At 44.0% G+C, this 72,089-nt stretch overlaps 1 long non-coding RNA gene across 1 annotated transcript; it reads right to left on the bottom strand.

Annotated features, from left to right (window-relative positions):
- Positions 1–18,286: 18,286 nt before the first annotated feature.
- Positions 18,287–51,393, bottom strand: LOC108586232. The gene is made up of 5 exons (XR_002522426.2): positions 43,800–51,393; positions 42,945–43,296; positions 39,329–39,462; positions 24,295–24,460; positions 18,287–23,235 (listed from the first exon to the last, which is right to left on the bottom strand). It is a non-coding gene; the product is annotated as an uncharacterized LOC108586232 (long non-coding RNA).
- Positions 51,394–72,089: the final 20,696 nt, after the last annotated feature.

The raw sequence follows: 72,089 nt of genomic DNA, 5'->3' as shown, positions 1-72,089 counted from the left end.
GATCTGACTATATTGCAATTCAACCCCAATCACAAGGCCCATCCGCTCTCACCAGGGGTCCTGAATACATTTTTTTCCATTCAGATCCCAAAGATTCTTGGCAGCTCTAATCTCACTTTTCCTCCAGGATTCATCCTACTTGGCCCATTATAGAACAATTTATTCATGTATGTATTGGATGTCTCTTTCCTCCCAGAATAGAAGTGCCATGGTCAGAAGGATGTTTTGTTCCCAGTGCCCCGAACAGTGCCAGCCCCAAAGAGGCTCATTTGCTTAACAAACAGTTGGATTTTACAGCCAGAGGATTTGACGGGTCCCTGAAGGATGAATAGAATATATGGAGATGAAAAAGTGTAGCGCGATTTCCTCCATCACAGGTAACCGAGTGTCCAAGTCCCGAGGCAAGAAAGACCAGCCTAACAGGAGTACTTTGACCCAGGGCCAGAGGTGCAGAGTGCAGATGCAAACCACGTAGCTCCCAGAACCTTTTAGGAACTGTGGACATTCAATCCATGGGAGCAAGGTATAGTTTTAATCAAAGATGATTTTTATTTGACCTGTAAAGAAGCAGAAGCACTTTATAGTAGAGATGATGTTGTCTACCTCTTGTCACTTTTCTCTTTGTCTCTTGGTAACAGAATCCTGACTCTCTTTGGGGCAGCAATGTGCCCAGCCAAAAGATTGCATTTCCCATCCGTCCTCTGACAAGGTGTGGCCATGTGACTAAGTTGTGCTCAATAAAACATAATTGAAATTTGTAAGAAATTTCTGAGAAGTCTTCTTAAAAGGGTTTGATACAAGTGGAAGGGACATCCTTTTTCTCACCCTCTCTATATTCCCATTTCTGCTGCATAAGATGCAGGTGTGATGGCTGGAGCTCTAGCAGCCTCTTGGACCATGAGTTGCACTTGGTGATGGAAGCCATGTGCTGAGAGTAGCCAAGCAGAAGACTGGTCTCTGAGGACATCTAGGTGCTGTCACACTAGTCTGGACTGCCCACCACCCAACTTTTCAGTGAGAGAATATACCCTTATGGTTTAAGTCAATATTATTTGTGATATTCTGTTAAGTGCTGTCAATATCCTCCAGCCAAGGGCCACCAGGAACACACCTGTAGCTGAACAAGTTGTGTTTATCACTCAGTGCAGTGAGAGGGAATGCACAGTATGGGAAACCAAGGGTCCCTTCGGTAAGAGGATTCAAGAAAGGGTATCATGGGATTTGGTCTTTGTGCCTTACAAGAAGTTGATGCTACAAAAATGTGTATTGAATAAATAAAATTTAAGGCCAAACAACAACTAGAATGTAGTAATGTAGTTCTTTTTTATTTGACAAATAAAAATTTCAGTTTCTAGTTTAACATGAATTAACAGATTTCTAGTGTTGCTCAGACTTCTGGACAAATTCAAAGTCCAAGTATTTGGTCTATATTTGAATTTTATGTTCCCAAAGTCCTTCATTTGGACATAAACAAATTTCAGAGTTTGATAGGTTGCATTTTACGTGACTCAATTATTGCTAGCTGAGCTTATATTAAGAAGTTTATTCACTTCATTTTTCAGAATATTAGAATAATCCATGCACAGGTTCTGAAGTACAGTAAGTAAAAGTTGGGTGGCATTTGAATTAATTTGGGGATGGTAATAATGGGCCTATTCTGAGCTCACCTTTTATAGGAAAAATATAGTTGCTTTATGCCTAAGGCAAAAAAATAAAAGCTTCTATGTAATTGTCACCAAAAATACATGTTGTTAAAAGAAAAGAAATCTAATCGATCCAAAATATGAGGGAAAACAATATTCAAGCCTAAATTAGCTTAGCTATTAAAAGAAGCAAAGATGATCACAAAAGTTGGACAGAGAAAAATTGTTGTTCAGTAAATGGTTTTGAATGTGTGTCTGTGAAATTTTTAAATCTGTTTTTAACATAATTATGTAATGTTCGAACATTTTAGTACATGAGCTAGATAATGAAATGACTGCTCAGAAACAGTCACCCATACACACATCCATTCATTTATTCAACAAATATTTATTGAGCCTACAGAATTGACTTGATTCTATGCAAGGAGGAAGAATGAAGACCCTGAAGTCAAGTAGCTTGTAATCTTCTGGAAAAGACTGAATAGGAATAATAAATAAAAAAATTCCAAAAACGGTGCAGAGAGTGGTGAGAGTGGTGTAGTGGGAATAGGAGTTATGAACCTAGTCCACCCTGGAAAGCGAGGACATATTGGAAGCAGAGACATCAGTGCAGGATCTAGAGAAACCGGTAGAACTTTCCAAGTCCAGGGTGGAGGGAAAGTCTTTCTAGGCACAGGAAAGTGTATGTTTAAAGTGCAGAGAGAAAAGCACAGGTGTCCAGGATGCAGACAGTAGTTTGGTAGGATCTAGCATGGAAAAAGAAACTTGAGAACAGAGAGAGATGGATCTGGACGGGAAGACAGGTAGGACAAAGATTTATGCTATGTCCCCTGTGCTAGTGGAGTTGTCATTTGCAGTCCTTTGTGCACTCCATGTGCTTGAGTTTAACATCCTTTCCCATTCCCTGTGTCTTTGTATGTCTCCCAGCATGGGCAGAGTACATGCTCCCACCCCCTTTATGTTAGACTTCACAATGTAGACTTTCTTTAGCAAGTAGAGGTGGTTAGAAGTGAGTAAGTGTCAGTTCCAGACCATAGCCTCAAGAAGCATCTGTTTCCACTCACCTTCTTTTATCCTAGTTATCTTCCACATGAAGGGTATGTCCCAAGTGACAATTGCACCTTCAAACCATGTGTAGTAAGTAGGCCTGAACTCCACCCACAATGCAGAGCCAAGCCCAGCTGACCTGTAACTTGATACAGGGAGGCCCATGCAAGCCCCAACTGGGACAACTGAACCAGTCAACCTGGAGACACATAAGCATTAGAGCAAAGGGTTGTCATTGTAAATCACTACGTTTGGGGATGTTCTGTTTTGCAGCATTATTGTGGCAAGAGCTGACTGATACACACAAGTTAAGAAACAGATTTCATTCTGAAGGTGATGGAAAGCACCACTGAAAGATTTTAGTCAGTGCAAGGTCCAGACTGGATTCACATTTCGAATTTTCTACTCTGTTCTTTGTGGAGTGGTTGAGCTAGAAGTGAAGAAGAATTGAAGCAGAGAAACCAGTTAGGAGACTGCTAGATGAGAACCTGAACTAAGGCAAAAACCCCATAGGTGGAGAGGAAGGGATAAACACAGAGATAGTGGGAAGGCAACCTCCAGCACTTCCCTGGGAATAAGTGAGAGGAAAGAGCTTTGGATAACTTCTATTTTCTGGCTTCTTTACATTCATCACCAGAGGGAATCTGAAGAAAGAGAGTTTCAGAAGGGAACAAAATTAATTCCACTTGGACATATTGAGTCCAAGATGACTGTGGTCCATGCAAATGGAATGACTGCTCCTCTAGCTTGGAGCAGAGCAGGGAAGACTGCACTAAAGCCAACATTTGGGGAAACTCTGCTAGCATTTGGGTAGTATTGATATCAACCAAAGGAACGTGGATGACATGCAACTGTGAGAATCGATGGAACCACGAATGAAAACTAGGAGCTTCCATATGACAAATGGAAACCAAACTGTGAGAAAGTAAAGGCTGTAAAGGAGAAAAGCAGAACTTAATGCTGCAAAAGTGCTGGAAAAGAAGAGAACTTCAAAGTTCCCATTGATAAACTTTGGACTGATGGCAGAAAGAACATCTCGTAAAACCAGGAACACTGTCCTATGCTCAGCTTCTTCTGGCAGGAAAAGCAGGAAGTAAGAACAGTAAGGAGAACTCGGAGATGATGCATCTTGTATCCTGCTTCTGGGATACAGGAGTGTGGGGCTGAGAGTTAGGAAGCTCAGGACTAAAGACAGGACTAGAAACACAGAGTTTGAGTCCTCTGTATTGAAGCAATGGTCAAAGCCATGAAAAGTTGTGAAAGGACTCAGGGAGAGATGGAAAAAGAAGAGAGAGTTGATAAAGGGAGAAGCACAGACAACAGTTAAGTGGTAGCCATATGATATGGTTTAGATCTGTGTCCCCACCCAAATCTCATGTCAAATTGTAATCCTTAGTGTTGGAGGTGGGGCCCGGTGGGAGGTGATTGGATCATGGTGGGGGTCTTCTCATGAATGGTTTAGCACCATCCCATTTGGTGTTGTTCTCATGCCAATGAGTGAGTTCTCATGGAATCTGTTTGTTTAAAAATATGTGGCACCTCCCCCTTCACTTTCTTCCTCCTGCTCCAGCCATGTGACACGCTGGCTGCCACTTTGGCTTCCACCATAATTGTAAGTTTCCTGAGGCCTCCCCAGAAGCCAAGCAGATGCCAGCATCATGCTTCCCATACAGCCTGCAGAATCATTAGCCTATTAAACCTCTTGTCTTTACATATTATCCATTCTCAGGCATCTCTTTATAGCAGTGTGAGAACAGACTAATACACCATGCAACCTGCACTCCCAAAGGAGATGGAGGGATGACAGTGAGAGCTGGGACATTACTCTGATTGTCATGGAAGCCTGGAGGAGTGGGCTTTGATATGTGTTAGTTATGGCAGATGTCACGGGCAGCCCAAGCAGAGTTAGATTCATTAAACCTGACAATTAAGTTGAAGAATTCCAATAGTGTGGAGGAAACAAAGTCAGATTTTAGTATAAGAAATGAGGACCTGGAGGCAGAGCATGATTTCAACCTTTGGAGAACTTGAGTGAGAAGGGAGGTAAGTTAGCAGACTACAGAATTTCTTTGTAATAAAGAAGATACTAGTATCTTGTTGTTAAGAGAAAGGACTTGCAAAGGACAGAGAAAGACTGATTGCTGCCACAGGGAGGCCCAGAGAAAGGTGACAGAGGTGTTAGCCTCAGAGAAAAGAACAGACCTTGTCTCTAAGACAGTGAGGAGAAAGAAGACTATGCACAGACCCAGGTAAACTGGGAGCTGGAGAGGAGGACTTTGTAAACAAGCTGGACAGATGCTATTTGACATTCTGGTGGGATGTGTAGCAAAGAGATCTGTTTAGGGACTTTAGCAAGGGAAAAGTGTTCAGAATTAGAAGTTGTTTAAAAATGAATAAAGGAGAGTCATACTGCATTGGATCCCAGTGAGATCAGATAGTTTTTTTTGTCTTTCAGCAGGACACATTATCAGGATTATTTTTATTTTTATATTTGCATAATATCAACAGAGAGCAAAAGGATGACTGAATTCACCAAGGGAAAATGAGAATGGCAACAAAAGGTCAATTCCTTGCTAATGACAGCATGGATGAAAGACGACTAAAGGACTGACTGAAGAAGAGATGAGCAAAGCTAGAAAGAGGCTGGTATCCCAGTGCTGCCTCACATCTGGACTCCAGGCCATGCTGTCCCTTCATCATTTCATGTCATCTTCAGCACAACCTTTGGAAGGATGCAAGAGGAAGAAAATGGAAAGGCATAAAACTAGAGGTCAGAATGAGGAAACTGCATCAAGTTCAGAAAGCACAGAAGTATAAGAGTAAGAGGATTTATTGAAGAAAAGTAGATCCAGAGACTATGGTCTTATACATGAAGCAGTTTCAAGTGACGGCCAACCCATGTGTAGGTGTTGACGAAATGCATTGGAGAAAAGGGTCATCAGAGGTGGGAAGATTTCTAACACTTAGTTCGTGAGAGGGGCAAAGGACTGGGAGATAATACAAGGGGGCATGTTACCTGTGGGAGGTCATGACGAAAGTGAACTAAATGTCTACCTATTCACAAAATCCAGATTACAAATTGGATGTGGTATTATTTCCCAAAATGCATAACCTCAATCTAATCATAGGAAAGTATCAGATGACCCCAAATTGAAGGACATTTTGCAAAATGCCTAACTAGTACACTTCAAAAGTGTCAAGAACATAAAAAGCAAGGAAACCTAAGGGTCTATCACAGACTGAGAGAGGAGACATTGCAGCTGCATACCAAGTGGATCCCAGATGCAATCCTGGAACAGGATAGGACATTTGTAGAAAACCAATGGTCTCCAACTAGAGCCAGCAGCTTAGCTGACAGTAATGTACCAATATTAATTTCTTAGTTTTGATACTTGTTTATGGTTACACAACAGGGAAAGTTAGGTGAGGGGTAGAAAGGAACTCTCTGTATTAGTTTGCAACTCTTCTGTAAGTTTAACATTATTTTAAAAATTTTAAGAGATAGCTGTGAAGTCTACATATCCTAGAGAAGCGCAGGAGCCTCTGACCTTTCCATACTGAAACCATCTCATTCACGTCCATGATGAAGCTTCTTACACATATTCTAATCCCAAGCAAAAATCACCATAGCTAGGAGCCTCTGTGCAGCATCTTAGTGCACTGCTGTTACTGGCACTCCATAGTACCAAATAATTGTTTGTCCCAGTTGAAAGTTGAATTAGGAAATTCTACGTTTGTATGGTGACATGCTAGCTGTGATGGTTAATACTGAGTGTCAACCTGACTGGATTGAGGGATACAAAGTATTAATCCTGGGTGTGTCTGTGTGGGTGTTGCCAAAAGAGGGAGACCCACCCTTAACCTGGTGGACACAATCCAATCAGCTTCCAGCAAATATAAAGCCTGCAGAAAAACATGAAAAGGAGAGATGGGCCTAGCCTCCCAGCCTACATTTTTCTCCTGTGCTGGATGCTTCCTGCCCTCAAACATCACACTCCAAGCTCTTCAGTTTTGAGACGTGGACTCGCTGTCCTTGCTCCTCAGCTTGCAGACAGCCTATTGTGGGACCATGTAATCATGAGTTTCACTGCACAAGCTCTCTCTCTTTGCCTGCTGCCATCCATGTAAGACATGACTTGCTCCTCCTTGCCTTCTACCATGATGATGAGGCCCCTCTCCGGCCATGTGGAACTATAAGTCCATTAAACCTCTTTCTTTTGTAAATTGCCCAATCTCGGGTATGTCTTTATCAGCAGCATGAAAACAAACTAATACGCTAGCCATGACTGACACACCTCCTCCCAAATTCAGTACAGCTGTCATGTTCCAAAACTGCATAAACCACTAAGTATGCATTGGGTAGAATCCTGACCCTCAAAGATGTCCACATGTGAACTTGTGAACACATTAGATTACTTGACAATGGCAGATGAAATTAAGATTACTAATCAGTTGACGCTGAGATGGGGATGTTATCCTGGATTATCTAGGAGGGCTCAGTGTAATCACAAGAGTCAAAGTGGATGAGAAAATTGGAGAGAGACCCAGAAGATGGCAGCTCAAAAGGACTCAGTCCAACATTACTGGCCTCGAAGGTGGAGCAATGTGGATGGAAAATGCAAGGAAATGGTTTTCCCAGAAAAGAACACAGCCCTAACAACACCTGGATTTTAGTCCAGTGAGATCCATATCAGACAGCTGACCTACAGATCTGTAAGATAATACATTTGTGTGAGTTTAAACCACTAAGTGTTGGCCATTTGTTGCGGCCACCACAGGAACCTCCCACAGTGGTGCCTGGGACTTTGTGAGATGCTGGGCATGAGAAAAACAAAGAAAGCAAAACATGCAAAAGCATCACAAACCACATTTTTCCATCTGGGAAAAATTCCCTCTACCTATAGCAAATATGGAAACATATTTTGCATCATATTCTCAAAAAACATACCACATGTTCCACTCTCTGTACCAGAACAAGACGGACAGTTCCAAAGAGACGATCAAGCATTTTGTTCAGAAAATGAGGGCATTTGCACCTACCAGAAATAGACAGCTGCCTCTCCTACTCTACCACACCCAGTGATGGTCCCGGAAAAATGCTCTCTGGAGTCTGCCAACTGTGACGCTTTGTAGAGAGACCCTTTGCTCACCAGACTAAATCATAAACTCATTGAAGCCTGAAGACCCTAAATGAGCAGCATAACCCGGTTTGAATATTCAATTTGAGATGTAAATGTGTCACCAGCTGTCTTACTGCAGACTGTTATAACAAAGGGCCATAGCCTCAATGTTTTATAAACATTAGGAATTTATTGTTCACAGTTCTGGAGGCTGGAAGTCTGAGATCACAGTAGGTTCTGCGGAGGGGCCTCTTCAGGTTGCAGTCTACCTACTTCTTGTAGCTTCACAGGGTGGAGAGAGTTCCAGAGCGCTCATGTATCTTCCTATAAGGGCACTAATTCCATTCATGAGGATGCTACCCTCATGACCTAACCACGTTTCAAAAGCCCTCCTGCCCAATACCATCCCCTTGCTGGTGAGGATTTCAACTTAGGAATTTGATGGGACATGGACATTCAAGGCTTTTTGTATAATGTCGTTCAGGGACTGGTGGGTGATCAGCAGACAGCCTCTGTGAACAAACTGAGAAAGGCAGTCAAGAATGCAACCCAGGAAAGTAAGGCCCTTAGACTCCACCTCTAGGGCACCCTGTGGCATGCAGGCAATCGTTCCTGGTGCTGCTGGTGCTGTTGCATCTGCAGAGATCCCTGGCACGGGGGCCACCAGCAGGAAGACCATGTCCTTCCCTGCACAGTCTACATGTTATGGCATCACAGGTTTTGAGAGGTTAGCTCCTTGTTCCTGGTATCATTCAGAGTTTTGTTCAAAAGACCCCATGCCCGAAGAAGACACGCCATGCTGCCCAGCTGGGGTAAGAAGAGAGCCCACAGTGGCCAGTTTAAGTTGGAAGGAATTGTTAAAGGTAACAGGTATCCAGCAAAAGAGTCCAGTGTGGGCACTGGGCAGCCAGGAAGGATGTTGCAGGCTGCAGGAGGGGTCGTACCCTACGAAGATCTCTGTGCTGTGCCATCACACATGGGCTCCATGATGGTGAGTACCTGCACCTCAGACCCAGACCCTCCATCACCCCTGCTGCCTAACAAGAGAGCTGGGCTGCTCCTCACCCCAGAGAGTGGACTTCATAAGGTCCCCTCTGCCCGCCAGGCACTCATCCTGTGCTCTTCAGGATCCAAGGCGCATGGGTGCATATGATGGGCAGAGCCAGCTCCGTGCCTGCATCTCTGCCTGAGGGTGGCTGGGAATGTGATTTTTTGGCTTCACCATAGAGAGCTTGAACTGAAAATATGGCCACTCTCCATGATATTGCCTTAAGGGAGGACCTCCCCATAGAAGAAGAAGGAAGAGGGGGAAGAAAAGGAGGAGGAAGAAGATCTGAAGACAGTTTAAACATGCCCTCAGCAGCTATATATAATATATATTTGAAACGGAGTTTCGCTCTTGTTCTCCAGGCTGGAGTACAATGGCTCAAGATCTTGGCTCACTGCAACCTCCGCCTCCGGGGTTCAAGTGATTTTCCTGTCTCAGCCTCCCTAGTAGCTGGGATTACAGGCTCCTGCCACCATGCCCAGATAATTTTGTGTATTTTTAGTAGAAACGGGGTTTCACTGTGTTGACCAGGCTGGTCTCGAACTCCTGACCTCACATGATCCACCCCTGCTCAGCCTCCCAAAGTGCTGGGATTACAGGTGTGAGCCACTGTAGCCAGCCCAGCAGTAATGTATTTAATCAGGCAAACCTCTACCTAACAGAAAGGACAGAGACACTCAAGCTGGACTAAAAAGCAATGTCAATCAATGGGCTGCTTACAGAAGACAGACTAAAATAACAATGTACACAAGTTAAAAACAAAAAGATGAAGGAAGATAATAAAAAAGAAATCAGAGAACTGTTAACAGCAGATCAACTAGAATTCAAGACAAAATGAATTAAATGTGACAATGAAGCTCATTTACATCAAGTTAAGGGATAATTTATAAGATAAGGAAAATAATCATGAAATTTTCAAGAGCCAAATAGTGTCTCCTCAAAATCTGTGCAGAAAAGGAGATTGAAATAAAAAGAACATTTGATTAAAAACGAAAATGGAGCAGGACTCAGAACTCTCACTATTACAGATTACTGACACCAAGGCTATGGATGGTGTAAAGCACATAAATATGTATTTATGAATGTACTCTACTCCTGCAGACATCACAAAGAGATACAGAATTGCTTTAAAATGACTATTTATAAGTAATAAATATATTATTTATTATAAGGTAGCAGAAAAAAATAGGCATTAGTAACAACTTCAATGAAAACACTTTCTTCCAGATCTTTTAAAACATCCTCACAGGTAACTAAAGAGTTTGCCATTTTAGTTACAGCTGAAGCCTGTCAAATTCCAGGGTATGTGACCAAAGTTCTATTTAAAAGCAAATTTCATTTCTTTAAATGATTTCACTATTAAAAGAGAAACCATGGATAAAAACTAAGCATCTACACACACACACACACACACACAAATTATGAACATAAAAAGTGGAAAAAATGTGGTCCCCGGGAAAGTAAGAGTAAAGATCAAAATGAAAGTTAATAAATTAAAAGAAGATATCAAATAGAATTGCTAAACTAATCCAAAAATTGCTTGAAATCATATAGAAATAACATTTTTTAAATAATAAAACATACTTTGTACAAGTGCATGCCAATTAAACTTGAAATCTCAGAAAAGTTGATTTCCCAGAAAAATCTCAATTGCCAAACTTGAGAAAAGCTTCAAAATACTCGTCATCAAAAATTACCTCCATAGACTGGGCGCGGTGGCTCACACCTGTAATCCCAGAACTTTGGGAGGCTGAGACGGGCAGATCACTTGAGGGCAGGAGTCCAAGATCAGCCTGGCCAACATAGAGAACCCCATCTCTACCAAAAAATACAAAAATTAACTGGGCCTGATGGCGTGCACCTGTAGTCCCAGATACTCTGGAGGCTGAGTATCAGGCTCCAGAATGAGATACGAGAATAGCTTGAACCTAGGAGGTGCAGGCTGCAGTGAGCCAAGATGGCACCACTGCACTCCAGCCTGGGCGACAGAGCGAGACTCCGTCTCAAAAAAAAAAAAAAAAAAAAAAAAAAATTACCTCCGTAAAAGACCACAAACCTAGCACCCAGATCTTAATTTCTTTTACTTATTTTTTTATTTTTATTTTTTAGCAGCTCCTTGTGGAGCAGCTAAAAATACCAAATAGCAGCTAATACCATTCTGCAATAAAAGAAACCAGGGCTCCTTAGAGAAATGGCTAATTCTGTGATGAGCCTGGAGCATCTTCCAATGCCAGAAAGTAAGGAAACGCTAAGAAGAAGAAAAAAAGCTAATCTCACAATGTCAAAAGGACACAAGAGCCAACCGAAGACACTCCCAGTGGCTAGAACTGGAACAAATTTGGCAACAAAACAAACAAATTAGTCTTGAATAATAACCAAAAGTATAAGATTGATATCCATGAAGACATTCTGCAATAAATAAATAATTGAATAAATAAATGGGGAAGAAGAGACAAATATCCCATGCAGAAGAATTCCAAATAAATTATGCATACTCTGTCCTCAAAGAGATGGAGCATAACTTCCCATGCCTTAAGCGTGGGCTGCACATAGCGACTTCCTCATAAAGAGGACAGAATGGAAGGGCAGGTGTGGCAGAAACCTGACAAACATGACCTCAGCCAGGTGAACGAGGCCAGAGTCAGCAGTGATGAATCATGATGTTGGTTCTCACATGGCCTTGACATTATGTGATGAAAATTGCACCTCACCTCTGTGGTCCTCCTCCCCAAAACACAGGACTCCAGTCTAAGCATGAGAAAAACTCCAGGCACATCCCAGTAGAGGGGCATTCAATGAAACACCTGCCCAGTGTCCCTCAAAACTGCCAGCGTCACAAAAACAAGGGAAATCTGAGTAACTGCCACAGCCAAGAGGACTGTAAGGAGACCCAATGCCCAAATACAATGTAGCTTTCCTGACCAGACCCTGGGACAGAAAACCACATTGGGAAAACACTGAGGAACTCTGAATCAAGAATGGAGTTTGGCTATAGAAATGTACCAGCATTGGTTATTAATTGTAACAAACGTACCATTCTAGCGTAAGATGTTCACAACAGGGGGAACTGGGTGTGGGTATGTAAACACACTCTATGTTATCTTTGTGATTTGTGAATCTAGAACTACTCCAAAATAATATGTATTATTTATTTTGTATACTTATATAGAATATATAATTATATATTATATATTATATTCTGTTATAAATTTTATATAATTGTTATGTTTATATATTTATTATTTATATTTATTTATATATTATATATGAATATATTACTATAATATATTCATGTATATCATAAATATATAAGTATGTTATAAATGCATATTTATGATATGTATTTAAATATGTCATAAATGTATATAATATAGAGAAAATATTTATTTATGTGTAAAATATATATTGTATATAAATATATAAATTATATATATTTTAAAGCCATAAATATGTTTATAAGTCTTCCAGTAATTCTTTTACAGGGTCAAGGAAATGATCATTAATGACACTAATAGAATGTATGGGAGAATATAAAAAGTTTTTTGATTCATTTTAAGTAGCTAACACAATCTGATGCCATCATTTGACAGAGGTTGCATACATGTAAACAGAGATATAAAAATCCTAAAATATCGACAAATTGAATTAATGCATTAAAAGAACATTTCAACAAAATATAATATGCAATTTAATATTAAGATATCTATTACTACAATATTAACCTGTCACCTCAAAAGATCAAATCAGAAAACAAGTATTTTAATGGATACTTAAAAGGCCTTTGGTATAATTCAACAACCATTACAGATTAAAATTCTTAGCAAAACAGATTTTTTAAATACTCAAATGATAAAGGACAGCTATCTTAAGTCGATAAGAAAAATCTTATCTAAAACTCAAGCAACCTTCCCACTGAAATCAAGAATCAGAGCATTATGACTGATTGATAAGTTCTCTAATGTTTACCTTATTTCTGGAAGTTAAACATAAGATATTATAAGGTACAAATCAGAAAGAAGAGGAAAACTCATCGGAAAATAGGTGAAAGTATCTTGTTTTTCCCCCTAGAAGTACAGGGGGACTTCTAGAGGGGAAAAAAAACTATCCTATTTTTAAAAACCATTGGAACTAATCTAGAAGCACAGTAAGTTCATCAAATTCAATGTGAATATAAAATGTTACAACTTTGTGTTACCAATAGCTTGTTAGAAAATACACTAGTAAAAAGTCCCTTTCCAACATCAGCTAAAAATACAAAATGCTTATCTAAAAAAGAAATGAGGGAGACTAGACACTACCACAATGGCCAAGGGTCAAAGATAGTCAAGGCTAAAGAGAAAGAAATACTCAAATAATAGAGAAGTTAAAGAAAGGACCAGGCTCCCCGGTCCAGCCTTCTGAAAGAAGCCAAGCCAAGAGAGAATTACAAATGCCCTACATTGCAGGAATATTATAAAAGGTGGTGAGCAACGAGCTTATTGGATTTGGCTGTGAACTTTCTGAAATTATCTGAAACCTCTGTGATCACATGTGCTTTAGCTGTTTGCTTATTTAACTTTTATTTTAGGTTCAGGGCTACACATGCAGGTTTGTTATGCAGGTAAACTTGTGTCACGTGGGTTCAATGTGCAGATTATTTCATCATCCAGGTACCTAGTACCCAAAAGTTATTTTTTTCTGCTTCTCTCCCTCCTCCCACCCTCCACTCTCTGGCTGGCCCCAGTGTCTGTCGTTCCTCTCTTGTGTCCATGTGTTCTCATCATTTGGCTCCCACTTAGAAGTGAGAACATGTGGCACTTGTGTTTTGTCCCCACATTATTTTGCCTCTATAATGGCCTCTAGCTCTGCCCGTGTTCCTGAAAGGACATGACCTTTTATCTAATGTGTTCAATATTCCATTAGCAGTAGTCCCCCCGCTAGCATGCACCACAACCAGTGAGTCTAAGAAATCAATTTATTTTTCTAAAATCTGACTTGCAAAGAAAGGAGAGAAAACTACCAGCCAAAGCTGTACCTAACACATAATAAAAAGCATTATACTTCAATGAAGGTAGTACTTGTTTAATGCCAAATTCAACAAATTGAAAAATAGTTACTAAGCCATTGATATACTCACTATGGAAAAGAAAAAGAAAGCTAGACTACAAACATGATGTCAGGTCTGTGGGTCTTCCTTGTAATCACTAACTTTCAACCACTTTTCTAAAATGCAGCAGAAAACAATTCTACTAATAGACACGCATACAAATACAAACACACACATAAAATCAATTGCCTAGTAATGTAAACACTTGTGATTTTGAATCCAGAAGGCTACTAAATTACCTCTTTGGGTTTCATGTTTCCATTGTTTACATGGTAAAAATAATAGCTAATTAAAAACTTAAATGAATAATGTTGTATGAAACAGGGGTCGTCAACCCCAAGGCCACGAACCGGTACTATTTCATAGCCTGTTAGGAACTTGGCCACACAGCAGGAGGCGAGTGGTAGGTGAGCCAGTGAAGCTTCACCTGTATTTACAGCCTCTCCCCATTGCTTGCATGACCACCTGAGCTCTGCCTCCTGTCAAATCAGTGGTGGCATTAGATTCTCGTAGAAGTGCAAACCCTCTTGTGAACTGGTCATGCAAGGGATCTAGATTGCATGCTCCTCATGAGAATCTTATGCCCGACGATCTTCTGAGGTGGAGCTGAGGCAGTAATGCTAGTGCTGGGGAGTGGCTGAAAATACGGATTAACAGTAGTGAGAGGTTTGACTGCACAGAGACCCTAATAAATCAGTTGCTTGCAAACTCGTATCAAAACCCTATCAGAGAGTGGCAAGTGACAATTAAGCTGCATCTGGTGGAAGGCTTTCTGGTGGCCAGTGAGTTGATGTATTTCAATTGTACAGCTGCATCTGATGGCAGGCTTTAAGTCAGAATCTGACACTTATTTTAGTCCACGCATGGTCTACCATTATTTTATTTACCACTTCTGTCCACGCCTCTTTCCTGCACTGTACAGTTGTATCAGCAACAGCTTTGGTAAGCTCCCAAGCTAACCCTAGCCAAAATCAGTAAAAACAAAAAACAAAAAAGTCACTGGAGAGCTTATTTGAAAAGGGGGAAAGACCCAATCATGAGACAGCAGAAGACCCTAAGACTGACAACATATAGCAAGTTGCATTTAGAAGAAAACACCAGGAGTCCTATTTAAATGACAGGTTCATTGTAACAGGTGATCACATTTTCCAAGTCCACTTTGTATACCATGTGGTGACTCTCCAGTGGAAGCCATGAAACCTTTAAAACTGCTTCACCACATGGAGACTAAGCACCCTGCATTAAAAGACATGCCTTCGGGGTTTTTCAAAGAAAAAAATGTGAACATGAAGAACAGAAGCAATGAGTGAAGGCCACCCCTTCATCAAATGTGTCTGCACTGAGGGCATCATTCTTAGTGGCTAACCACATTACTAAAGCTAAGAAGCCCTTTACTGTTGGTGAAGAGTTAATCCTGCCTGCTGCTAAGGACATTGGTCGTGAACTTTTAGAAGAGGCTGTGGTTTGAAAGGTGGCATGTGTTCCTCTTTGGGCTAGCACCATAACTAGAGTAATAGATAAAATATCAGGTGATATTGAGGCACAATTGTCAGAGGGGATTAATGAGACACTGTGGTACACAATTCAGGTTAACAAGTCTACCAATGTTGGCAAGGCAACAATGCTTGTCTTTGTAGGATATATTTTCAGGAGGATGTGCACGAAGATATGTTAGGTGTACTTTGGTTGTCAACAAACACTACTGCTGCAGAATGACTCAGATTTTTTAATGATTACATATCAGGAAAACTGAACTGGCCATTTTGTTTCAGTGCATGACAGAGTGGCTGCCATGACTGGACGGCTTTCTGGTTTCACTACTTGGGGTCAAAGAGGTCACTTCTGAATGTGAGTCTCTGCACTGTGTCATCCGTAGAGAAATGCTCTGTAGGCAAAAAACGTCATCTGAACTTAACAAAGTTTTGCAGCATGTGATCAAAGTTATCAACCACATTAAAGTATGTGCCCTTAGCTCACATCTGTTCGCGCAGCTCTGTGAGGAGACGGATGCAGAGCACACACGTCTTCTCTGATACACGTGTGCTTAGAGTGACACACATGTGATAGGAGATGGCTTCTCTGATATGCGTGTGCTTAGAGTGACACACGTGTGATAGGAGACGGCTTCTCTGATACGCGTGTGCTTAGAGTGACACACGTGTGATAGGAGACGGCTTCTCTGATACGCGTGTGCTTAGAGTGATACAGGTGAGATAGGAGATGGCGTCTCTGATATGCGTGTGCTTAGTACACACGTGTGATAGGAGATGGCGTCTCTGATACGCATGTGCTTAGAGTGACACACATGTGATAGGAGATGGCGTCTCTGATACGCGTGTGCTTAGAGTGACACACGTGTGATAGGAGATGGCTTCTCTGATATGCGTGTGCTTAGAGTGACACACGTGTGATAGGAGATGGCTTCTCTGATACGCGTGTGCTTAGAGTGACACACATGTGATAGGAGATGGCTTCTCTGATATGCGTGTGCTTAGAGTGACACACGTGTGATAGGAGACGGCTTCTCTGATATGCGTGTGCTTAGAGTGACATACATGTGGTAGGAGATGGCGTCTCTGATACGCGTGTGCTTAGAGTGACACACATGTGATAGGAGACGGCGTCTCTGATACACGTGTGATTAGAGTGACACACGTGTGATAGGGTGAGATGGCTTCTCTGATACACAGAAGTGAGGTGGCTTTCTAAAGGCAGATCACTGGCCAGAGTTTTTGAGCTATAAGAGCCGCTCCAGAGACTTCTTTTAAAACAGCAGTCACCACTGGCAACACATGTCAGTGACACAGCATGGGCTGCAAACCTTGCTTACCTGTGTGACATATTCAACCTGCCCTACAAACTTCATCTGTCACTTCAGGGGAGAAGGGCAACTGTGTTCAAGTCAGCAGATAGTCGGCAGATTAAGCAGCTGCATTCAAAGCCAAACTGGAATTATGGGGGCGACAAGTGAACACTGGGATTCCTGACATGTTTCAAACATTAGCAGAGATTGTGAAAGAGACCGAGCCAGGGCCTTCTTCCCCCCAGCTGGTGCATGATCACCTACCTCAGTTTTCAGAGGAGCTTGAGCGTTAACTCCCAATCACAAAATACCCCTGAACTGAGAAGGAATGGATCCGCGACGCACTTATGAATCAGCCAGGTGAACTGACTTCGTCCGCGCTAGAAGAGGATCACCGTCATTTTGCTTGAGATTGCAAATGATGGTGGACTTAGAAGTATGTTTGAGACAACTTCAAATCTCCATACATTCTGGATTGTTAAAGAATATCCTGAGATTGCCACAAAAGCACTGAAAAGCCTGCTTCCGTTTCCAAGGTCCTATCTTTGTGAAGCAGGGTTGTCTGCAGTGACAGCAACCAAAATGAGATTAGAGTAGACTGGACACAAAGCAACACACTTCAGGGTCACTGTCTCCATCACCCCCAGATGGGACCGTCTAGTTGCAGGAAAACAAGCTCAAAGCTCCCACTGTTTCTTCATGATGTTGAGTGGCATCATTATTTCATTATATATCACAATGCAATTATGATAACAATAAAGTCCATAATAAATGGAATACACTTGAATCATCCCAAAACCATCCCCCAGCCCACCCGGTCTGTGGAAAAATTGTCTTCCACAAAACCAGTCCCTGGTACCAAAAGGGTTGGGGATGGGACCACCGATATAAAACATAAAACTCAAATTTAACGTTCCTGGATTTGTGCACTCATACACACTTTCATACTCACACACCCACCCACACACGCACTCTTACATGGACTCATACACACATGGTTACACATAAGCACACATGCACATACGCCCTCTTGCACACTCACACAACTCTCACATACACACTTAGCCACATTCACATACTCATGCACACTCACACACACATGCACACACACTCACCCTCACACCTCTCTCATATACACAGCTACCCACACTTGGATACTCACACATGCACACTCTCACACCCATACACTCACACACTCACACACACAATCACATACTAATAAGCATGTATACACACATGCACACTCACACCCATGCTGTCTCACACATATGCTCTTCCACTCACATAGTCACACATGAATAAACATGTACACACTCATGCATGCACACACATACACTTTCCTACACTCACCCACACACAGTCACATACTAATAAGCATGTACACACATGCACACACTCTCACACCCATGCTCTTTCACACACTCACATGCACTCACAGTCACACATGAATAAACATGTATACACACGCACACATGCACACACATGCACTTTCATGCACTCACATGCACTCATACACTCACACACACGTTCACACATATGTACAGTCACTTATATTCACACACTCACTGATTGAGAAAAGAACAAAGAAAAGCTCAGTAGGGTCTTTGTAAACATTTTTCCTCCTTGTTTTGAAACTTTTGTGCAATTTGTATATCTTAAAAGTAAATTTCATTTCTGCCTTACATACCATCGGAATTTCTGTCTCTCAGAAGCTTTAGTTTCTTCCGTATCAACTGAAGGTCTAACCCATTTGTCCGCCCTGGTCACCTAGCGACAGTCCAGTGATGAAGGCTGGCAGCCTGGGGGACAAAGTGCCCCAGGACACCCCCACTGTGATGAGGGCATCAGTGCACTGTGCCCTCCCACGTGATGCTGAGCCTGGACCTGGGGGCCGCCCACAGTGAGTTGAAGGCTCAAGGACAAACCTCTTCTTGACAATGAACAGTTCAATCCTTCATGAGCACAAGAGTCCAATCTTCCATTTTAAGTTATCTTCTTCTTATTTGAGTCACTTAGCTAGAGTCAAGGGAAGTAAAATAGTGCCCAGGTCAACAGAGACTGTGAGTTCTCTAAGAAACAGTGGGTTCATCCCATTTGTTCTGAGAAGCTCCAGGGCAGGGCAGAGAGTCCATGGCAGGGGATAAGTCAGCAAAACCCTTGAACTGTGTACGCAGTGTGCGATTAATGAACAGCCTTAAAGAGCGTGGCTGAAAAGTTTAGTTTAATTAAGGCACAGTTTAGAAAGGAGTAAGATTTCCTACAAGAGGAGTGCCATGATTTTCACAACAGGGAGGAAGAAAGAAAGGGGGACAGGGAAGGATAATCCCTTTTGCATAAAGACAATTCCAGGGGATTCTGAAAGAGAACATGTTCATGGCAACCTAGGTGTGGGGGAAGAAAAGCTAAGACCCCATAAAAACTCCACATTTTTAGCATAAGAAACTGCCTTAGAACACAGTGAGAGACTGCCACGTGCTCCAGTTATCTCTGAACAACGTGACTCCTGCACGTGTCTGCTCTGACTTTTGTGCACACAGTTCTTTGTAGACAGTGGTTTCCGCACAGGAAGCCCTGTCTCTCTCATCACAGGTGCCGTGCCTGCCTCCTGCAGTCAGGACTTACCACCTTTTCTGGGGCCATGTCTCCGTCAAAGGCCCTTCCCAGGTGAGTCTACTAGTACATCGAGGGCCCACCAAAAGGGGCATTGGAAGCACGAAAGCCAGTTCATGAGGTTTCACTGGAGGCCCAGGAATTTCGGCTCCTGCCACCTCAGGCAGCTCTCATCGCACAAGTCATGGGACAAGAAGAGCTGGTCTGTTTCCCCAAATCAGGCATTTGAAGCTTCGATCCAGACTGTCCTGTACAATCCTGTTGATTGTTCCAGTTGAGGTACACATACTGTTTAGCTCTTTAAAAAATGATATTCTGTGGCATAACTTAAGGTAAAATACAGCAAACATTCTGCATTCGGTATGAAGTTAATGGTCGTGGTGGGGAAAGCAAAACTTCTCCACTGGAGTCTGCTGTGGACCACAAATGTCCAAAATACTTAAGGCAAAATGGAGTTCTCGAACTTCCTTCGGTTTTTCCTTAAAACGGTTAATTTAAAAAAAAAATGTCAAAACATGCTATAAATAAGATGCAACATAAACTCATCGGAAGGAACTGAAACACTGATAGGCCAAAGGTTTCTCCCAGCCCTGGAAAATGAGAAAGTCTCTGTCAGATGGGCGACTCTGAAAAGCCAGGGATCCCCATCCCCTCCCACAGCTGAGACTACCAGGAGCCCCTCTGGACCCTGGGTCGGCTCTCCTGGTAGCCTCCACTGAAACACAAGAGGCTCAGTGCTGGGTCAGTCTCAGGGGTCACCCTTCAGCCAGCCCCAGGGCAGAGCTCCTTCATCAACGCTTGCAAAGCTGTGGCACTACAACCAGGACCAGCGCTTGATAGGAATAACCCTGTGGAAATAAAGGCAGCCATCTGACCCCTGCACCCATTGGCTACGAGCAGGCAACTAGCAGGCTCCTAATCTAAAACCTAAATACAGCAACAATCACAACAAAATGTGTGGGCACACACACCTTGTGTCTGATTTAGGACAATCTTGCTATGACCACAGAAATCAGAAACTTAGCACACCCATGGCAGCCTCTCTTGCATTGCCAGACAAAAATAAGAGGACAGCGGGCTGCCTGGTTGATGCAGGAGGGGAAATAAACAGCCCAGGACTGGCTGGTGATCCATCAGCAGAACTGGGTCAGCCCAGCTCATGCAAAAACGCTGTGCCAGCCTCACTGCCAGACAAAGAACAGAGCCTCAAAGTGGAGCAGGCCCCCAGGTGGCCACCTCGGCTGTCCAATCAAGGTCAGAGGGGCTGGGCAGAAGGGGTGGCTGCTGGCCAGGTGGCATTAGCTGCTGGCCCCAGGCAGCAGCAGAGATCAAGCATGGGGGTAGAGAGGTATGTTTCCAGCATGCAGCCTTCTGGAGCCAAGATGTTCTCCCAACACCACTGCTGCCTGCAGTGCATCCACAATTTGGTTTCCAATTTTTCTGTACAACAAAATTAAGCTTTAAAAAAAAACGTAGACCTTTGTGCTAGGTTCTGTTTAAGCTACTGGAGCATTGAAAGGATGACAAACTTATCAGCACTTTTCAATCCAAGCACAGCCAGGGAGCAGCCACACACACACACATTCATACATGTGCACACACCCATCACTCACACATGCACATACTCACACACAGACACTCACTCATGCATATGCACTCACACTCATACACATGCCCACATACATGCTTACACAAATTCACATACTACTGACACAAGCACCCATAGATACATGTGCTTACATGCTGACACACATGCACACAGACACACACACACTCCAGCCCTTCCTAAGTGCCAGGCCATGGACCAACCCCTCCCTCTATACCACACAATCTCAATCTCCAGATGAGGAGCTCAGTTCCTTCTAAGCAACTCCCTTGTGACTCAGAATTAGACACTTGAGGACACCTAATCCGGATTCCAGGAGGCAGTTCCTCTTAGCCAAGGAGAAGATAAAGCTGGAGAGTTTATGTGCAAAATCAGGATAAAAACTCGGGTTTCTGGACTTCCATCCAGGGCTTTCTGCCAGACCTTAGAAACATGATGAATAAGGAGGCTGGAGACTTCTTACCCATTTAATGCATTTATTGAGTGCCTTCTGTGCGCCAGTCTCTGTGACAGGCACTGATCATTCAAAGTGGCATCATCAACACAGTCCCTGCCCTCTGGTAACTCACCTTCCAGTGGAGGAGACAGACAGACACCATAGAATGAAGGTATGGCATTCAGGAAACCAACTGTCTTCCTAATAATAATAATAAACAGTTTCAGCTGTCAAGCGGCTTTGCCTTTTGACTTCCCCTCTTCTACCTGCCTGGAATATGGCTGTAGTGTTGCTTCAGACTGGAATGAAGGTTACTGCCGAGGACAGAGGAGCAGAAAGACAGAAGGAGGTGGGGACATCGATAATGGGATCAGCCCTATGCTTCCTCCCTCCAGGCTTCTTGCTACATGAAGAAAACCACCATTTCCATGGTGAAGCTGTTGTACTCAGCTGTCAGCCTCATGTAGGCAAAGCCATCCTGGATAGAGAGATTGTAGCCATCTTGAGTCTATTGAAGGCATTGATTCCATTCACGGTCATGCTAACAGAGCCAGGCTGAGCAGAGAATAAAATTCCACATCCAGAATAAGCATCCATGCAGTTAGGAGAGAGAATTTCCCCCACTAAGATGGAAAGGGTCCAGTGGAATCAACCTGCCACCAAGTAAACAACTGCCCTCTGAGATACAGTATAAGACTTGAGGGAAGACTGTGAAGAAGCTTGCAACGGAAAACAGGCTGGAGACAGACAAGATCCAGAGGGTTCTAAAGCCCTCCCACAGCAGGTGCTCTGTAGGCGTCTCAGGGCAGTGCATGGCAAATGGATTAACTCCACGCCAGCATCACCTTGCTCAAGAGCAGTGTTCCACACAACGCCTGGGCATGTGCATGCCCCTTGGCTGTGCTTGTCTGTCCAAGTGTCTTTAGCATATTCTCATACTTAATTCCCAAGAAACTGCTTTTTGTGAAAGAACTTATTAGCATTGCTCTGGGCTCCAGCACGTCCATAGGAGATGTGCCCTGCATCAATATCAGGCATTGACTCAACTCCAGAGCCGTCAATTCCCCAGGCCTCTCTGTCCAAAATTACAAACCCCTTCTTGAGAGAATCTCATTAGTGCTGCTATCTGGTTCTAATAAATCAGCTGTGGCTGTGGGCCAGGACCGTGTATCACAGATCAGGGTGGGTACTGGGGCTGGTGGCCGGATGTGGGGGCAGTGAACACCACGCCAGCACCACTGGGGTCTGGGGAAGAAACACAGCAAAAGTTAGGAAGAGCCACTCTTGGCCACCTTCTTAGAGTGAACCATTGGTGTTTCTCCAGGGAACTCCCCATTCCTCCCTAAAGTTTCTCAATCACAGTCGAAATGATTGCCCCACCTGCACACGCTTCCTCATGTCGCTGGTGAGAACCTCACATGGGGAGAGGTGCTCAGAGGAGTTCCCGTCCCCTTGTTCTCCACCCCCATCCCCGCCATCCTTCTGGGAAGGATGCTCTGGAGGGATCGTTACATCTTAAAACTCAGCCATAAATGCCAAAACACAGGAGCAGTATTTTCTTGATGAAACAGGCATATGTTTTTTCTACTATTTGGATTGGTGCAGGGAACTGGAGAACAAGCATCAACAGGGAAGAAACCCATTTCTGAAGCCCTTGGCCCCTGAGAGCAGGCAATTAACAGGCAGCTTTGCAGAAGTACAGCCCAGGCACCAGGGTGGCACGAGAAATACCACCCATGTCTCGAATGTGACGCGTCCCACAGGAGGGAACGGTGAGCTTGGGCTCCAGGCTGCACTGGCAGGAGTCCTGTGGTGGAAGGAAGCATGCGTTGGAAGCTGTGTGATAAGAGAGTATTCATTATTTACTGCTGCATAACAAACTACTGCAAAACTTAGCAATTTAAGGCCACAAACATTTTTTATCTCACAGTTTCTATGGTCAGGAACCCAGGGGTTACTCTTGATTCTAGAACACAACTTGGCTAAGCAGTTTAGCTAAGGTCTTCCACAGGCTCCAAGCAAGGTGTCAGCAGGCGTTGTTGGCATTTCAAGGCCCCCCAGGGGGTGACTCTTCCAAGCTCATTGGTATGGTGGTTGGCAAGATTTATTTCCTTGTGGCCATTAGTCAGAGGCCATTCTTGGGTTGTTGCCACCTGGGCCTCTCCGAAGAGCGACTTACTATGTGGCAGCAGGATTCATGGAAGTGAGCTGCAGGATTCATGGAAGCGAGCTACTGGAAGAGCCAGAGTGAGCCGAGTGCCATGCAAGCCCTGGCCTCCCGTAACCTGGCCTTGGAGGTGACGTCTCACCACGACTGCCTATTCTGTATTTCAAAGGCAAGTCTCTAGGTCCAGCCTTGAGACCCTCACAGAACGGGGTTTATACCAGGGCATGAACACAGGAGCAGGGGTCACCAAGGCCTTCTCAGAAGCCAGCAGTCCCCAGGGGTGATCCAGGCACAGGCCCGAAGAGAAAACATGGGACACTCATGGAATCAGAGCCAGGAGTGCAGGGGAGAAGCAGGAAAAGGAGAATGGGGAGAACAATGCACCAGTAGGGGCCTGCAGAGAAGGGAGCCGGGGATGGCGGGTAGCGAGCTGCCAGAGTCACTGGGAAGGACTGGGATGGAAGCTCACTTTGGGTTCACTTTTGTCTAGAACCACAAAGACACCAGCAGGCCTTCCCTCCTGCTTCTCCTGAGGATCTGTGTGTGTGCCAGGAGTGGGTAGCCATAGAGTAAAACTGCCCTGATGTAAAGACAATGTCTAATATCACAGAGAGAATTAAGCATTGTGTATTAGTCAGAGTTCTCCAGAGAATCACAGCTCATCACAGAGAGAGAGAGGGAGGGAGGAGGGAGAGGTGAGAGGGCATTCATTACGGGACTTGGCTTACGTGACTGTGGAGGTTGAGAAGTCCCGCAATGTGTGTCCTGCAAGGTCGGGTCCCAGGAAAGCCAACGGGGTAACTCTCAGGCCAAGGCCAAAGCCCTGAGAACCTGCGAGGGGCAGGGAGTGACTGCTGCAAGTCCTGGAGTCTGAAGGCCAGAGAACCGAGAGTTCTGATGTCCAAGGTTAGGAGAAAATGGATGTCCCAGCCCCAGGAGAGAAAGGAGAGAAAAGAGAGAAAGGGAAATAGTGAATTCACCTGTCCTCCACCTTTTTGGTCTACCCAGGCCCTCAGCCGGTTGGATGGTGCCTGCCCACACAGGGTGAGGGCAGATCTTCCTTCCTCAGTACACTGATTCAAATGCCAGCCACTTCCAGAAGCACCCCACAGAGGCACCCAGGAATAACACCCTACCTGCTAACTGGGTTTCCCTTAACCCAGTCCAACTTACACCTGAACTTAACCATCACACCCGTTCTTCGTTTCCCAGGGCTGCCATAACAAACTCAGAGTTCCACAAACTAGGTGCTTTTAAAAACAGAAATTCATTCTCCTGCAATCCAGGAGGCCAGAATTCCGAAATGGCAATGTCAGTAAGGCAGTGCTCCCTCTGAAGGGTCTAGGAGGCTCCTTCCTCACCTCTTCCTTGGTCCTGGCATAGCTGGCAATCCCCAGTGTTCCGGGGCTTGTGGCTGCATCACTCCAGCCTCTGCCTTCATCTTCACACAGCCTTCTCCCCTGTGTCTCTCTGTCCAAATTTCCCTCTTCTTGTAAGACACCAGTCATTGCATTAGGGCTCACTCCTATGTAGTATGGCCTTACCTTAACTTGGTTACATCTGCAAAGACCCCATCTCCAAATAGGCCATGCTCACTGGTTCTGAGGGTTAGGACTTTAACATATACTTTTGGGGAACACAACTCAATCTGCAATAGGCATAGAGTAAAGAAGTGTAAACATCTGTTGCTTTTCTTCTTTAGCCTCTCGTCCTATTTGGAGAAGCACTTGGGGTCGTGTGACTTGGGGCGACGTGGATGCCTTATTTTTGGCACAACTATGATTTTATAGTTTAGGGGGTCAGGGTGTTACCTAGAAAATAAGGAAGGCAGCCAACTCAGGAGCACCGTGATCTCAGATAAAAGAGTTCAAGGGACCTTGAAGTATCCTTCCTGGCAGTCTGGTCTTGGAGATAAGTCAGTCAAAATTTAGGGGCTAAAGCCTGCTCGGTGATGGGACTAGGTCTTTATTTCTATGCACTGGGACCTGGGCTGGCTCAACCCAGCCAGGATGTGATTCTCTTACACCAGCACCCTTCATCTGCATCTGCTGACACCAGCATTGAAACACACCCATTAACTGGAGGTAAGAAGACGAGGTCCCCCAGTGCTTCTAAGACACTACCATAAATGGGGGTGGATTGAGGAGGGAAGGAGGGATTGGGTTTACAGAAGCTTTCCTCAACTTATTCCATTCTTCATGGAAAAGGACACAATTTCTCTTTCCAAAAACCTAAGCTGCTTAAGAGTAGATGTCAACACTCTGTCTTCTGGGTTCAGTGTTCTTTGTATGTTGCTTTCATATCCATGCATAATTACAAATTTAGCAAAATTCACAGACAGTAGTCAAAGTGTGGTAGCACCATAAAGTTCTAGAATAATGAACTGATGATAATCAGCCTTAGCACAGTCCTTCCCCAAACTCCCTGCTTCTTCCATATCTTACACAAGTTGCAAGGCCACGACTAAGTTCCATTTTCCTCCAAAGTTTTCCCAGATTCCAAGCCATATTCATCTCTCTCTTCTATACACTATCTCTTCTGTAAAAGAGAAGTTGCCATTGGTCACGCATTGTTGATAGTGGCTTTGTTTGAATAGCCTCAAATCTCAGAAACAGAGAAATTCTTTACATTTACTTGTATGACTCATGGTACTGAGTACCAGTAATTGGTTAATACACCCTTATTAATTGAATGAACAACAGTTGATTTCAAAAAGAAAGAAGCTGGGAATCATGTGGGAGGTGTTCAGTCTAGAAGGGAATAAGAACAGATTCTGAGCAGCTGCACTGCTGGTCCTAACGTAGAAAAAACAGGGAGGGTCCACTTACCCTGGAGTTTGACGAAGATAGTGTGTGAGTCTAGTGTTAAGAACTGCAAGTACAAAGAATATAATATGCATATGTGCCGTGTCTGTTATTCATCAAAACCCAAGCTGGATTATCTCATTAGAACACTCTTCATGAGATGCAAGAAGCATTACCCAATTTCCAAGATTTGTGATCCTGTACCTTAAATGTTGTTAAAGGGAATTCCAAACTTAACATATTAAGAATAAAAAGTTGAGTTTCTTATCAAACAGATAAAGTACAGATCTATTTTTATTGTATTCAAACTCAGAGAGAGAGACAATCAATACGTAAATAATATTTGGTTTTGTGAAGGTAGAGAATTTTGTGCAAGACATGTTCCTGGAAAGCATATACTACCAAGAACAATGTGTTTGCTTTATAAAGCTGAATTAATAAATACTTATTATTGGGAAGTTTCTGTTGAGTATAATTGACTACAGTTCAACCCAATTATTATGCAAGTGAAGAGTTAGAGCACTAAAATTCACAATGTGAAGAGATAAAAACTGTTTCAACTCAATTATTGAATAGCTAACTAAGCATTTCTAGATTATTTCCTCTGTTATTCAACCTCTCTTTTGCCTACTTCATTTCTCTGCCAAAATCACTATTAGAAGTGGTAGTAAAGAGGAAAGCAAAGAATCAAAATTCAATTAACGTCCTTTAAGATAGAACTGTCCTGTAAATGGGGCTTTGGAAGAACAAGCAGTGAAGACAGTGGTTTAAACTGTGTTTATAAATTTGTTAATTGCAAACCTTTATCACTCCTAAATCCTGGCTTACACGAATATTGTTTTCCAAGCCTACTGGAAGAAGAAATATTTTTATGCAAAGAAGTTGGCCTCACCCTTTGTTCATTCCCACTGAAAAATAAGAAAGCTTGATCCCAGGAGATATATGAATTAGACTGCAGGTAGCAAAAATATAAATTCTAAGTGACAAAAAAATCCAAATTATAGAACAAGTAGAAAGCTAGAAAAAAATCTTTGCAATTTATTTCAGAAGAGCTTATCTTCTCAACACATAGTGAGCTCTAATAAATCTTTAAGGAAAAGGTCAAAATGCAATAGAAAAAATGGGCAACAGATATAAGAGAGTTTACAGAACAAGAAATACAAATGAAACATAAAAATATTCTCAAATCCATCTTTCCATTTCTCACTCAAAACACGGAATCATTCTGGACTCTTCCCTTTCTCTCTCATCCCTAACATGTCCAAGACCTTCTTGGCTTCATCTTCTAAAAGGACCATATCAACCTCTTGTTTGGATTACTGCAATTCCTAACTGAGCTTCCTGCTTCCATGCTGTTCCCTTCTACAGTTCTTTACAGGGCACCCTGAGTGACCCTTCTAAGAATGTAACAGTGCATTGGTTTCCTTTTGCAGAGTGAAAGTCAGAGCCCAGTGGCATAAAGGCCCCAGTACATCAGTGCCCTGTGGCCTCTCTGACCTCCTCCTGCTCCTCCTCACTCCCCTGCTCCAACAATCCCAGTCCCTTTGTTCTCCTTCATGCATAATGTAGAGGATGGCATTTCCTAAAGATGACAGCAACAATATTCCCCTGTGATGGTTTGTTTTAAGTGTTCACTTGGTTAGGCCACAGCACCCAAATATTTGGTCAAGTACCAGGCTAAATGTTGCCATGAAAGTGCTTTTTAGACATGAACATTGAAATCAACAAACTTTGGATTAGCAGATTGCTTTCTGTAATGTGAGGGAGCCTCATTCCATCAGTTAAAAGCCTTGAGAGCAAAGACTGAGGTCACCTAACGGAGAAGGAATTCTGCCTCCAGACTTCTTCAGATTGGAAGTGCAGCATCATCTCTTCCCTGGGGCTCCAGCCTGCCTTGCAAGTTTTGAACTTGCCAGCCCCCACAATCATGTTGGTCAATTCCTTAAAATAAATAAATAAATTCCTATCTCATATATACATATATATAAGTTTAACAGGTTTATGTGTATGTGTGTGTGTATGTATGTATATGTGTATGTGTATACATATATATGTGTGTGTGTGTGTATATATATCCTATTGGTTCCATTTTTCAGGTAAACCCTAATACATCTCCCAATAATATGACCTTGTCATTACCCTGATAAAAGAAGTGGAGTCTATGCCACCTCCCTGGGCATGTTCCTGTGTCAATTTAGGAACATTTTCCATCAGAATGTTCTTTGTCAGGAACTAGCTACCCTGCAGGGAGTGATACAGTGTCATGGAGAGACCACAGGTAGGTGCCCTGCTTAACCGTCCCAGCTGAGCCCAGCCTTCGAGTCATCCCAGCCCAGGTGCCAGCATGTGATCAACAAAGCCTCTGGAAAATTCCAGTGCCTGCCCTCAAGTAACTCAGATTCCCAGATTCCAAGATTCAAGTCTTCTCAGCTGAGGCCCCAAACATCAAGGTGCTAGAAGAGCATCCCCACTAAGGCCTGTCCAAATTCCTGGCCCACAGAATTCACAAGCATATGAAAATGATTGCTGCTTAACCTCTCAGTTTCAGGTTGTTTGTTATGCACTGTTGATGAGCAGCACGAATGCTGAGCAAGTCCTTAGAATACAACTCTTCACTGCCTGTGTGCTTGCTGTCCTGTCTTCCTGGATCTCCTCCCTAGATTCCTTTGTGGTCTCTTCTTCACCCTGGTCAGGTCTCTGTGCAAACATCAACTACTCCAGGAGGCCTCCTTCTCCCCCATGGAAAATACAATCCTCCACCTGCACTCTTTAACTCCCTTCCCTGGTTTGTTTTTCTTAGGAGAACTTATCACCATCGTATAGGTATATATTTCACCTATTTGTTCTTCCTTTCCCTGTCTCCTCTGACTAAAATGTCAGCTGGATGAGAATAGGAGATTTGGGGTTTGCTCTGTTCAGGATTGCATCACTAGCACCTGGAACAGAGCCCAGAGCACAGTCAGTGCTCAACTAATAACAGCAGAATGAACACACAAATGAATGATGAAACTGCACATATAAGAGAGCTGCAAATTAAAACTCCAGAGGCACAAAATTTTTTACCTATCAGATCACAAAATTTGTGCATGTGGGTAATGCATTGTGCTGGTGAGCATGTTGGGAGACAGGCATTGCCATATTTTGCTGGCGAGAATATTAATTGGGGAAAATTATTCAAAGAATGATTGGACAGTGGAATTCAAAATTTTAAGTGCACATAAACGTTGACCTAGCAAATCAGTTTCTAAGAATATATCCTACAGACATACTCATACATATGTACAGCAGTGTATCTATGAGAATATTCAGGGCAGCACTTGTTTATATGAGCAAAAGATTCAAATATCAAATGATCTCCAGTAATATAATTGTTAAATAAATGTCAGAATATTATTGGTAAGAAACATATGCCACTGTAAAAGAGAATGTTGAGGTTTTATACTGAAATAGAACTTATATAGAATAAGCTCCGAAACATGTTGTCAGGGAAGGAAGCAAGTGTATGCTGTGTCACCGATTTAGCTATAAGAGGTGGAGTGTCTCTAGAAGGATGTAACAGACATAAGCGAATAACAGATTGCCTCTGGGGATGTGAACTCAGCAGCTGGCAGACAGGAAGGGAAGAAGACATTTTTCACTATATTGACCAATTTATATTTCTAGAATATTGTATTATGTGCATTTAGTTACCACTGAGGGAAAATATCCATTTAAGAAAAGATAATTTGCCAGATATATTTCCTCTTTAATATTCTTCTAGAAACTGTGGTCACGGGTCTATGCTTCCCTTCGGCCTGCCTCAGTGACAGACTAAGCACAGTGCTCAATGTCCTGTGTTCAACTGAAGGAGAGAGACCTTTGATTTTTTTCTCAGAGACAGACCCATGAAGGCTTACCCATAAATCCTCACAGCCATCCCAACCAATGCCAAGGAGTCAGCAATCCATGAAATAAGCAATAAATGCTTTAGTAAAACTTGTAGCAATAGGTGTAGCTCACAAGACTGCTTTCAATATAAAAAAAAAATGGGGTAATCTGCTGCTTATGTTTTCACAGCATAACTTGTGGGTCATTTCACCTGCTGATGGTTACTTTTAATAAATAGAAATGGGGCAGCGAGAAGCATGAACCAGAAATTACTTTCATTTATATTACCTTTGGGGGCTTTCTTCATCAACATTGTTAAGCTAAATAAAATAAACATTTAAAATGCATTACATTCAAGACTTTTTGGTCTACAAAATTGAGTAAACAGTATTTAAGAGCAAAGATTAACTCTAAAAAGGAAGCATGATACATTACTTAGTAACAACGACTATTATGTCTTATCTTTCACGGAAATCTTCAAGAGTTAAGACATGTAATGAGTATCATCCATGCAACTGTTTTCAACCAGTGTCTAAACACATTATTAGGCTAAAAAAATAAAACTGTAATGAAAGAACTCCAAAAAGAGTCATCTTCCAGGGGGGAGTCTCCATTTCTTTCAACATTGGTTGAGTAAACATCACCTAAACGACACTGTACCACACACATCCCTGGACCTCCAGAAGGTCACAACCCAGAAAGGGAGGGAAACTCTAGACAGATGACTCCAGTGCACACTCAAAGTACACAAGTTGAAGGGTAGAAGCAGCTTGGAAGGAGGCCGCCCAGTCAGCCTCCATGGAAACTCAGCCTTTGACTTGTGCCTGGAAGAAGGAGGAGATGGAGAAGGAAATATTCTTCTGGGAGGGAGGAGCGTGCAGGATGAATGAATGTAGCACAGTTAATCTCTAATGCTCCTAAATGCCAACCCCAGGAAGTTGCATGAGAATGAAAAATCATCTTCTGCTCGTAACAAGTTGAATGGCGCCCCCAATAAAGATAGTTCCAAGTCCTAAACCCCATATCCATCGATATGACCTTATTTAGATATAGGGTCTTTGCAGATATAATTTAAATTAAGGATATTGGGATGAGATCATCCTGGATTTAGGGTTCACCCTAAATGACCTGTGTCCTTATAAGAAAAAGAAGAGGAGATTCAACACAGAGACACGGGGGAAGGCCCACATGAACACAGAGGCAGAAATTGGAGGGATACAGCCACAAACCAGGGACTGTGGAGGATGGCCAGCAGCCACAAGGAGTTGAGAGAGGGGCCTGGGACAGATTCTCACTCAGAACTTCTGGAAGGAACCAACTTCTAGACTCCAGAGCTGTGAAAGAACAAGTTTCTATTGTTTTAAGCCACCAAGATCATGCTAATTAATTACGGCAGCACAGGAAACTGAAAGACTGCCTTTTATGCTGACCTCGATATTGTAAGTGTCTCCCACAGGGCCTGCACTTAGAAGATGCTCAGGAAATGTTGAACAAATGACTGCAATGTGTAGAAGCAAATGGGCAACAAATGGAAAGAGACAGGTCAAGTCCAGGTCGTGCCAGATCTCAATGACATGCCCTGAGCTCATTCTGCAAGGCTTGGATTAAGGAATTGTAAGGGGATGAAAAATGCATCGGGCTAGTGGGAAGACATTACAACAATGAGTAAGCTGGTAAAGGCAGGAGGTCCAGGCAGATGCCTATGACAGATGGGAGGAAACTTGAGTTGGGCAGTGGCAGCAGGCGTGGATACCAGAGCCCCTAAAAATAAAGCTGACCGTCTGGACCAAGCTGGATGATGAAGGAAGAGGGAGGACCTGTCCACAGGGGACTGAGTGGTTTGAACGCATCGAACGCATCTGTCAAAAAAGGAAAGGAGAATATTGCAGTTCAAGACAGGTCTCAGGCCAGGTTTCCCAGAAAACAGAACCTGAGGTCAAACCAAAGGGCTATTGGATCTGAGGAGCTGTGATTCCAGGGTGGAGAGAAGGAGGAGAAGGGAGGAGAGGCCGGGAGAGAGGCAGAGCCAGTCCAACACGGTGCAGGGCTGTGCTGCCACTGTTTCACAAAGAACCGGGTACAGGACCTCGCTGCACTTTGCCACACAGAGGGACAGAGCCGGTGCCTCGGGACAGTTCTCTGGAGCCAGGAGGGGAGAGGAAGTGTGGAGTGCACTCCCCTTCTCCTGTCTCATGCTGGTAGAGTGTGTCCCATGGACCGTAACTCCTACATGCTAAGTTGTGCTACCGGTCCCCTCCTGGCAGCTGCTGCAAGTACCAGATCCTGTGTCCAGGACTTCCTCAGGGTCAGGAAGTGGCAGTTGGAGCCAGCGCTGCCCCAGGACAAGAGGGTAATGCACACACCCACCCTGGTGGAGGCCGAGGAAGGGGCAGGGCTGACAGAAGAGCAGTGGCAGCTGTCGTGGTGGCCAAGATCAGGCTGTTCCTTGAGCAACGACCAAGGTCCGGGACACTGGGAGGCCAGGCGAACTTGAGAAGATAGCCATCTTCTAAGTAGTCCCAGATCCAAAATGCAATGTGATGCTGGCAGGTCTCGCTCACCTGTGCATTTTTAAATCTTCCTGGCTCTATGAGTAACTTGATGGTTAATATTGTCTGACTGATAAATTTCTAACAAAAACAAATTTTATCGCTGGAGAGGAAAGCCAGAACTCAATCTCAAGTCCACTGATAGGACTATGTAACCATTTTCATGTATATCATGATTTACTATAGCACTGACTATAGGTCTGTCTCTTATGGGCGTTACAAATATCAACTTGTTTAACAACCATCATAAGAGCCAGCCTGTGTGGTTCCCATCCTGGCTGCAAAGCCCGTCGCCCCACCCTGCTATGCTGTCTCTTTGTTTGTTGAACTTTTTGCTGATGGAACATTTGTATCATCTTAGCTTTCCGTGGGGGAAAGAACTGCGTGCCACAGGATGGGCCCACATTTCCACCCGAGATACAGGCATTCTGATCATGTTTCTCTCCTCTCGCCATTAACCAGGAGCCAGAGAATTTGTTTTGTCTCAGACTTTGAAAACTTTAAGATCAATTAAACAAGCCGTGGGTTTGGAAGCATGACAGGTGAGTTCAGCTTCTGAAACATGCCTCGGGCTGAACTTGAACAAATGTTCCCAACACGGCTTGGAACTGTCCACAGCAATTCTGAGCCACGATCTTCACAGTCGAGATATGGACTCTGCAGTCAGACTGACTGATTGAATGTCAGCTCTGCCCCTTGCCCTGCACCACCGGACAAGTAAGCAACTTCTGCACATCTCAGGTGTGGCACCTACAAAATGCAGTGCTAAGTGTAGAGACTGCTCATAATGACCGAGCACCAAATGGGTTAAAACATAAAATGCCCAGAATGTTTAGTACGCAGTTTGGCTCTTACAATAAACATCTGCTGCACTGATACTATTAGGGTAGGAGGCTCCATCTAGGTAGGCTCTGAGGATGGGCTGTGCACATCCACGTCCTGACACCTGCAGGCATTGGGATCCTTCCTTCCTCTCACACCACATTATCACTATATGCAGATGCAGTTCATTTGGTCTCATAGCCATAGTTCACCACAACGAGAACTTAAATTCTGCCATTCCCGGAATTTCTGTGTATCTTTTAATCATTTTTTTTTAATTTGAGAATCTTATTTTGGTGACCAGAATGGGCTTGACCACAGCAGAAGGATAAAATCTAAAGAGAGCAAGGACACCCCCCACTTCATTAATCATTCCTCCACTCAGCCCCCAGCATCTCCATGCCTGAAATGCCAATTGGAATTCCCGTTGCTTTCTTGGGTTCCCACTGCCAATAAAGTGATCGGCTCACCTCTGCTAAGCAGTTCTGCCTCCATACACAACTACACTCCCTGAGGCCCTTGGAGCCTTGATCATTTGGGGTTTATATCAGTTACTGATGCAAACAAAATGTAAGTCAAGCAAGACAGAGCACTGGAGCCCGGCAGGAGCCTGGTATCCTCTCAGCCATTGCTGCTGTCCTGCCAACAGCTGGTGCTTGCCTTCAGATGTTTTATGCTGCCATCGGCAGCAATTCCACCAGCTGGCATATTGACAAACTGATAAAACAGATCGTATCAGTGGGAAGAGCTGGAACTTCCTCCATTACATTTAAGCTGATGTAGCCTGTTTGAGCTGTGCATATACTCGGCTCAAAAAAAAGAGGAACCACATAAGACCACATATCTGCTGTGAAGGATGAATTGTTGAGAAAAGACTAAGGGCTTGATGGCCTATACTCCCACAGGTCTGAGCAATGCATCATATGAGGATTTTTCTGGAAATTTCTTTGTTCAAAGATTAGCAATATTAGGACCATTTATTCTCTTGCTGCACAAGGGGACTTCAGACAAAAGACTTGAAGAACATGGACAAAGAAATGGAAGCAGAGAGTCTGGGAGGAGCTGCCAAGAGCTCAAACTGGGGTGTGGGCTAAAGACTGGGTCGGGGAACAGAAGGAGAAGAAACATCATTGGGGTCCTATTTTTTTTTTCTTTTGAGACAGAGTCTCACTCTTGTCGCCCAGGCTGGAGTGCAATGGTGCAATCTCGGCTCACTCCAACCTCCACCTCCCGGGTTCAAGCAATTCTCCTATCCCAGTCTCTCGAGTGGCTGGGATTACAGGCACCTGCCACCACCTGCCCAGCTAATTTTTTTTTTTTTTTTTTTGTATTTTTAGTAGAGATGGGGTTTCACCATGTTGGTCAGGCTGGTCTCAAGCTCCTGACCTTAGGTGATCCACCCACCTCAGCCTCCCAAAGTGCTGGGATTATAGGCATGAGCCACCATGCCTGGCCAGGGTCTTATCTTCCTGCAGCCTTGAAAAACCCAAGCAGTAATGATGCACTTGGAGTGTGGAAAACATTCTTTTTAACTGCCTATCCTTTCAGGGAAGCAACAGTATTTATCTTGGGAGGAAATACTGAGCTGTTTGGGTGTAGGGTGGGGGTGGGGGAGGTTGTTGTTTATTTCTTTGTCCAGGAAAACCTCAGTGGGTCTTTTTGCTTAAGTCATTTCTATGAGCTAAATGTTTGTGTCCCACTCACCCCCCACCAAAAAAAATGTATATGTTGAAGCCCAGTCCCCAAGGGGATGGTAGGAGGTCCAGCATTTGGAAGGTGATTACACCATGAGTGTTGGAGCCCTCATGAATGGGATTAGTGCCCTTATAAAAAGACATGAGAGAGCTTGCTTTCTCCCTCCTTGCTCTCTGCCATGTGAAGACGCAATGAGATGCTCATGTGCAAACAAGGAATGGGGCCTCCATTAAACATTAGGTCTCCCATGCCTTGATTTTGGTGTTCCTAGCCTTCAGAATTATGGGAAATAATTGTGGATTTGTTCTTTAAGCCACCCAGTTTATGGAATTCTGTTCTAGCAGCCAGAACAGAATAACATCGTAGTGGCCAATCCCAGAGCTTGCTCTGGAAGGAAGAGGCATAGTCAATAATCACCCTATATAAAAATGGAATAGGACATTTCTGTGGACATTGTTTGATGTTAAATATTTGAGTTCTGTCTACTACCTTTGGCTAGGAGAGGAAGAAAGCATGCTCTCTGTAAGAGGCAGGGTGCTGTCTCCTGGCACTTCCATCTGAAGTTAGTTGGTTTCCACAATAGCCGATGGTGGAAGCAGATGAAGAGATGGATTATTGGTGATGACCCTGCAATGGGTTTGGCCAGTGGCTCCCAGGGCCACTGATATTGAGAAGCCAGAGCTAAGATTTCACAGTGTTATAGTTTTATGCCCTCTCCAAGCCTTCAGTTGAGTTTATGAATGCTCCAGCCTTGTGCTAGTTGCAACTGTGAGAGAAAACTTGAGTAAGTCAAGTCTCCATTGCAGAGAACAGAATCCTCTCTAGCTAGATATGTTTGCTTCCTGAGGCTGCTCTACAAATAACCACACACTGTGTGTCTAAAACAACAGAAACTGTTATCTCACAGCTCTATAGCCCAGAAGTCCAAAGGCAAGGTGTTCACAGGGCCACCCTCCCTCCAAAGGCTCTAGGGGAGGATGCTTCCTGGCTCTCCCAGCTTCTAGTGGCTCCTGGCCTTCACAAGCTCCTTGGCTTGTGGCCACATCACTCTAATCTCTGCCTTCATTCATGTGGTCTTCTCTTTTTTTTTTTTTTTTTTTTTTTTTTTGTGATGGAGTCTAGCTCTGTCACCAGGCTGTAGTGCAGTGGCATGATCTCAGCTCGCTACAACCTCCACCTCCTGGGTTCAAGCAATTCTCCTGCCTCAGTCTCCCAAGTAACTGGGATTACAGGCGCCCACCACCATGCCAGACTAATTTTTGTATTTTTAGTAGAGACGAGGTTTCATCATGTTGGCCAGGATGGTCTCCATCTCCTGACCTTGTGATCCACCCGCCTCGGCCTCCCAAAGTGCTGGGATTACAAGCGTGAGCCATCGCACCCAGCCTTCTCCTCTTCTTATAAGGACATTGTCACTGAATTTAGGGCCCACCCAGATAATCCAGGCTGATCCCCTCTTCTCTAGGTTCTTAATTACATCTTCAAAGATTCCTTTTCTAAACAAAGTCACATTCACAGGTTCCACGTGAACACATATTTTTTTGGTGGCGGGGGTGGGGAGGGAGAGTAGCATTCAACCCACTATAACCTTGTTAAGCAAAAGGAAATTTTTATAAATTATCCAGTGTTCACCGAATTACTTGGGAAGGATAAATGTATTTGTCTGGTAAATGTATGCTGCTGAGAAAGACATACCCGAGATGGGACAATTTACAAAAGAAAGAGGTTTAAAGGACTTACAGTTCCATGTGGCTGGGGAGGCCTCACAAACATGGCGGAAGGCAGGAAGAAGCAAGTCACATATTACATGGATGGCAGCAGGCAGAAAGAACTGTGCAGGGAAACTGTCCCTTATAAAACCATCAGATCGGCCGGGCACAGTGGCTCACACTTTAATCCCAGCACCTTGGGAGGCTGAGGATGCCAAATCACGAGGTCAAGAGATGAAGACCATTCTGGCCAACATGGTGAAACCCCATCTCTATTAAAAATACAAAAATTACCTAAGCGTGATGGTGCACACCTATAGTCCCAGCTGAGGCAGGAGAATCGCAGTGAGCCGAGATCACACCACTGTACTCCAGCCTGGGCGACAGAGTGAGACTCCATCTCGAAAAAAAAATAATAAAATAAAACCATCAGATCTTGTGAAACTTATTCACTACCACAAGAACAGCATGAGAAAGACCTGCCCACATGATTCAGATACCTCCCACTGGGTCCCTCCCACAACACATGGGAATTCAAGATGAGATTCAGGTGGGGACACAGCCAAACCATGTCAGTAAAAAACAAATTCCAGGATGAACACACAAGAAAAACTCTCAAAGCCATAGGGAAACCAGGTCACCAAGAGAGCTCCATCCTGCAATGGTGAGGGAGCTGCAGGGTGCGGCAGCCACCCACTGACTCCAGAAGCTTCCATGGCAGTTGCCAGCCCCACACCACCTCTGCAATGAGAAAACAGAGAGGATGCCCACCCCTCCCCATCAGGACTGAGTCTAAGCTCAAGGATTCACAGGGCGAAACCTAAGTTATATCCAGACCCTAAATGCAAGGTGTTTAGGGAAACATAGGTTGAGCATTCCCACTTTGCACTAAAAGAGGGCTGGGGAGCAGGTAGCCATAGCATCCCCAGCACCTTCTGCACACCTGTGTCCACAACCAGCTCAAAGTGGCCAGCAGAAGACATTTTAAGATTGGGACAAACAGCAGCCAGCCATTTTCAAGCTTTGGCAAGCAGAAGAACTTTGCTCACCTGAGGAGCTGGTTATAATTGGATGGCACTGACTTTGGACTAATGATCTGCTGAATTAATGAGTGGGTCAATGAGAATTGATTGCAGAGGAGCAACCTTGGCAAAGAAGCAAAGCCCCCAGGACTTCCACCTACACTTACCTGGGCCTGACTCTGTACCCACTTCCACCTCTGTGCCCCTCAAACCTACACACTGTGCAAATCGATATTTTACTTCTACATAGGAAAAGAAGTAACAACCCAGGATGAGAACACTTGGGCATGGAGGGATGGACACGAGGCCTTCCACAGGTCTGCAGAAGGTATGGCCTGCTCATTTGGGGCTATCTCTTAATTTAAGGCAAATCAACAACAGAAGAAACACTTCCCTGCCCCTCTGTATGTTCTCAGCGTGAGTTCAGATGACGACAAATGAGGAGCAGCCCTCTGTGTTCCTCACTCTCTTGACTTTAAAATAGGCCCCCGCTACTAAGAAGGAGCATGCAGGAATAAGAAATTATGCTCCTAAAATTCTAAATGCACTATGAACATCACTTAGAGTAGAATAGACAGTCCCTTCTTGATTTCTCTGCTTTTCCTGCTGAGGCCCCAGGCCATAGACAGCAGCCGAGCTTCTAAAGAGACCTCTGCCCTTCTTCTACCCTTGTCTTTACTAGAGGCAAGAGGAAAGAATACAGAGAGGAGAAAGGAAGCCCCCGTGTGTGAAAAATCACACTGAAACTTTGCAGTGCTCCCTGAAGGCTGTAGCATCAAGGATGGTACAAAGATATGCACAACCTGGAGAATCAATTATGTACAGACCCAAAATGGACATACGACATTGAACCAGAATTAAAAATATGGATCTCATGGGTCTCAAGGACTACTTCAAACAAAGCTCAGAAATGTTTTAACAAATATCCAGAGACCTGTTTCATGGCTTCTGGATTTTAATTTCTAAAGTTTGCATAATTGAAAAAATTAGAAATATCCTGTCTTGGTGTTCTTCAGTGGGAAATCCCAAATAAGCGAGATTCTCATTAAAAGATACTCTTGCCTTGCATTTTCATCATAAGTAAAATTCAGATCTTCTTTATTTATCACTTTAGTTTCCTAAAGCTGGTATTTCCATTAAACCACTTAGAAAAAATACACTAAGAGTGTTTGCTGTGTTATTCCCTAAAGGGCTTGGCATTTTTCAGCCTAGGGTGCATCATCTTTCCTGGTCTTCCTCGTCCAGTATGCGTGCAGGAGGCTGCTTCACAAAGCCCCACAACTGAATGGCTTACCGCAGAAATACAGCTGACAAGTTGCTTCTTTTCCCAGCTCTTCTATTTGCTCTTGGCACTTGGAGCTCAGCTTGGGTGCAGAGCTCCACTTCCCCAGCTCCACTTGGCTGATCATTGAGGTTGTTTGGAGGATTCTGTTGAGAAAACACACAGCAAGTCAACCCTGGAGACAGAGGGACTGCTGTTCCAGGTCCAGCCCTGTTCCCTTCCAACTGTGACCTTGGAGCAGTGGTGAAGTCTCTCCCAGCCTCGCATTCCTAATCTGAAACACATCCCTGCTCTCTCTTAGGGTGATTATGAATCGATGCAGGTGAAACTCTTAGAACAGTGCCGGGAGCTCAGCAAACCTCCTCACCTCCTAAACATGCCACGTGTGTTTCTGTCCACATACCCTTCTCTCCTGGGAGAATTCCCTTCCCACCATGACCCCATCTCCATCATCTAGGTATCCTTGAAAATGCTGCTCCTCAGAGATACCTCCCGGGATGATCCAATCAGACTCTCCTCCCCACACCTCATCCTTCTTATCCTGCCATACTGGTCTATTTTCTTTATTGGCATCTGAAATTATTTTCATGATTTGTTCTTTATATATTTGTGGTCCGTCTTGGCTCCATGTCTTTGTCCATCATTGCTGTCCACCCAGGACCCAGGAGGGTCCGTGGTGGCCGCATTTTTTGCTGAGTAAATGAATGAAGGAGCCGAGGCGTGTGCCTGCTTGAGACTCCTCTGGACCTTGACCCTTCCACCACATCTGTTCTGACTTAACTCCAGGTCACAGTGATGCCTCCTTCCTCTGCAGGGTTTTGATATTTAGCCTTAACACTCTGCGTGTGATTCTCTTTCTAACCAGATCATCAGTTTCATGAATTCAGTGGAGTTTGAGTCCTCTCTCCATATCTAATCCTGGGCTTCATGTCTTGGACCCAGGAAGCTCAGATGAGAGCTGCTAAGGGTGATGCACATTCATTGCTTCTTTGTTCCTGAGATCATGGTCAGCAATGGCTGTGGGGATTCAGCTTCGCCACCCCCATCCTGGCAGGGGATCACTTTGAGCAGTGTAGAAAGAGGGAGACGCTGACCCCACCCACAGTCTGTCCCCACTCTGACCACTCCCTGCCCCCCACCCCTGTGCCCACTGCCTTTCTAGGAAACACAGTTCTCTGGGTTACTCGCCTTACTTACGTCACTCCCCAGAGTGACTCACACCATCCTCTGTCCTTTGCTCTAGACACCCCTCTCCCACAGGCCTCCCCCATCCTTGCCAAATACCCCCCTGAGCCTCTTCCCTCAAGGTCTACTGAAGACCCACCTTCTAGAAAAATCTCACACACAATGCCTTTCTCCCTCAAGCAGTGGCTTGGCTTCCTCCTGCAAGCCATCAGCCATGGGTTGCCACTGAATGACTTCTGTCTGTTACTCTCCTTTCCCAGCAGGACTGCAAACCCTGGAGGTCTGTGCACCCCTCACTGTGCACCACAAAACACACCGAGGAGAGCCAAATACACGCTTGGTGCTTTGTGTTCTGTGCATCGGTTTCCTTGATAATTGCCTCCTCTCGCCTAAGAGGTAAAGATCACTCACTTCCTCCCAGTTCATTTTGTCTGCTGAATAATTCTCACCAGTAGTGAGTCACACTTCTCACCATGCACAGCACAGCATCCTGCGTGTGCCTGCTGCAGAGGCTCCTGATCAATATGGAAGAGACTCAGCCTTGAGTCTAATGATAAGAGAGAAAGACTTCAAGCTGCACATTTGAGAAATAAATTAGCACTTAAAGGTGTGTTCATCTACCCTTCACTAATGTATTCCACATTACTTTTCTGACCCACCATTTTGTCAGGAGGTTCTGTAATTTATGTTCTGTGGCAGCTTGCAAACCTTCTCTTGACCTTAGCGTAAATCAGAGAACTGTAAAACTCCCTTTGGAGAACAAAGGGAAATGCAATTGAAACTCTTCTGCAGAGAGGCCTAAAAAATGGAAAGCTCCTGCATTAAATGTAATGGAAAAATGATTTGACCTTTAGTCACCCTGTCATTTAGGAATCAAATCTTTCTGGAAAAAAAAAATGCCAATATGGTTTGAAGAAAATCATTTCCTAATTGACTTTTGTTGAAAATGGAGATGATCAGGTAGGCAAACTCATGTTTATTTAAACTCCAGACAATGCAAACACTGAAGCTGTCCTTGTAGCACCTGGAGCTAAGATTTACCTGGAACTAACCCATCTTTTATTCCAAGTATCTTGGAGGCCACATGACATGCTTAGTCTTTTATTTTTTCTTTATGATGAAGAACCATCGTCATTTCTCTCTCACTCTCCTCCTCTCTCTTGTTGTCTGCAAAGTACCCTAAAAATATGATCTTCTGTCTTAAACATTCCGTTTTTTCAACTCCACTCCTGTTTGCCCCTTATTCCCCCTCCACTTGGCTTTTCTCCTCATTATTCTCGAAGCCAGGACCAGCCACATAACTTTCTGGTCTCCATGCAAGATGAAAATGTGGAGCCTCTTATTCAAAAAGTATGAAGAATTTCAAGCTAGCAGAGACTAACTGTGGCTTGGGCGCTCTGAGGAGGAGCCCTAAGTGACTGCACAGATCACACTGTAGGAACCCAGCCCGCCCTTGATCCGGGAGACCCTTGGCTGTGCCTGTGTGCCTGGACTCCTGCTCTTCCCCCACTGCATGCTTTTGCTGAGCAAGTCTTGGCAAGAGAAGAAGACAGAAGTGCAGTTCATCAGTGGGCACAGGGCCCTTCCTTCCCTCCTAGCCAGTATGAGGGGGCCCAGAATCAGCAGAACAGCTCCTCAAAGAGAAGATCCCCATGTCCTGAGACACATTCTTAAGCAGGACAAATATGTTCACGTCTGCATTACTGGATCTATGTCTCATTGTACTTTGAAACACACGTTAGACATGAAAGAACACTTCTCAAAAGAAGACGTACAAACAGCCAATAAATGTGAGAAAAAGCTCAACATCACAAATCATCAGAAATGCAAATCAAAACCACATTGAGATACCATCTCTCACCTGTCAGCATGGCTATTATTAAGACATCAAAAAACAACAGATCCTGGCAAGGCTGTGGAGAAAGGAAACGCTTATACTCTGTTGGTGGGAATGTAAATTAGTTCAACCATTGTGGAAAGCAGTGTGGAGATTTCTCAAAGAGCTAAAAACAGAACTATCATTCTACCCAGCAATCCCATTGCTGGGTATATACCCAAAGAAAATAAATCGTTCTTCCAAAAAGACACATGCATTTCTGTGTTCATCATAGTACTATTCACAATAGCAAGGACATGGACTCAACCCAGGTGCCCATCAGCAGTGGACTGGATAAAGAAACTGTGGTACATTCACAGCATGGCATTATACACAGCCATAAAAAGGAATGAAATCATGTCTTTTGCAGCAACATGGATACAGCTGGAGGCCATTATCTAAGTGAATTAACATAGAAATAGAAAATCACATACCACATGTCCTCACTTACAAGTGGGAGCTAAACATTGTGTACACATGGACATAAAGAGGGGGACAGTAGACACTGTGGACTATTGGAAGGAACAAGGGTTGGAAAACAAAATCTTGGGTACTTATACTCAGTACCTGGATGATAGGATCCTTCACACGCCAAACCTCAGCATCACGCAATACAGCCATGTAACAAACCTGCACATGTATCCCCTGAATCTAAAATCAAAGTTGAGCTTATAAAAAATTTTTAAAAGTCAACACACTTTAGCTCTTCAATATCCAATTCTATCTTAGCTCAGTTCAGCAAAATCATCCACCGAATAGAAACTGTGGAGTAGGTTTACAGTCAAATCTTCTATGATTCAAGACATTTGGTCAAAACCTTCTCTTGGAGTTGTGTCCACTGTTCTGTTTTTATACCCAGTCTTCCAGTCTTGGGACAGGTGCAATCTTGATCTCTGGCTGGTTGCCTTCCTGGCCCACCCTGAGATCCAAAAGCAATGTGTTAAAAAGGCTTTCCTCCATGTTTGGCCTTTTAAAGTTCAGTGTTAACGCTGCCTTGAAGATAAATGTCTTCAGACTCTGTTCCCGGAAAATTGAACTTTAAAATTCCCGGAGACTGGCGCTGCCCCTAAAATAGTTTCATGCCACTGTTACCAGAGATGAAAAGATCCCACGCCTTTGATGAAACTGCCATGGCTGCCCCTGCCCACTTCCCCACCCGGGCCTCTGGCCTCTTCACTATGGATTGCAGGACTTGGGGGACAGCAAAGGGTGAGAAGAGAAAAGGTGGAGGACAGCCCAGGAAGGGGCTAGGGGGTGCCCAGGGCTTCACACATAAACACACAGCCATTCTGACTCTGTGAGAATACAAGGAAGCCCTGAATCCAAAAGGCAAAAGCTCCCTCTTGGGCTCTGGCGTCAGAAGCCCTGGGCATACTCTGGGGATGAACCAAAGGCCTCGGGGTGGGAGGGGGGACTGCAAACCTTCCAGGTGCTCCGGCTCCTTTGGGCTTCGCTCCATTGAAATGGCAAGTTTGGTGATTCCCCTTTTATCAGATTTGTCCAGCACCGTATGCTGCCTCACTGGCTGGGCCCAGTTTCATTGCTTCTTTTAAAAAATTAGGTTCAATGTGTGCCCTTCTTTCCTCTGTCCTCACTAGCCGTTTTCCTATCACAAAACCACCCTGCAAATCCTAAGAAAATGCAAGTAAATTGCTGCTAACATCCCCAGTTGTCTATTTGCAGGGGAACAACAAATAAGTTCTATTCTCCTTGAATAAGCAGCGAATTAGCAAATGTCTTTCTCTGTCATAAACATTGGCTGAAAACAGCCCCTGGTGATGGCATAAAGGGTGCAGAACAGTTATTTTTAACCAACAAATGAGAGCAGCAGCATCTAATTTTGGACGACTGCTCCGTCTTGATGCTGGGGGCTGACTCTCCGTGAATGGAAGGAAAAAGCAAAGGGAAATGTTTTTCCCAGTGTGGCCCCCACCAGCAACTGTAAAACGTACTTGGAGAGAGCCAGTGTTAAAGGCATCAGCTGCAGGCACCTGTCTCCTTTGCCAGGAGGTCATGGTAGTGCTATTGGTGGACTCTCCAGCCTTTGTCCCCAGTGGTCCAGAAGAGGAAATGTAGATGCTGGGAGGACCTGCCTCTGGAGATACCCAGGCCACTAGCAGGTGGACCCTGAAGTGGGAGGAGAAGGATGGATGGGAAACCAAATTTCCTGTAAGATAATTGGTGACAAATCCCAATAGGATGAGATACTGAGCCTTTAAAGTACTTTAACTGAATGATCAGACATATAAATTTTTCAATGAGTTTAATAAAATATAAATAGGGGACAATGACAGAGTTGCAAATAATAAAAACTGTTGTCTCCCAAAGGCAAACCCACAGTTGTCCAAAGAGCGCCATAAGGATGTATTTTGCAGCATCAGATAAGTGTCTGACTTCCTCCTTTCAGCTGACTGAGGCCTCTCTGCTACAAGGAAGAAGGTTTGAGTCCTGACCATTCAGTATTTGCCTTGTAACAAGGGGGAAAAAAGCAAGAACCAGAAGGAATTAACAGACTGGGGGGAAAGGAAAACCTTTTTCAGCCTTACTCCCTTGCTAAGTCCCTCACTTGCAGTATTTTAGCTACCTGGATGCCACATGATATGTGATCTGACAGATCTATAATGAAAACAGAGACGCTAAGGAACAACGTGATTGGAGGAATGTAATTATGGAATGTGGAACAGCTCTCCATGGGTCCCAGTGTGTCTGCAAGGTCATTGTCAAGGACAGTGATCAGCCTTGGAGAACTGAGGTCAGATCTCCCTCCTCAGCAAAGACAGGCATTGTTAGAAGATTTGACTTCCCTGTGTTCAGGGTTGGTCTCCTGTAACAAAACCTGGTGTGTGTGAAAGTGTCGCTGTGCCCTCCTTAGCATCATCATGTGAGAAACAAATGCTGATACTCTGACCATTGCCATTATCATGAGCAATGAACTGTCCTTTCCTTCTGACCCAGGAGTTTCACGTCTTCCACCAGCATCCATGAAACTGTGACAAGCTAACATTTTAGCTTACAAGAAGGACAAAATCTTGGACCATGGACAGCTCTTGCCACTGAATTTAGACAAAGATGACTGACAATTTTGGACAATGTGCTCTCAGGTATGTACATGATACTTCAGAGTTAACCTTCAGACAGAGACGACTACTATCTCCTTAATATCTGTTTTCTTCTCTTTCCTATCAGAATGGAACTGGGCATTTTGACAGGAGTTTCTATTCTCCAGAATAGAAACTGCGTTTTCCAGCTGCCCTTGTAGATAGGTGTGTTCATGTGACTAAGACCCAGCCCATGGGATGTCAGAGAAGTGTGCAGAGATGGCTTCTCAGGGCATCCCGTAGGAGAGCTGGCATACACATTTCTGCCTTCCTCAACCTCTTGCTCCATCCTTCTGCTAGGAGCATGGACAGGATGGCCGAGGGTACACCAGGGCTGGGAAGATGAGGGCCATGCTTGGCAGCTCGACAAGATCCCCGCTGTGATGAAGAGCCAGAGCTGGCCAGGACTTACACATGAGATAGAAATCTTGCTCAAGCCACTGTCATTTTGAGTTTTCTGTTTTTAGCAGCTGAAGCTAATCCCTAACTGGTACAGTGCTTGATGCCAAAAGTGGAATGCTGCAAGGAAAGGACCAACATGTGGAGCAAGTTGCTCAGTGCTGTTCCAGCTGGCCTGACCAGACAGACCATCACCCCCTCCGTCCTCTTCCTTTTTAGCCTCTCTCCACACCGACTGCTCTCAAGCCCCCTTGCAGACCTTGAGCTGCCCACAGCAGGGTTCTGGCCCTGCCAGCCCTGGTCCAGGTTCACAATAGCTCTAGACCTTCCTGTACACAGAGACCGCCACAGCCCCACAAGGTACATGTGAAGGCCAGGTCTTGAGAAGAGCAGCTTTCAGTCTCCTGCTGCTGCTTGAAAGGACCTAAAAGTGAGTCAGTCTGGAAACATACTCTCATAGGTGTCTCATCCTCTCATAGGTGTGTCATCCTCTCATAGGTGTCCGATTTACGGCATGACCCTCTCTGGTGTGTCTTGAGGCACATTTAGGTGGAAGAAATGGGTCCAGGTAGGAAACCTCCCCTATTGCCTCTAAAAATCGCCCCAGGGACAACTGAACAGATGGCCCATGTCCAACACCAGCCAGAGATATGATTGGTCAACTCTGTCCCAGTGAAGCTGTATTCACTAAAATACTGAATGCATTACCAGAACAGACATTCTGAAATCTAAAAGTGAGTTTTAGTAGAGTGGCATCAACAAAATTCTCATTTTTTTACCCACCCATTTATCCACATTACAGGCTGAACAACATGCCACATTCCATCTGCATCTGGTCATTTATTCACTTGCTCACTTAACACACATTTATTGAGCTTATTGAGCACCTAGAGTATGCCAGACCCTACTACATACAGAGAATAGAAAGATTAATTTAGTGAGATTCATTCCCTGAAGGGGCACAGAATCTACTGAGCCTCAGGCTTGCCTAGGACAGAAGCTCAAATATGATTATTTGAAGACAATCACTTACATTGAAAAAAGAAGATAAGAGTCAGGATGAACCCCTAACCCATGGGAGAGATTTCTAAAAGATATCATCCTGTTCTTTGATAATAACATATACTTTCGCAAAACAAGTCCATTTGTGAGCTCTAGTGGTAGGACAGTAATGTCTATTAAAAACATTTAAAGTTAACATTCCCAAGTGTCTGTCTACTGAAAATCCAATCAGAAAATCAAAAATGGTGTGTCTGTGTGCTTACATACTTACAGTTGCATGATATTTCAGTTATGAATGCTTTAGGCTGCAAGTAAGAGACAAATTCAGCCAATAATACGATTTAAAAATAGAGACTTATGGTGAAATCTGATTTACATCTTCAGTTGAGCTAATAGGGTTGTCCAATATCAATGGCCTGGTTTTGACAGTGTGCTATGGCTAGGGAAGATTATAGGCAAAAGATGGGGAAATGACATGTAGGAACTTTCTGTACCATTTTTGCAACTTCTTTTAAGATTTAAACTATTTCAAAATGAAAAATGTTAAAAATTATTAACATAATTTAGATATCTCACCCGATTTACTAAAACTTGACAGGATGTTTTGGTTGTTAAACATAAATAACCCCAAAATAGTAAATTACAGGGAAGTCAGTATCTGTGGAGAGACACGCAGGCTACTGGGCATAGCAAGTCACCTATGTGAGACTTTCCCACTCTGCTGAGGTCATTTGGTGAAGTGCCTAAATAAAACATAAGAACCATTATTTACAATAATTCCATTAGAATTATAACACTTGAATTTCAATGTAAAACTACCAACGACCAGCAGGACCAATTTTTATAAGGCAGTCTTGGTGAACAAGGCTGTAGATAACATGGAAAGAGAGTGGGGAAGAGTTTCTCTGACTGAAGCCCTTAGTTGTGAGATGCTAGAGTAATGGAAGACCCCAGTCAGGGGGGTCTCATAATCTTAGTCCAATCACGCTTGAAGGTGGCATCCTTGGAACTGTACAAAAATGTCAGCACGTCAGTGATCCCCGTGCTAAAGTCACAGCCGATGTTAATGAAGAACATCCTTCCAGGCACTACTGTTTTATTTTTTTGAGATGGAGTCTCACTCTGTTGCCCAAGCTGGAGTGCAGTGGTGCAATCTTGGCTCACTGCAACCCCCGCTTCCTGGGTTCAAGCGATTATCGAAGGTACATTTATTAAAGTGTATTGCCACTTCTACTCACTGCCTTTGCCCAAGTCCTGTAGATATTAACATGTTCTGAGTTCCTCTGCCAGGGACCAGCCCTTTTATTTTTCCCATCTTTAAGAACACATACCAAATGCAGGCCAAACAAGTGCTTAGTAGCTGTGGTTTGAATGTTGCCCCCCTCTAACCCTCATGTTATTTGATTCCCAGTGTTGGAGGCAAAGCCTAATGACAGGTATATGGGTCAGGGGGTAGATTCCTCCTGAACGTGTTGGTGTTGTTCTCACAGTAATGAGTGACTTCTTGCTCTATTAGTTCCCAAGAGAGTGGTTGTTAAGAAGAGCCTGGCACCTCCACTCTCTTCCTCTTGCTCCTTTTCTTGACATGTGATCTCTGTACATGCTGGCTCCCCTTTGCCTTTAACCATGAGTGGAAGCAGCCTGAGGCCTCACCAGAGGCTCAGTTTTCCAGCCAGCAGAATCATGAGCCAAATAAGCCATATATATATATATATATATATATCCCAGCCTCATGTATCACTTTATTGCAACACAAAAAGGACTAAGACATTATTTGAGAGTTGAAGATACAGGTTTAACTATACATTTGCCCAATAAACATAGTATAGATTAATGAACATGTTCATCAAACCTTCTTTATGAAAAAAAAATGACTTCACAATCCAGGTCAGGCAAATTTTTGATAATGACAAATATTTTTTAAAGGCTGATACTATGGTGTAATAAAATCAATGCAATTATTTCAAAGGGAGGAAAATTGAAATCTCCAAATAAAGAATAGATTCAACAGTGAAAGTATCTAAGAATTATACTCTGATGTTTACCACTAATTCTGACTCCTTATGCCTGAAAGAAATAAACACTTCAGAGCAAATTTTCAGAAACGTCTTCCTGAAGAGCAATTTTGCAGCAGTGTTTGTGCTCATTTTCAGCCAGCCAAAAGCAGCCGGGGAAAGTCATAAAACAACACCCAGAAGATCTTCCGGGGCTGAAGCATGGCTCTCGGAGGCTCAGCAAGCAGTGCCTGTAATAATTACCAATCTCAGACATGCTAACCCCATTAAGACTAGTTGTTTCAGTGCATAAATGACAGGCTGTGCAAACCTCCAGCTCCCAGGACCAGGGGATTAAAGGTTTCCTTAATGCTTTTATCAGCTCTGATTATTAGTAGTTCTTGGCTTCAATGATTTAGAGTCTTAACGCATAGCAAATCTTCATTAGGCAGGAGAGTCAAAGTACTCCTCTCTAAATCCATTCCCAAAGCCAGCCTGACTCTCTCTCAAGGTGAACTGTGCTGAAGGCAGAGAGATTCAGCACATTCAGGAGGGGCTCCTCCACTGCGTGAACATATTTCATCCTCTGGGCACAGCCACTGGTGACAGCCATAATTTGTTGGGCTGAGCTAATGCTGCTGCTTCTCCAGAGAAGTCCCAGGGGCCCTCATACAAGCGACGCTTCTTATAATCATCAAAGGGACCCAAGCCACTGCCAGACACATCCGTGACAAGAGTGAAGTCAACTTGTGTCTACTAGGAGGCCAGAGGAAGCAGATACTTAGAGATACCACATTTGGGTCAAAACTGCTTGGTAGACCTCTTGGCAGGAATAAATGACACTGTAATAGTCTAACGACATTGACAAGCTTCCTGAATCATTTTTTAAAACATGGATTTAAATGCTGAAAGTTTCAATTATCTCTGCTAATGCTCGTGTAAAGAGGCACAAGGAATTCAAAATTGAAAATGATAAAGGGTGGTTTGTATTTAGTCTGGAAAGTAATTTACATTTACATTTGGTGAAGAGTAAGTCTAATTCTGAGAGTGTTTAACAGCCCTGACCAAGGGGTGAAGGGCTTGAGGATCCTTCCTGCCCTCACACAGTATCCTGAAGGTGAATTGCATTTCCTCCTATGCTGCACAACTTCTGAAGCCCTGGCCTTCAAGTGACATCATAGTTCTGACTGCTCACATATTGACTCAGAGGGCTCACAACAGAACAGGAAAGAAGATGGCTGGGTATTTATATAGGTAAATTATCTCCTTGATTTTTCTGCAAAACCTTCTCAGGGTATTCACTTCAGTTAAAATGCACCATGTAGAGCTGGGGAGTGCATGCCACAGAGCCTGCCTCTGAGCCTCCACTCCAGGAAGAAGCTTGCATCTGAACAGAAATGAAACATCTCTCACTAAACGATTTGAAAGAGTCAGGAAAAGGACAAATGCTTCTGTTGACATCACTCCTGTGGTCTTCAGCATATTCCTGGTGGGTTTGGTGGAAGGACAGAGCTATTTTCTGACCATTCAGAGTTCTTGAATTTCCTGAATTTATTTTTCAAGTTGATAGGGAGACACATAATCTCTCTTGTGCAGGGAACAGCTTAACCTGCCAGTAAGAAATTCTACTTTAAGATGGTGCACACGAAATCAAATGTCAATGCTCATCTGGAATCCTTAGGTCGCATGGCCAAGTTCAAGAGAGAGCAGCCAGGATGAGCAGAATCTCCAGGGGGAGCCCTCCCTCACCAGTCAGTGGCCCCGGTGGTGCCTTGCCCTCTTCCAGAAGATAACAGATTAGCTGAGAGATTCCTAAAAGTGATTTCACTGCCTCTTTCTTATCTTAGCCTGCAGTTGCCGGAATATCCACTTTCTTGCCCCTTTAAGAAATAACCAGCTCAAACAATCCCTCAGTCAGAAACTTTCAGACCATCACTATCTCCACTCATATCCTCAGCAAATCCAGTGGGTGTCATCTTTAAAATACATCCAGAGCCTGCCTGCTTCTCAGCATCTCTACTGCTTTCACCAAGGGCCAAGCCACTGTTGTCCCCCACCTCCTTCCAGGAGCCCCTGCTCCCAGCCCTGACCCATGACAGCCACGTCTCCCACCACAGCAACTGCAGAGATCCTGTTAAAATATGGAGATAATCCTGCCATTCCTCTGCTGAAAAATTTGCAGTGCCTTCTGTTTTCCTCACAGTAAAAGTTAGTGTTCTTCTAATGGTCCACAAAGATTCGTAAATCCTGTCGACAACACAAACATATACATATGTAAATGCATGCATAAATATGCCCATGCACACACTCTGCACACACATGCACATATTCTCAAAGTTGCATTGTTTATAATACAACTGTGCTTGCCATGTTGCATGATAAGCTATGCATTATAAACTAGATTTATAATGCATAAATGCTTGTGTTCACATCCATGTGCACACACCATGTTCACATGTGCACACACATGCATACATTCACACAGGTGCACATACACATACACATGCCCCCACTCACACACCTGCACAACTGCATACACACACATTCACATGCATTTACATACATGTGCACACAGGCATACACACATTCTCATACATGCACATATTCACACACACATGCACACACTCTCCAGGCCTGCTACTTCTGTGACCTCATCTCTCCCATGTTCACCACACCTCAGTCACTCTGGCTTTCTTGCTTACCTTTGTAATACCAGGAATGTTCCCACCACAGGGCCTTGGTACATGCTTCTCTCTCACTGCTGTCAGGCCTATGTGTCTAGGAGTCTTTCCCAGTGCCCACGGAGTCTACGTTGAAACTTTCCACGCACTCCCAACCCCTTCCTTTGTTTCATTTCCTGCCTTAGCACTCATCACCACCCACATCTGTGCATTGCACTTATTTGTTAAGTTGACATTGTCTCCTCTGGTAAGAATGCAAGCCCTTGGGGGCAAGGATTTTGGTCTTCTTTACTGCTCACTGAATATTCACTCTTACACTCTGTGGTGTTGATTAAAATATTGTCTTATAGCCACAAATTCACCCTTCAATGCCTGTTTGTGATCCTGGTTCTGGGCCCTGCAAACATTCCTCCTTCACCCACTGGTGCAGTGCTGAGCTTTGCCAGTAGAGGGCGCTGGAGTGTGCAGGAGCCAGATTTCCCTCCCAATTTTGATGGGCTGTAGACCCTTCTTGGCCTGCTGATCTCCAGCCCATTTATCCATCCCATCCCATCTTCACCCTCCATGGCTCACTCCTGAGATGGTGACCTAAGGCAGGTAAATCAGATAAAGCCAACATGGCACAGTTCCCAGAACTGTAGAAATGCAGCATATAATTACTGTCCACACTGAAAAGAAAAGGTCACCCCCAAAAAATAACAGTTATACAAATATAAATATAACCATTAATATTGGCTAGCACTGGGTGTGGAACTGGGAGATTTGTCAGAATATATCTATATTTCTTTGATGGTTTACCAGGAGCAGTTGCTATGTCTAGCCACAGCCATGAAAGTGCACTGTTGTCTTTTACACTCAGACTTTGGGTCCAGCTGTGTTTGCAGCACCCCAGCCCCCATAGCAGCTGCCAATCTGGAGGAGATGGACGTGAGTGAGCACTGCTGCCTTAGGGCCCAGGCCCCCTTGATTTCCATAAGCAATCCCCAGCCTCCCTGACTCTAGCCAGCTCCTCAGGCCACACTGCCAAGGTGGGCACAAAGGTCCTCAGTCACCTGCCACACGAAGTGCCACACAGCCAGATGCACCCAGCACAAGGCAGAGACACACCAGCCACTCATTGCCATGGGCCACATTGTCCTCAACTTTGTCCAAACACCACACACACACTTGCCCCCTCTCCAGAGTCATTTGCCTTTTGCTTCACATTCTTTTTTCTCTGCACTGCTACCTCTGAGAAACACTGAGTACTTCTTCAGTCCTTGTTTTCTGTATCTAGAAGCTTCCATTGGTAGGCAAGTAAGGCAGAGAGCCAGGATGCATGGCAGTATGCCAAGGTTTTCGGTATTTAAAGACCAGGGTCAGGTCAAGATGGCCAAGGGGTATCCTGGACATTGTCCAGTGGTCATGGCCCAATCTCCTTCAAATTACAACACAAATATAGCTATATAAGTGATTAAAAATTTAAGGAAGTTGTGGCCATGGAATTTTTTAATTCTTCAATAAAAGTAATCTCAACAGTATCACATTTTGGAAAGGCTAACTCAAGAGCTCCATATACTTAAATATTCTCTACATGAGGCTTTTCTTTTCAACCCATTATACAAAGAATTGCTCCTGGCCAAAAGCTTCCTAGGCCATGTCTAATGGTACCTGCGTCATCATGCTCTTACGTCAGAATACCAGGAAATTGAATTTTAGACCTGGTGTACTGTCACAAGAGAAATGTTAGCTACAGATGAGAATACTCAGAGAAAGTGGTGCCTCTGGGGCTTTGACAGTTTGCAAACAAGATTTTTCAACTTATCTTTGAAGAAAAATTTTCTAGCACCAGAACAGCCTGGGTGAGAAGTTCACAGAGTTCCAGGAGCTCCCAGAACAAGGGACCACATCCTGCAGCATTCCCATCACACAGCGACATGGAACCACCTTCATCTCCCTCTCAAGGAATCCTGAAATAGTCCAGGCAGAATACAGCAAGCCTCAGAAGGCTATTTTCAATTTATTTATACATATATAACATTATATATGATATATAATATATTATACATTCAATATATTATTATATATTTATATATATGATATTATTTATCATATATATCATATAATATATAATAATATATAATATATATCATGTGTAATATTATATAAATAATATATATAATATATGATATGATATATATTTATATATAATATATATGTCACAGATTTGGGAAATCTGATCTAAATAGAAATAAGATGTCTTAAGTGACTTATGCCAGGTCTTTGCTTACAAAGAATCAAAACCAACTGAATATCACCTTCACTCAATTGCTGACATGCAAAGGACAACATACTCTGATTAAACAGCTCCCAAAATATAATTCATAAATTGAACTAAGTGGTGTAGACAGATGTATTAGACCATTTTGCATTGCTATAAAGGAATACCTGAGACTGGGTAATTTATAGAGAAAAGAGGTTTATTTGGCTCACGGTTCTGCAGGCTGTACAAGCAGGGCACCAACATCTGCTTGTCTTCTGGTGCGGAAGCTTTTACTCAGGGCAGAAGGCAAACGGGAAGTTGGAGTGTCACATGACAAGAAGGCAGCAAGAGAAATGCCAGGCTCTTTTAAATAACCAGCTCTTGAATGAATTAAGAGTGAGAACTCATTCATTACTGGGAGGACAGCACCAAGCCATTCATATGAGATCCGTGCCAACAACCCATGATTAATTTTGAGTAAAACTGTACATGTTATGAAATTATTGGTCAGTACTCCAAAAGGGACTGTACAGTGCTTTGCTGCTAATTCCCTGTCTTCACCCCAACATGAATACAAAAGATAGCATACTGAAGGGACATATCTAGTCTTTGAGTCCTATGTATTGTTCTTCCTCAGTTTGTGTGCTAGGAGAATCCTTGAGTTTGGTGGGTCCTTCCAACTTCCTTGTGTCATGCTTGACATTTGGGGTTGACAGCCTGTTTATTTCTGGTGTGGGACAATTTATCCAGATTAGTCCAGGCTAGCATGGCTGTCCTGAGTAACTGCACTTCTCCTACTGAAAGTAAAATGAATTGTGTCAGCATCATGAAACGTGGGCACCAGAAGCACCGACACCCCAGAAGGCACAGACAACCCTCGAAGGAGAGGTTAGCACATGATGTTGCAGAAACTCTACTTGCTGAGACATAACCATATCTTTTTCTCAAAATTTCATTTGTGAGTCCTCTAGACATAAATGTCATGGGTTAGCAAATCCTTTCTCTTTTCTTTCATTTTTTTCACATCATTTCATTTCTTTTTTTTTTCCAGCACTCTCTCTGCAATATACAATCTAGAAGTCAAAGTGGGAATATAGGGTTCATCTTGTTAAAATCCTCATTTTGAGTCGGGGTGCTGGTGGCCAGAGAGATTGAGAGGCCTCCTTCAAGTGGCAGGAGAGGGTCTGGAGATGCTGTCTTGCCCGTCAAATGAGCTCTCACTCAGTGGGAAAGCCGGAAGAGGGCTGGGAGTGGGAAGGCCAGGAGAAGGCCCCGGTGAGCACTCATTGACATGCATCGTGGAAAGCATGAGGATAGAAGCACTTGTGGTTTGTCATCATGTTTTGCTTTAATAGTTTTATTTTACACGTACAAATGGATGGCCCTGTTACCTGCTTCCCTTGAGACAGAAAGAGGAACATGACAAAATCATCATCCTGGGAACAAATAAAGTGCATCATAAAACTTGCAAGTTATCTAACTTGTCCTTCATGAGCAGGAGTACACACACCTACACTTTCACATTTCACATTTCACTGCTGTTGTCAGAGACAGGACATAATCGATTAGAACAAATTCCTGTTAATACACAATCAGTCCATCCTATGGATCCGTGATGTTCACAATTACGTTAACTTGTACATGTAATGATCTAATTGCCAAAAACTTCTATAGGGCTTACTGTGTGCCAGGAATGACCCCAGGCTCCTTACTGACTTAACTTTACTCAATCCTCACAACTGCTCTATGAACAGGTGCAGTGATCACCCCCCTCTTACAGCTGAGGAAATCGAGGAGCACAAAGGGCCTAAGGAACACACCCAAAGCCACACAGGAGAGAACTGGCAGAGTGACACCCTCATACTGCCAGATGAGTATTACCTGGTCTGACATGGCCTTCAAGTTAGTGACCCAGACAGGAAATCTGAGACAAGGAACTCTAATATCAGCCTGGCCAGTCAGGCTGTAGCTCTGGGGCACACTTTTGCAGCGGGAGATGGAGCTGTTTGAGGCCGGGGGCATGAAGGCTCGGCTTTGGCCACAAGAAGCAGAATAGATTTATTCGGGCCTCACTCTGCCCATCTGATGTGCTGCTTATTTCCTGTGGTTTGTGGTGGCACATGGTGTCACACAAGCAGACCAGAGCCACCAGCTAGGACTTGCCCAGACTCTCAGCTTTCCATCCAGGTCTGGGGATGGGGGCCACTACCAGAGTCCCCCAGGCTGTCTCTTTGTTTCCTGTCCGCCCTCAGCCAGTGTGAGGCAGTAACGAGCCCTCTTCCTCCCCTGTGAGGTGGCATGGGGTGGGAGGCTCCCTGGCTCTGGGGGACTGGACCAGCACCCTGCCTGTGACAGATGCCTGTCTGAGACACACCCCTCTGCCAGCAGACCCTGGAGCTGCAGCACTGGCCTAGCGTTTGACTCAGGAATGTTTCCTCTTCCAGCTCACAGAGAAACTCTCTGTGGTCCACATTTACCTTAAATATAAGAAAATCAACTTGTCATTTGACTTACAGAAATATGCACATGTTTGAAATGGTTTGAGACACCCCAGGAGGTTTCTAAGGAGGCTTTGGGATCAGTAACCAAGAGTAAGCACTGAAGATGCTGAGTGCAATACCACCACCCCCTGGCTTCGTTTGGCTGGAGTCAGCCTCCTGTCCGGAAGGGCAGGCCCTGTGCCATGGCATCCTAACCACATCCTCACCAGCTGGAGTCTTTCCATTAAAATGAAGTAATTAAAAGTAACAGGAAAGCCTTTCTATTTATAGATGATTTCATAGACACTTTTAAAAATATAACCTGAATTTGGCTTCAGTTACTTGGCATTGGTTCTTTTAGGTTCTACGTGGATTTTATTTTTAGTGGTGCAGAATGATTTCTAAAGCATTCAGCTGTAATAACAGAAGAGGGCAACAGATGGTTTTGTGAGACATCAGGCTCCTTATTTTGAAGAGAATGGCTGCAAGGAAAAGGAAGGTTCTCTTTAGCTCTGATACTCATTCTCTTAGAGGTAACGTCTGTTCATGAATTTTCTGAATTTAAGGCATTTTCCAGAGATTGAGTGTTTGTCATTGCTCACACTAATCTTTGCAGAAACTTTGAGATAATTTCTGTCTTTTTATGTTTATGTCATAGATAGGAAAACTGAGTCATGGTGAGACAGGCTAGGAATCAAAACTGTGTGGAAGGTTGCAATCAATACCTGTCTGCCATGCTAGGCTAGTGGGTCATTAATGACTCAGGTAAGAAACCCTGCATTTTTTGACAGCATTTGCTTCTGTGTTCATCCTTATAGTCTGGAATTGCCTTAATTTTAGAGGATTCTTGGCTATTTCACTTCCTACATAAGACCAAGTTTAGTTTGGGGTTGATTTTTGTGCCAATCCCTACAATAGAGTGGACCTTTCCTCTCTTAGCGCCGTGCAGGTGCATATACGAAATCAGTAAAAGTCCTCATTTCTATGGGAAGGCAAGTAGAGAAATGTGGTGTGGGGAGAGACCAAAGGGAAAGGAAAGGCATTTTGTATCAAGCCTTTTTCTTCAGCCAAGGGTAAAACAATAGACAATGTTGTTTAGTGTGGAATGTCAAAAACAAACAAACAAAAAAAGATAAAAATGTTACCCAAAGTGTAGACTAGGGTGATACGCTGGATTCACTCCGTGGTCCATGAGTGCATTCAACTTGTGAAGGGGAGACGGCTGTAAGAGAAGAAAAGAAATGTTGTTCATTTTCAGGGTCTTGAATACTAGGAAGGTACTAACCACAGCTTGAGATCTTTGAGTCCACCTGCTCTTACTTCTCCTCTGACAATAAAGGCTATCTTCTTTTTGTCTCTCTTCTTACACACACGCACACACACATACTCATATATATATACACACACACACATACATATGAGCGCATATATTTATATATAGGGAGAGAGAGAGATTATAAGGAATTGGTTGGAGATTTGATGAGTCCAAAATCTGGTAGAGTAGACTGTCAGGCTGGAAGTACTCCGAAAGAGTTGCCGCTGGAGTCCAAAGGCCACCTGCCGGCAAAATTCCTTCGTCCTCCGTCTTTGTCCTACTCCAGCCTTCATCTGGTGGGATAAGGCTCACCGACATTAGGGAGGGAATCTGATTTACTTAGTGTGCACCTGTTTAAATGTTTACCTCATTCAAAAAACACCAAACACAGAAACATCCCAGCCATGTTTGACCAAATATCTGGGCACTGGGATCCAACTAAGCTGACACATGAAATTAACCATCACGTCCTTAGTTAGAAATAAGGGTGATTATGATGGGGAGTTCAGGGTGTGACTGACCTCCAGGAGATCTGAGAGGGCCAGAGACCTTGGCATCCTCCAGGAGACCCAGAATGAGTCTGCAACAATACTTAATTGCATTTCAGCTCATTGAAAACTGGCTCAAAGAGAACAAAATTATGGCAAAGGGTGTTTCATCGTCTGAGGTGTGTGCATGTCATTTTACCATTTTGTCATATTATGGGGTTGGGGGGTGGTGTGTAAACCTGCCCTTGCAGGCAAATGGAAGTTCAAGGACAGTGGGCATAATTTTCCTGCCTTAGAGATCAGGGAATTATGTGTTGAGTGTATGGAGTCACAGGATGGAAGCTCCCAGAGTCTTCTGTCTATGCAAGTGAGGAAGTAACTGTGGCTGCATTAAGCTACTGAGATTTCAAGACATAGCCTATTTTGTTGTGACTCAGACACTGCAAGCTGTGTGTACATGAATATGCCTGTGTGTGCATGTGTGTGTGCACGATGCGTGCATGTGCATGTGTGAAAGTGTGCCTGTGTGTGCGTGCATGTGTGTGGGCATGGTGCATGCACGTGTGAGAATGTGCCTGTGTGTGCGTGCATGGTGCGTGCATGTGTGACAGTGTGCATGCACGTGTGCACATGCGAGTGTCTGTGTGTTTATGTATCTGACTATGGAAAGTCTACCTGAAACCTGTGTGCTAGAGCTTAGCCAGAACCACTTCATACAATGATTCTAATGCTAGGGAAACACCCAGTTGCTGTCATTGTGGTTCTCTTTGAGCCAGTCTAATCAGCTGAAATATAATGAAGTTTTGTTATGGGCTTACCTGGGGTCTCCTGGAGGGTGTCAAGGGTCCTTTCTTACTCTGGGCTCCCTGGAATTCAGTCACACCAGCTGAGGAGCCCGTTCTCTCTGACTCCAGTGTGCCTGGGTCTCTTCTTTGGGGAATTCTCTTCCTAATCCATGTGTCCGTGGGACTGGCAGTTACCTGCCTCTCTCCGGATATTGTGTTGAGTTCATAACAGGCTGGGGAAATGGCACCAGAGCACCCATAGCACTCAGTCTCAGAGGGCATTTTACCACCACTGGAAGGTAACTGGAGCAGCTCCCTGGACTTTTCCCTGGAGTTGGATGGGAAGGCGAGCTTACTCTCATGATTTGACCTACCAGCTTCTAGAGCAGGGCTGTCAGAAGCAACTTTTACCACCTGAACATTGTTTCATTGTAGTGAGGAACAATGAGACTGATCTGAAAAGTGGAATGGAGACGGCAGAGATGTAAGGTGGTAAGGGATGGAGGCGGCATCCTTACGACAGTGCTTTAGTCTCTGGGCTCAGCTCTCAGGACACTCAACCTGGTCGTCCCACTTAGGCGAGCTTCAGTTAGTCAATGTTGGGTTTCTGTCACTTGCCAGGAACCTTGGCATTTATGGCAGAATTTGTTTACTCTTAGATATTAAGCAGCTCTACAAGTTTCATTTCATTTCATTGCTCATGATTTTCATATCAGTTTTATTTCATTGCTCTCCTCTCTCAGGATGTGTCATTGGCAGGGGAGAACTCTCCTCTCTGTAGTGGAATGGGTCAGGGTGGTTCCTGGATTGGCCCACCCAGGTGTGGGAGTAGATGCTTTCACTTGGACTGTATGTCATCTTGAGTAGGTCAGTCAACCTCCTGTGCCTCTTTCTCTATTTCCACAATGAGAATGTTAGCACCTTTCTCCTAGGTTCATCGTGTTGACTAGCTGGGCTAGCGTTCCAAAGCCCTTCAAACAGTCCCAGACACACAGTCAGTTCTGCTTCATTAGCTGCTGCTATCATTATGGTTCCTACCACAACATGCCATCTGACCCTATTTATGCCATCCTCCCTGGCCTGGGACCCAAGGTCACAGTAGAACACTTGCTGAGTCATGCTTAAGTTCTTGGCATCTTTAACCAAGACAGAGGTCAGTAATCAAAAGTAACAGTATTCAATAAAGCAGATGAATCCACATACCGTTTTCCAGTGTTGAAATGTGTCTATCAGAACAACTTTAAAGGTAAGTCGGGTCGAGAGCATGATTTAGTACAAAAGTCAGCAAACTGGCCGGGCGCGGTGGCTCAAGCCTGTAATCCCAGCACTTTGGGAGGCCGAGGCGGGTGGATCACGAGGTCAGGAGATCGAGACCATCCTGGCTAACATGGTGAAACCCCGTCTCTACTAAAAATACAAAAAACTAGCCGGGCGTGGTGGCGGGCGCCTGTAGTCCCAGCTACTCGGAGGCTGAGGCGGGAGAATGGCGTGAACCCGGGAGGCGGAGCTTGCAGTGAGCCGAGATCGCGCCACTGCACTCCAGCCTGGGCGACAGAGCGAGACTCCGTCTCAAAAAAAAAAAAAAGTCAGCAAACTATGGCTCATGGGTCAAGTCCAGCTGTCACCTGTTTTTATAGAACCCATGAGCTAAGAATCATTCTTACACTGTTAAATGGTTGAAAAAAAATGAAAGGAATATTAATATTTTGTGACAGGTGAAAATTATGTGCACAGCCACACCCTCTGTTTGCATCTTGTCCCTTGCTGCTTTTGTGCTATGATGGCAGAGCTGGGTTGAATTGTGGCCCACAATGCAGAAAATATTTACTTCCTGCCCCTTTTACAGAAATGTTTGTTAACCACAATTTAACTCTTTTTAGCTTAATTCTTAATCTTCCTTTGTCCCTCTAAAATTTCAGACTTTTAGGAATTGAAGGGTAAACTTGAGACACGGGTTTGAAAGTGAGGACACTACATGGCACTGGCTTCAAATAAGACATACAGGCAAACTCATGCTCCTCACTTATTTCATTTCAGATGAAAACTGCTTTCCAGTGAAAATCAGAAGGGGAAATGTTGAACTGTATATTTTTCTGAGAAAAATAACATGGAATACAAGGGCCTACATTCTCTTTCCTACATTCTCATCATTCTACAATTATTTGGGGTCTTTGTCTCTCCCACTTGATGTACACATTCATAAAACCTCAGGAAGAAACATGATCAAAAGTAAAACTGAAAGGAAAAAGCATAAAAATGTTCCTTGGTTTTGTTAGGTTTTTGTCAAACTCAGCGTTTAGTGGGCTGTTTTTATTTTCCTTTCCGACTGTATTTATAGGCGTCGCTCTTCTCACTGATTTTTTTGCCTTTTTTCAAAACATTCCCTGGAGGAACAGCATGAATCAAGACAAGCTCTTTATCTTCTGCTGATTTATATAAAAATAGACAGCATGCATGGGCTTTTGCATGCTGTTTCCCATGAAATGCTCTTGTTTTTATCATTGCAAACTTCTGGGGCTCTGAAAAAAATGACAAGAAAATGAGTCCTATCATCACCTCCTGAGAGTCAGCATTCATTTCAGTCTCTCTATGTGATCTGTGGTGCAGAGGTCTGGCTCCGCTGTGGGTGGGGCTTACAGAGGGCCTCTGTGATACACAGGAGTGGAAGGTTACTTAGCAAATCCAGCCTCACGTTTCCGTCTAACACCAGGAGAATCCGATGGAGCACTGACATCAATACTGGGGGGTTTGCCCTTGTAGGGAAGAATCTAAGGTAACACCATGAGGACTCTAATAAATGCAATGGTGTTTAATTATGGTTTAGGGCTCTGACATGATGCAGAACCCATTATGGACAAGTCTCTGGCCAAAAGTCCCTGCAAGAGGAATGGATTCTCAGAAAGCAATTCACATCCTCGTTTTGCCTTTGGAAGTGAAACGCAAGAGCAACTGGGATTCCCACGGTGCTCTCCCGGAGCATCTTGGCCCCATTCTGTTCTCTTTCAGCATCTTTCACCTCCCATCTTCCTTCCTTCAGGGGCTCATTTTCAGAATTTTCCATTGAAATCCCTTACATGTTTGTCCCTTGAAGGAGTAACCTTCGTTTATATGTAACATTCAATTAAGTAAACACTCATTGCATAAAAGAGGCTTTACTGTGTGCACAGATTTGATTAGGAGCAATTTATGACTTTGTGTCATTCATATGAATAAGCTAACTTGAGCTGAAATGTTAACAGGAGTGAATGACTCCTCCATAAACATTTCCCATTTAATGAGGATTCCATCGTCCCAGACAGAAGCAGCCAGACAAAACAGAGGGGACATAACTCCACACCGCGGTCTCAAGGCTGGTAGAGGAGGACAGGAACTGGAGAAAGAAGGCCAAGAGCAGCCGCTGAGCTCAGAGAAAGCCCAGCACCTGCAGAGAGATGCCTTTCTGTGGAGAAAAGAGAAAGTCATAACCAAAAATACACTCAGGGAACAATGCTCAATCCTTGGTTTCCAAAGGGCAAGAGCAGCTCAGGCAGGACCCGCAGGCTCCAAAGTTAGGGTTATACAGGCAGGAGGGTGTGGCCCCAAGAGGCAGCCGCAGTCAGGGCCACCCCAGTAGGATGGGCATGGTGGGGAGGGCCTGGGGTCAGGAACTGGTTCAGTCTGGGTACGGATATGACCAAGTGGCCAGTGGGAAAAGCTGCTGAAAGCATTCATAGTTGGAACACATGATACTAAGAGCATAGCAATTCCAGGCTCACCGACGAGCAGGCTTGGGGCTGCAGCTCTTCTGCCTGCTCCATTGATTATGTCCAGAGCCTCCAAAGATGGATGCGGGTGCCAGCAGCTCCGAGTTCCATTCTGGGCATCACACTTCAAATGTGGTAAAAACGAATTCACAAGAAAGCCTTGGATCGACGATGCTGACGGATACAAGATACTACTCCTTCGCCTCGCTCTTCCCCAACTTCCTAGAAAAGACAAAGGTAAAACACCTTCAAAATCAGAGCAAATCCATTAGGGGCCTATGACATGAGAAAGAAATTGCTTCAATGATGAGATCTGTGGGTTGTCTGTGACATCAGCCTACGTTAATTACCCTAATAAGAACTTAGTGACTGGAAACAAGGTATTTGATTTTTTTAAAAAATAATAAAACGTAAACCACATAGCATTATTCTAGCAGCTGGATGTCAAGAGGTAAGAAAAATGATATTTAAGACTAGAAAATTGGATCAACACTATCTTGCAGCAAAATATTTAGTGAAACTCTTGCCTTTTATTTCTTGGAGCACAGGTCACACGCCAGAGGCTCTTGTCATTCTGGAGAAGAGCAGAGGTTAGTAGCATGCGCTGTGAAAGCTCCACTTGGAAAACCATCACAAGAAAGAGATGCACTCAGAAAGGGAAAGCCAGCATGCAGGCAGCAATCTTAAGGAAGAGAGTCCAGACATTCTCCACTCTGCATGGTTGCCGTGGAAAGAACCAGAGTGCTAAGGCATTACTGAGAGGAAAGTGACCCAGCTTACAGCAACTTGTCCATCAGCAAGAAATAAAATTGCCAGGTGTTAAAGCACTGAAACTTTAAGACTGTTACAGCCACTCACATGAATTACACTGACTCAATTTTCTATATAGGTACTAGTTACAGCAAGTAGAAAGTACAATAGGGGGAAAAAAAGATTCCAGTCACAGTAACGAGAGGAACAGAAAGCCTAGACATGCATCTGACAAGAAATGTGCAAGAACTGTATTCAAATACCTGTGAAGGTTCCCAAGTTTCCCAAACTTGGTCTGCATATTCAATGCAATCCTCATCAAAATTACAACAGTATGTTTTTAGAACCTGACACACTGATTCCCACATTCATCCGGTGGAGTAAATAAATGCAAAAAAACTAATAAAATTCTGATTTAAAACACACAATTAAGGGAAATAGGCCAGACATCAAAACATATTGTCTTGTTATAGAAATTAACATAATGTGTTTATGGAGGAAAGGACAAATAAATCAATAGAACGGAACAGAAAATCTAGACATATCACTAAGGTGGCATTTTTAAATCAGTGTAGAAAAATGATTTCCTCCATGTATTCAATGGTTTTCAAGTAAACGGCCATCCATTAAGGAGAAACAAAATTAGATATACCATGACCAAAAGTAAATTCGCAATGATTTTGAAAGAATGGAATAAAATATCAAAATAACTTCATAATCTTATGATGGGGAAGGATTCTCCCAGCTAGTCATAAAATTCAGAAGTCAAAGGAAACACTACCTGAACATTTAAAACACGCCTGTGACCAAAGAACACCATAAAAAAGGGGAAATTAGAAAAAATGAGAGAAAATATTTGCAACATATACCATAGGCTAAAGATTGATATTCAGGGTATGTGTTTAAAAATCGCCAACTACTCAAGAAGATGAAAACAACCCAAGAGGGAAATGAGTAACATTACGAACCAGTGAAAAAGAACGAATTCTGATAGTAGGTTCTGATATGTTAAGGTTTTGAAGATTGTTAGAAAAACCATGAAGGGCTGTGGAACATGTAAAGTAGAATCGCGTTTACATTTGACAGTTGTGTGTGTGAGTATGTATGGATGTGTTCGCGTGTTTGTGTGTGTGACAGCATGCGTGAGTGTGTGTGAGTGTGCATGTAAGTGCACGTGAAGGCACAGAAAAGGATCTAGAGAGAAACAGGCAGGATTGTTAATAGTGGCTCCTTCTAGGGAGGAAACTGTCAGGGGTCACTTAAAGGAGAAAATGGCATTTATGGTTTATTCTAAAGTCTACACACAAAAAAAATATTGTTTTTAATTGCATAGAGAATTGTTGCATGCATATGTACATACTTTTAACAGACTTTATTTTTCAGAGCAGTTCTACGTTTGCAGCACAATTGGGCAGAAGGTACAGAGAGTTCTCATATACCTGTACCCCGCACCCAGCCAGCCTCTCCCAGTATCAGCACCTTGCACCAGATCGGTACAGTCGTGACAGCTGGTGGACCCACAGTGATGCATCCTAATCACCCAGATCCATAGTTTACACCAGGATTCACGATTGGAATTATACATGCTGTCATTTGGACAAGTGCAGAATGACATGGATACACACAATTACAGTATCATACAGTTTCACTGTCCTGAAATTCCTCGGGGCTCTGCCCGTTCATCCCTCCCTCCCCTCAGGTCCTGGCAACCACTGATGTCTTTTTTCCAGCTTCATAGTTTTGCCTTTTCCAGAATGTCATGTAGTTGGAATCATACAGTAGGTGGCATATATGTTTATTTTAAAGTCCTTAAAAACACAGAAATATAGCCGGAATTGTATAGGAGCTCAGGAACATCAACTCGCAGGGCCATTGGAAGCTGTTGAGGCTGGAGACATTCAGGTGAGCTCCATGAAACAGAAAATCTAAAAAGAGCCGGGGCCAGATGACAGCAAGAAAAAGAGCTTTGTTTATGCCGAGAAGTTGCAGCACAGAGTGATACCACCCAGGATGTAAGCCCACGGTGCACAGAATAAAAGGAGAATCAACACTGGGGAGTTAACAGAATTAGTACTTCCTCAGACAAGCTGCATAAAATCACCCAGAATGCAGGAAACATTTCCTATCAGAGGAAAAAGATTTAGATTGATAAGATAAACAGAAAATAGACATAGGATGTCCAATAAATGGAAACTCTGGAATGCCTGAAAACAAAACCAGAATCAGTGCAGCTCAAATGTGCTTAACCAACACCTCTCAAGGTATATAGAGGCTAATACATTAACTTTAATCATAAAACTCATTGCTTTTTTTTTCATGTACTACAAAGGGAGATTTCTAAACTAATCATATATTACACTGGCGTTAATCTTCAGATTGTAACCCAAAGTGTGAAAATGTATTCATTTTAAAAGAACCTAAGGACTTTTGGAGACACTTTGATTCGGTAAAACAAACTGTTGTCTAATCATCCACAACAAGGTACAGAAACAGTTCTCCACAACTCAGGAAGCCCTGATCCCCTGGGGGATAAGGATGCTGTCAGGACTGCTTTCCTTAGAGGAATGGAAACAGCCGCGAGGCTTAGGTGTCAGAATCACCTACTTCTGGAAGATAGAGGAATATTTGTGGACAAAATGGAATAGAAGAAAACGAAAGAGTCAGTGCAGGAAGGAGACAACTGTGTCCTTGAGGATCTGGCCAGGAAAACAGTTGGGCCACTTGAACAACAGAGAGAACTCCACACAGGAGATTGGTCATCCGTGATGGAGGGGGCGGAGCAGCAAACAGGGAGGGTGAGCTGGCAGAAAGCCACGACAAATGGAAGAGGTGCAGGGGTCAGCCCTGTGGGAGGGGAAGCGGGAACCACAGCAGGTCTCCCCGAGGGACGCTTGGGTCACGGTGGTGCTGCCCCCGTGCGGGTGGAAAGCATCGGCTGAGCGGAGTCAAGGGAAAGGTTCCCAGGCCCCCCACTCTGGATCCCCCAAGGTCTAAGGCACCCAGAGACGGCTGACTGGGAGCCTTGGATTCAGAGCAGCGTGCACAGGGTGAGAGGCCTGCACAGGAGGGGCGGCCGAGCGGTGGAGTGTGTCCTGCCTCGGGTCCTCCCTCACTCAGGCCTCACGGACCCTGGTCAGGGATCCTCACAGAGGTTTGGTTTGGTTTGCTGGGATTGCCAGGGAAAGCAGCCGGGGTTTCATACCAGCCTGTGGGACGGGGAGCTGTGGGGGAAGAAGAAACTGCTTTGCAGACCCACTTTCAGAGTGACTGAGAAACTCAGAAGCAACCAAGCTGGAGAACCGGCAGAGGTGACAGAAAGGAGCTACCCAGGCAGGGAACCGGCTGAGCCAGCCACGCTGACGGAAACCTCCAGGGCAGTGACTCTCTGGCCACGGGACACCTGGGTGACAGATGGAAGCCCCACTAGCTGTGGTCCGAAAAGGGGGTCCTCCAAAAAGCATAATGGAGGCCATTATTGTGCAGTTACGAATGAGAAAGTGGCTGAATTTCCTTCAGTGTGTTGACCTCCTACATGGTAAGCACTAACAGCATAGTACGTCCTCAACACCAGACTAGGGGAATGAGTCCGTCACCAGGGTGCATTGTTCATCTTCGATTAGTTTCCAGCTCTTACAATTCACAGGTCCTTTTAAATATTAGAATGTATTTGGTGCCACAACTGAAAGCATTGAGCTGCATTTGTAATCACCACACTATTCACCTGGTCCTCCCTTGCTCTGCTGCTAGCGAAGGCAACTGTGAGAGGTTAGACTATGCACCTACACGCTGTGAAGTAGCAGCTCTCCTGTTCCAGAAACCACGGGTTCCGTCGCCCAGCTCCTGGCTCTGCTCCCACCTAACAGACAGGGGTGGGAGCATCACTGTGGCCATCGCATCGTCGTGCGCAACAGATAGGATGCACAACTTCCCTCCAGAGCCTGGGTCAGTCCTCTTGCCTGTGGCGCCTTCACACCAAGCAGAGCAGTCTGCATTTTATGTCTTGAAACAAACGCAGCTGTGCTTATAGTGGTCACCATCCCCGTGTTAACGACAGGGTTGCAAGGCAGAAGTGGGGCACAGAGGAAAGTCCTGGCCCATTTTCCATCTCCAAGCCCCTTCCCCTTGATCTTACTGGAATCTTCCCAATGCATTCTACATCATGTTTTCCTCAGGCTGAGTTCTCCCCTGTGCAAGAAACAGTCTGAATCCTAATGAGATGTCTAAAAAGAGGCAAACAAGCAGCTCTAAATAATTATCCTGTGCTTTGAGGGACAAAGTGAATAAATGCTAAAACGTCATCTCTTCAGTTCTCCGGTTCTTAAAAACTTTGTAAAAAGCTGCTATTACCCCAGAAACACACTTTGAATGTTTTCCACTGTTTGGAAAAAGCAAAATACTTTAAAAATAGTGTGTGTATGCATATTCTATTTAACTCCATGATTTTTCAAGGAAATTTTGAAAAACAAAAAATTAATGAGGAGGTACTTAGCACCTACTATGGTTTCATGATGAGCAAGAAAATCGCCCAAAAGACTATTAATAAAATGTGCCTCTGGGAAGTCACCCAAGGAATAGTTCTGGTTATTTTATGGCTGTGTATAGTCTATAGAGTCCAGGAAACTTAATATTGAGTTAAATCAGATTAAACTATGCTAGTACACTTTTCTTTATTAAATCTACTTCTAAAATGTTGCCATAAATAAATTATTCTAAATTGATGAAATGAAGTAGAATGCTTAGCATTTAAAGAAACTCTAATGGGAATTATTTTTTGTATCATACAGTCACCTCCTGATTTGTTTTGTTTAACATGTACTTCTGCAAACATTTGGATTTTATTAAGAAATATCTAACTTTAGGAGAGAATTTTAGCTGCATTCTCTAACATTAATTTTTAAAACTGCTACATATGAAAATCATTTCCAGGATGCAAAAACAACTGAAGTTTCTTATGTTCTTTACACTCGAACAGGCGCCCCTACAGTCTTCCTCGCTGCTCACGCACCGCTCAACCACCAAGCTGTCGTGGGATGGTGGCGACCTCTAGAGGCCACAGTTAGGAATTGTCTGATTTAAAGTTCAACCTCTCCTGGCTCTTGCAAGAATCAGCAGTAAGAGCTTTTCCTCTAGGCTCTTAGAATCGTGAATACACAGAGCTTTTCCTTTCTCTCATGCATTGCTGCTCACAGCCCAGGTACTTCCACCTAAGGCAATCATTTTCTCACACTTTCATGATAAATGCCTCCCTTTTCCTTTCGGTCATTCTTTCCAAAAAATAGAACTTTTTCTATTTATGAGTGAAAATGTTTAAATGACTCTAGTTATGCTCAGAGCCTGTATGAAGGTAACAGAAAGGAAGACATTTGATGTGAAGTCAAACAATGCCACCAACTGCTAGCTCTTCATTCTCTCAAAAGGCCCCTTCACAGAAACTCCACAAGTTCCATTTCCTAAGCATCACGATTCCAACTTTTTAAGGGCCATTAAATTGTTAATTGCCTCTTTTAGTAATGCATTAGTTTATTTCTTAGTTATTGCAAATGTAGTAGTTTCTAGCATTTAAATATTTTGTGTATTAATCAGCATGTGTTATGCTGTAGTAACAAACCAACCCTGAGATCTCAGTGACTTTGCATAAAGCTCCATTTGACGCCCCCACCCACCCCACCAGTCTTCTGTGGTTTCAGCCACTATCTAAGGACTCTCAGCTTTGAGAAGCGACTTGGAGATCCGGGTGAATTGCTCCTTATGGCTGCACCATTTGGATTGCATGGTTTCCAGGTCACTGCATCAGTGAAGGGAGAACTAAAGGGCCATTCCCCTTTTCTTAAATGCTTTAGAAGTCCAACAGTCATGCTGAGGACCTTGTCCCACTCTCCAGAGCTTGCCACATGGCCCTGCCTCACCCCAAGGCTCTGGGAAATGTGGGTCTCACATGGATTTTCACTGAGCAATAAATGTCTCTGTCACACAGTATATTTGAAAACTGTTTTAAGTTTGACATTCTTAAGAGAGGAATATAGATCTAACCCAAAATTTCAACCTCGCTTACACCACTCTCCATTAGAAAATGCAACCTTTGTCAACTGTAAGCTGTCATAGTACCTGAATAAATGCAAAAAGGAAGGGGAAAAAAGCAGCTCCCTTCCAAATTAAATCATAGAAGAAAAGGGTTAGTCAGGCGCACTTCTGAGAGGAAGACATCAGCTAAGTCATTTGGAGCAAGGTGTGACTGGAAAGCACCCACAGTGATAACCTGCCAGGAAGAGCTGCGACAATTCTCCACAGACTGCAAGCCACGCAGCACACTTAGGAATACAGAGGAGAGAAGTTAAACAAAGCTCACAGCCCACTGCTCAGCCCCATTAGCCTCCGTGGAGAAATAGCACCTCCCAGTGATCCTTCCTCATATCACCTTTTTTCCCCTGTTTTTCTGTTTGTTTTGTCTTTGGGTTTCTTGTTTGTTTGTTTGTTTTGTCTTTGGGTTGTTTTTTTGTTTGCTTGTTTTATTTCTCATATAATCCTGCAGTTCCCACACAGGAAGTTCAGTTCTGGGCTTTACTGCAATGCTTGAGCCCTAATACATTTCTGGGCTTTAAATTGCTTCCAGGAAAACTGACGAGCCACGCCCTTATAGGACCATCCATCACAGATGATTCTTCAAGTAACTTTGGAACAAATCAGTGACTCTAAATAGAGATGCAGCAAAACAGCGGAAAAAAAAAAATAGTCCATGCTGTTGAGATTATTCCACAAGGGGGCCGGCAACATCAGGCAGAAGAGGGAGGAGGTGATGAGCGAATAAAGAAAACAAGATTTGTGAGGATGACTCAGAGGAAAATTGGCTCTGTCCAGAGCCGCCTGCCATTAAACAGTGATCAAATACAAGTGGAGTGGGGTGAGATGCAAAGTTTTACCTTCTGGTTGTTTACATGAGGCCTGAAACGAGTTCAACTTTCCTTTCCCCTTTCCGCCTCACAGACACGCATGTATGCACACAATCACACGTGCACATACAGACACATGGCGAGATGCGATCACAGGACCTTCCCTGCTTTCTGACAGCATCCAATCCACAGCAAACACCTGCTGCATTTCACCCTCTCCCAATCACCCAACCAAAGCCCAAATCCTATACCTCCTTCTCCTACTGAGACGCCTCGTTGTTCTTCACTGTGTATGTTCTTTCTTGCCAAAATGAGTAATAAACCCAGCTTGTTAACCTTCAGATATCCTCTTGGTGGCCTTCAGCTTGTGTCACTGACACAGAGTCAAGGACAAACACATGAGAAAGCACTGGGTTCAGTAAGGAGGTGGCCAGGTGAGGAGGGAAGAAATTAAAGCAGCTCCTGACACTCACGGGGGGTCAGGTTATTTTTCTCTCGGGTATAAACATTCTCACAGAACAGTCCCCCCGGCAAGCTTACTCCAAGAGCAGGAGTAAGTGAGACAAAGCAAGGCACTTCATAATTTTGTCTAAGCACAGACAAAAACAAGGTCGCTGTACCACCCACGGAATACTAAACACCCTCCTGATTACGGTGAGTGACAGCTGCTTCTTACCCCCTGCAGCCTTATCTTCACCGCAGCCTGCCCTCCCTACAGATGAGACTAAGACACATGGGGAGACAGAATTGTAGGATCTTCCCTGCTTTCTGACAGCATCCAATCCACCGCAAACACCTGTTGCCTTACATACTCTCCCAATCACCCAACCGAAGCCCAAATCCTATACCTCCTTCTCCTACTGAGACTCCTCGTTGTTCTTCACCGTGTGTGTTCTTTCTTGCCAAAACGAGTAATAAACCCAGCTTGTTAACCTTTGGATATCCTCTTGGTGGCCTTCAGCTTGTGGCACCGACACAAGCATGAGACCCTCCTAGTTAGAGAAAATTGACAAGAATTTGCAATGTGCTTTCCCTCCACACCTCCCAACCCCACTAGAAGATTATACATAAAAACAGGCTGGAAGGGGGAAGAAGAGAGTTGGGAGGGAATAAAATGAGCAAGACAGTTTGTTCCTTTTTGCGGTTGCTTCTAAACATCTCATTACTTTGTGTGATGCACAAACACACAAATAATGCACACACAGACACACAGATAGCTCAGGAGGACAGACATGGATTTGGAAATAAAGAACTGATTCTCACCTATGTCTGGAGGTCCCTGAGTGACAGACTCTACAAACATACCCAGCAACGTCCAGGCGAGCTGAGGACAGCATGGAGGTGAGAAGAGGCGTAACTGGATGGGAGAGCACAGACTCCAATGAAGCCAAATCTGGCACAGCAAGAAACCTGTCCCAGTGTGTCATCGGAGGGCACCACAGAGAGCTGGAAAACGAGCCAGGATCCCAGCCACCCAGAGGCAGCAAAGCAAGTTGAGATTCCCCATTCTCAGAAGCAGCTTTCAGCTCGAGAAGCTGCTGCATCCACTGGGGTTCATCCACGCAAGGGGGCTGTGAGGAGCCACCTGGACCCCTAAAAAACAGGACTATTCCCTGGTACCGCTGGAGCCAAGAAAGGTGCGAGGTTGTTTAAGACTCTGAAAAAGAGCCCCGCAGAGATGACATGTGCTCTGTTAGCCCTGGTGCTCAGGCCATCTTGTGAGCTGACAGCCTCTCTCAGCTTGGCCCCGTGGCAACAGACATGGTCAAACTTTGTAGATGTACAAGAGGGAGAAGGGGAGAGAAAATCCTGTAGGAGAGAAAACTTTGAAAAGCATCTCAATTTAAC

The sequence above is a fragment of the Papio anubis genome, chromosome 5, assembly GCF_008728515.1.
Source record: "Papio anubis isolate 15944 chromosome 5, Panubis1.0, whole genome shotgun sequence".
In the NCBI taxonomy this organism is placed as follows: domain Eukaryota; kingdom Metazoa; phylum Chordata; class Mammalia; order Primates; family Cercopithecidae; genus Papio; species Papio anubis.
Note: the sequence above shows the minus strand (reverse complement) of the source record. Positions and strands in the feature narration are given on the sequence as shown.